Here is a 60,948-nt window from a genome sequence, read left to right as displayed (position 1 = left end):
TTTATTAATACACCACAAAACACAAGGTATATTTATCTACATTGTTTCTTAACTTGCTTTTGAGACATCTATGAGGGCTTAGGTATAAAAGCCATAAATCAAGACATTATTCACCAGGTTTTCCAATGGGAAGGATGATTCAGCTGCCAAGATCTGGGAATGCGAGGCAGTACTGATAAAGACAATGTTGAAATATTCAAGGCTGAGGAAGATAATTAGCCAAAGAGGATTGCTGCAGCATTTGCTAGGAAAAAAAACATTTGCAGACTATGTTCCACAGAAGATAGCACTCCCTTTCACTGCCATCCATCAAGCTCAAAGAGCAGACACGATTCCTCCTCAGATGGGAGTGCCGTTTTTCATGTAAGTGAGGTTATAGCTATATCTGGTATGGACAACACCCTAAGAAAGGAACAGACCTTTCTGAGGGAATGGGCGATTACAGATTTACAGATTATAGCAATTTTAAAAGGATAAATGCAAGATTAAAGGAACTGGGTTGCACACTCTAGAAAGGAAAATAAAGGGCCAGGAAGAATGTAGACATCGAAGAGGAGAGTCATCAATTTTTAACTTGCAAAGAAGTAATCATTAATTTTCAGCAAAGAAGATTTGGATGGTACATGAGACAACCTATCGAGATGGTTAGTTAAGGATAGGAAGAGACATCTGAGGAGCATGTTTTAACCTGACTCTATAAAGGATGCATTAGATCTTGTTTGTAGGCTGACTACAGGAGCAGCAAGGAGAAACTTGAAGTGGATTTAAGCTAATATTACGATAATCAGAAATGTAATGAAATCTCTCAAGTAGAGCACATTCTGTCTTGCCATTCTTCATTTTTTGGCCTGCAGGGAGGCAGCAGCAAGAGGCGGCTGAGCCCAGATCTTTGTGTCCTTTTGGCACGTTGCTCACAGGACAAGAAGCAGCGTCCCTCATGTTGACTACAGCATCGGAAGCTACTGACACCTCGTGGTATCACCAAACAGGCCAAGAGCTATTCTTGCACCTTCTTTCTTTGTCCTCGAAGATCCCATCCAGCCTTCCAGGTTTCTTTTTAAATTTTCTTAGCCAGACCCCTTGTGTTAAGGCCAGCGTACAGCCTTAGCCTGGCCTTACAGCTGTAACAATGAAGAGGATTTCATCAACAAAAAATCCCTTGCCTAGTATCCATGACCCAAGTCAGTTTAGGGAGGAACCATGGCCCTTCCCTTCCTTACATAAGAAAGTCAGTCCACGCTTACAGTGGCAGTATTATTATTTCCTCTTGGAAATAAAATAATAAAATCCTCTTTCCACCTGGCCTATATTTTACTAATACACTCATTCTTGAAAAACACTCACACTGCAGAAAATCCCATTTAGGAGACCTTAACACATGCATCAAGCATTTAGTAGTCACATCAATGAGGAAACCAAGTGCCACAGTAATGCATCTGGAAAGCAAAACATGCTGAGCTTTTTCCAAACTAGCACTTGGGAAACTAAAGGTGTAAGAGGCTGTTTCTAGAGGAAAATATAAGTTTGATCATGAAAGGCAGTAGGAAAGATGCAGAGGGCATGTCAAGGTCTTCAGAGTCTTTCTTAAGATTCCTATTATCTGCACAAAGCAACACTAGTACAGCAATCGAGAGCTACGGTTTGCAGTGAAGTCTTCAGGTGACTTGGATCTGAGCTGGGTGCTTCTTGGGGAAAATGAAGTTACAATCTTCCTGTGTCCTTCCCCTCTACTTTGCATGACTGCACTTTCTGAGGTAAACATTCCCCACAATCTTTCTCTTTCCTTCCCTCACTGCTCTGTTCTTAACAGGTCTGTACGACGCTGCAAATGTTCCCATCACCTCATGTAGGAAAATATGCATCCTGGAGCTTTGTCACACACAGGTACTTTCACATGAAGCTGCCTGTATAAAATGCCTTCATCTTTGCAACCGACCGCTTCCTACCACCAGCTGTTGGAGAGACCAGGGAGGCCAGAGAAGTAATCTTTGAGTGTGGTAACTCAAAGGAAATGCACATAAGACATCAGAAAGTCCTGCTTAAGAGTAAGCATCAGAAAGCCTCCGTCAACAAGAGGATACTGTGACTAGCCCACAAGACAGAAGAGAGGGCATGACTGGATCTTGTGACAAGTCAACAGACCGGGATGATGGGTAAGAGCAAGGACACCCCATTTGCACAGCCACTCCAGTATGAGTTTTATATACTTGAGGAGTCTTATTAAATATGGTAACACATGGGTTAGAGAACAAGAGGAAGATTTCCATCAAAATCACAAGAATCAAAGGATTTAAGGACTTACAAAAATAATCCTACCATTTTATTGTTTTAAAATCCATTGTTTAAAAGGTTTGTGGGAGGTGCAACTTTAAGGTGTTAGAGTCATAATACATTTACTTAATTCAGATCACTGAAAAAAAGGCACAAATTTAAAATATACAAGGGCTAAGAGGTCTGCGTCCAGTCTTATCTCCTTTCCATTTAATTTTGTAGAGGAAATTTGAACTTTTTAATTTGATGAAAGATGAAATATTCATTGGCATTCAAAACCAAAAAAATGAAGAGTAGTCCTGGGAAACTATTAATGCATACAAATGTTTTTCTCTTATGCCCCTCCCAAGTAGCTTCAAAATGATTCTGATATTATTTTGGATAGCAGCATACCCAACACTGGCATATACACCGACAAAACTGTATTGCTGTGAAAATTCTCAGGACTTGCACAATTAGTTTTTCACAATAGCCTAATGTTATGAAATATAAATTATTTTCCAACTGACAGAAATGGGGAAGGTTATTTTGATGAAAAAATATACATGATTTTCACATGTCCTCCTACATAAGAAAATCTGAAAGATTTAACAAAAGCAGTTTCACTGTATAAGATGTATTTATTGCTACTCTTATGTTAAACTTGATGAAAAACCACATTATTTAACAAGCTAGTTAAACATACAGAGCACGTCAGAATCCACTCTTACTCTGGTACCACAGGTTATTTGACTTACAAAGTAATTTCCAATATTGCTTGAAATTTTTAGTGCACAGAATTAAATTTGTCTAAGACATCAACGATAACTGAAAAATCCTTTGTGACTTTTGTCCCATAGTACTGTCTAGAAGTTTCTGAAGATCACACCAGAACTTGCAATAAAGCTCCAAGAGATTACACCCAATTCTGTGTCAGCCCCTATTTTGTGAATACCGACACCATCAGTTACACCACACTAACTTAGCTTCAGCAAAGTTTGAAGCTGGCCCTACTTAAAAGAAACAAAAGTTTCCAAAGAAAGCTGTTTTCTGACAGCTCTGATACGAGCTAAAGAATAAAAGCCACTTCAACTTGGTCCATTTTTTTTTCATTTAAAAAAAAAAAAAAAGATGAAGGAAACATTGTCAGTTAAGGTTAAATGTCACACATTGCATACCCCAAGATACAATGCTTTCTCTGACACCTCCCTGTAAGAACAGCTTGCTTCGCTCACATTAGATGTAACATAGGTGGTAAAGGTGCACAACTATGTACCCTGAAACAACTCTCGCTAGAAGGCAGACTGCTTTCCAGCAGGCTCTTTGTGACGGGAAATTCATTCCTGATGTTAGAACTAGAAGAGGAAGCCATACCCTTATGTACGTTTACCATGTGACTAGCCACTACAGCTGAACAGCCATAGGTAGAATCGATGGTTAAGCAGCAGTACGAAAATTGCTATAAAAACTGAACAAGTTAGCCACAGTACTGCTGCTTAGCGTGCCAAGTCTCTTCTACAATGTAAACATTATTTTCAAGTTAAGCACAAATCCTTCCAAGCTGCTTTTAAATATCACACTATTTAGATATTTACTTTTGTTCTTCCCCTAATAAAAATAATTTATATTGCGCTTCTCATGGCGTATCTGTTACACTATCACATATTCTTCCTTTGCTGATTATTCAGTTTTGATGGGGGACTGCAAAATAAATTTCTGGAGCACTTGGGATTAGAATAACCAAACAACTTTAATAAAAAGTGATGCTGCCATTAAAAAGGCAGAGGATAAAAAAAATTAAAGCTCTTTATTAACTTATCACTAAAATCTACAATATTCCACAAAGGTTACATACTCACAGCAACATTACGCTGTTAAGAGGACAGTACAACATTTTTCAGGATCTGTTTATTATCCACATATGCAATTCATTAGCCAGTTGATCTACAAGATATTATTTACCACAGGCAAACTAAATACTGTGCTTTTAAGGAACCTGCATAGAAATGATTTGATGTTTCTTTTATTTTGGACATATTTACAAAAAGGATTTCTATGTGTGTAAGCAATAAATAATCTGAATATTCAAAATGTCAGTGCTCATGCACACACCGACAAGATGGAAGCATGCTTTAAAAATATTATTTACAGTACAGTCTCCTTCATAGCCCTCTCCCTACTAATAGCAGAAAGTGCATTTTCTTCCATATTTGCTCTCCTTTCCTTTTGTTTTCATTTAATCTTGCTTCTGAGGGATACAGCCTTCCATCTCAACAACTTCTGGCCAGCCTTCGTACTTATTTGTGTCCTTGTTGTTCTTTATATGCTATAAATAGAAAATACCAATCTACTGTTAATGTAAAGTCATGTATCCTGTTGCTTTAACTCACAGCTTTAAAAGACATTTTATTTACTTGTTTTCAGGCCATAGACAAAGAGAAGACATCACTATTAGCCTCTTGTGCTTTGTATCAAATATAACAATCTCTCAGTATTTATCACAATGTAACTTGCTGAGATAAGTGTATGCTTAAAACAGTTAAGTCATATAGGGAAAGCATTTTTAAAATTTATTTTGGATGTTTATTTAGGAAGAAAAAGACCAACTGCATTAAAACATGAACCACTAGAAAAAATAAATAAGGATACTACACTTACAAGGCACTGTAAATGAACAGCCAGAACTTTAAGAACATTATTTAATGGTGAATGTTCATTTTGTTGTTTGGTTTTTGGTTTGGTTTTGTGGTTGTTTTTTTTTTAAATAAGGGTTTATATTTCCACCAAGCAACCATCTGCAGTCAGGTAAGACATTACTGCCTCCAAGAGTTTGTCACTGCTCCTGCACCAGTTCCCACTCCCTCGCAAAGTTGGCAAAAGAGAACACACTTTCCTTACTCTCCTAGTACAAAACTGCCTTTACAGGTAATAAAATTCAACATGTGTCATTGTTGCCTTTAAACAGCTAAAGTATGGGAACATATTATATTTCACAAATTTTGCTATGGCAGCAGTAATTTTAGCCAGAAGAGCAAAGTGAACAGCAGGGAACACCAACACCATAACTACCACTTATTTGTCAGAGGTCTGCCATTGTTCGTGCATCTCAAATACAAGCGTTAGACAGTAAGTTTTTAATTTTTCAGTTTAATTTGATTCATTAAGAAGATAAATAATCTAGTTATTGGGATACTAAGATCTACCCCACAAAGATTTTTTCTTATTTGTTAATCACCAAAGAATCTTATTTTGTACATTTAAAAGGAGGAGGCTACTCAAGGAATAAATTTGAAAATAGCACTGTGTGCCACTACTACAACAGATACCTATCTCGAACAAATGCATGGTATTTATAAAACATGCTATGCCTTTATTAATGTGAGCTGCTAAATTCCCGTAAGTTACAGAATCACAGACCTGTTCAAATGGGCTTTTAGTCTTAATTCCTTTTCCACCGCAGAAGACCCAGTTGTCTCTAAAGCCAAGGTTAGTAATAGATGTGCTTCCTAATTCAGCGATCAGTTTCCGTGCTTCCTCATTAAGCCTTGAACAAAACAGAGTTCAGTATGTGAATAAAATACATGCCCTTAGAGCTCTCCTTGTTCAATGGACCGTTCAGCTTTAATCTGATTAAATATAGTTTAAGTCAGTCAATATTGGGCAAGATCTATCTTTCAAAAATCAAATAAGGCTAGTTCTGAAATCACCTGATCTAATGAGCACTGCTCTTTAATCTTATAATCTCAAGGAACAGTGTACAAACCTATCAGTACACCAACAAAAGGCAAGAACCCTCTCCTGTGAAAATTTATACATACATCTCAAGTCATGTTCGCAATTCTCCATGCAACTGAAAAAGTCGACCTTTAAAGTAAACATCGTTTGCAAGCTCAAGCTGAAGTCTAGATAAAGTAAAAGCTATTTTGGATTAGGAGAATGACTGAAATAGATGAAAGAAGTTCTTGTCTGCTTGGGTCAATTAATTCAAAATGCAGAATGCTGCCCCACAGCATGGCTCAGTGCCTGTAGGTCCAAGTAGGATAATTTTAGTATTGAAGGGAAAACATAAGATAAGTTATCATTCCCAAACCTCCAAATAACAGCTATTTCTTCCTTTCAGTTACTATATTTGCCCGATTACTAAACACCACACACAACTTCTGATTATTACTACTTACTGAGATACAGTTGTATAACTCACTTTAGATAAAATTATGAAAATTATTAAGTACTTTGGAGGTTATTTGCACAACCCACACTCCAATTTTCTAGAGCATTAGGGCAGCTTATATTTTAAAAAAAAATCAAAAGGAAAATATTTTATCTTTTAAACGTGTTGGTTCTTCACACTTAATTGTTTTCAAGAACTAGCATTTATGATTACCGTCAACCACCAGTGGTAAGGTTTTGGCTAATTATGTAATATCACTAATAAGCAGTAGTTCCTGGCTGTCAGCATGAATGGGCCAAATTCACATTCTTGTTTAGCTGACAGCATATCTGCATACCAGCTTTCAAAAACATCACCTGTGACATGACTATTGAAACAAACTAACTGTACTTACTATCTAAAACCTCAAAGAAGAAAGGGAAAAGAGCAAAGAGAAGAAAAGTCGCAAAACAACAGACAGGAGATCCAGCCTTGGCATAAAGAAACATTAAATTGTTTTCTTCTCCTAAAAGCAGTGAATGTACACACTCGTAACTATTTACTGCAAATATTGCACACTGAAGTCAGGAGTTTGTCATAGCAAAGCTGCTCCTATATCAAAAATACAGACAAGTTGTGGATAACAAATTGAACCAAAAGAGAAAAAAAAAATGTACAGAGCACATTAGGAAACAGTTTAATATTATTAAACTAATAGAGGAAAAGGAGGGGAAAAAAAAAGTTAATTTTCACCATGAAAACCAATCCTTTGGATAGGATGACTTACATCAAGAGTAGATTACAATATAAATTCTACAGTAATTTTGAGTATCTATTAGAGCTGACCAAAGTTGGGAAGGTTGGAAGACAAGCTTAAAGAGAACTGAAACCTCTTAGGCTATGTCTACGCTAGTAAATTGAACAGCTTAGGGTGGCACAGTTTCAAACACTGAGCCCAACAAGCATGAGGCACACACTAGTAACCTCTCAGACTTCAAAAGGAAGGACACAGACAAGGCCTATCAGGAATGGTCTCTGCACCCATGTAACCAAGCTCTGTCTTTGAGTTGATCCAAGAAAAGTGCTTAGTGGAACAGACCAATTTCCACCAGGTTACGTTCTCACAGTATGTTCCTATGTCTGGATGTATCTGAATTTAGTAGGATAAGACAGAACAAGCTATCAGCAACAGAAAAACCAGCATATCTCCAAAAAGATGACATATCCTCGGCAAAATTCTAGGAGAGTGGCTAGAAACCTACAGGGTCTTCAGGAGCCAGGGAGAATAAGGGTATGGTTAAAAAAATATATATATATATATGTGTGTGTGTGTGTATATACACACCCAATGTCTGACAAAAAAAATATATTCTTCATAGCTATGAGTAAATACTTTGTTGGACTGACCATATGCCCTCCACTGTCGTCTTGTTGCATCCCCATCTTCTCTCAGAAAAAGAAAAAAAAAAAACAAACCAAAACACCCCACACCAAAAAACCCACCTATGTGTACTGATACAGCAACTGCTAATTAGTCAACTATTTATCCCTAGCCTTTTCAGATTTTCAAAGAGCATTTGGGATATTTCTGCTAAAGGGTCTGATATAATATCTAATTTATTGTTTCTCTGTTGTGAGGATCACAGAAGTATGCACCTAACACTCCCCTCTGTAAATATATACAGAACCCATTACACCTGGTTAGTTTTAATCTGATCCTAGTTGTCCCTAAATCACAGCATTATAAAACTAATAAACTGAAAGCACAGTTTCAAATCCATCATCCTGAAAAAACAAAACTTTATCAGAAGTGATTGTGTAGTAAAGAATGTAGGTTTTTTAGTACAAAACAATTAAAAGTTTAAGCAATATTTACTGTATAAATCAATGACATACTTGGTTGCACCATCATCGTATGTTCCCATTAACACTATCGTTCCATCCTGGATGGACTTCAGAAATTCAATAAATGGTGCCACATCTGAAAAGAGAGAGAACGTAAAACTGTTTAGTAAGAGGGCAACCACTCTATATTTAAACACCTGCAATTCCTTCCTGCAAAGACATTCCTTTTAAGAATATTCGTAAGTATACTTATAAATTTATAAAAAATTATTAAAAGTGGGAGAAAGATAAAATGCATCAGAGAACTCCCTCATTTTATAAACAGAGTTTCATCCATATTGTGTAAAGACACAACCACTAACAGGAGCTATTGGGGAGAACAAGAGAACAAGTGTGTTTGATTAACCGTACCATTCCCCTTCTCCCTCGACTATTTGTGTTTCTTTAAAGTTGCATTCTCCTCCCAATTACAAGGTAAAGGTGAGGCACTCTATCACCTTAAACCATCACAGCAAATGGAGCCTAGAGAAGGGAGGGGAAAAAAAAGGGTGTTTAAGTTGTTTCTCTCTAACCAGCTACAGTAACTGCACCTACCTCCTCCCCACATGTCAAAGAATTTAGTGTCTAATGGTTCTCCTGTTTTACCTGGAGAAAAAAGAAATATTTGGTGTCAAATATAGCCAAAATTATTTTACAGACAACATACCCAAATCCTCTTAATGACTCTTTCAAAGAAAGTGCTGCAGAAGACACCATATAAATTAATTACTATGTAACTCATCTTTTATGAAGATTTCTCCTTAAACAGCACAGTAGTTTGTGAAAAGGTGCAGGAAAAGGCAAGAGGAAAAAGAAAGAGAAGATGCAAACTTCTGATTTTACTTCAACAACAGAAAGCCCACATCCTCTAAAACCAGTAAAGAGAAGTCACGTCAATTTGCCTTTTTTTTTTTTTTTTAAGTTGTTTTTGCAAAAATAGACAGCACAGCTATAGGTTGTCTTTAGTGCCACATGGAAAGTAAAAGATTAAAATTACACTGGAAATAGACTGGAAATTCTTAGACAATTTAAACATCCAGAAGAAATAGAAGAAGGTGGACAACGTAATGATCTCATTAGCTCTTTTTTATATTTCTTTTTTTTAAACTATGCTGTCTACCAAGGCAGTATTTAATGGAAGGTAGTTTTCTTCTCAATATATACATTCATTTAAAGTTTGGAAGACAGGCAGAAAGACTGGCAGCTATCTAATACAAAGGTAGGTATTTTGGGTTTGAACAGATTGAGACAATTTAGGAGGGCGAAATAAGATTAAGCGAGTATTGTTCAAGTCATGCTTTTGATGACATAAACCTGAGTACAATCCAAAAAAACCATGAATTTATATTGCAGTGAAATGACAAAGTGCTGTCTCAGTGCTACAAGGAATTGTTTCCTACACATTAAGGACAAATTTGCCAGCACTGATGTTCAGTTCAGCTTTCAAGGTGACACACAGGTAAATTTGGTTTTAATGAAAGTCAAGAATCTTGAACACAATTGCATAACATGACGTATTTAGGAACAAGATCTATAGATATGGACTAACTGAATATATTGATTTCAAGCTAGGAAACAATAAGCTGGTCTTTCATGTAGTAGAAGAATTGTTAAACAAGTTTCACTGAAAAAAGGGCAACAGAAAAATTTAATCTACAACGTTTTATTAGCGGTGGAAACGCACCAAGTCAAAAGAAGTAGCACGCATCTTGTGTCTCTTCCCATTTTATATGTACGTTAGGAATTTATCTATCACCGAGACAGTCACCACAGCACTCCACATTATTATTTTTGCTACATGTTTTTAGAAACAAAAAATGCACTTAGTTTTTCTACTTTCTAACAAAAAAGTAGAAGTGCCAAGACCTGACATTATCTCAGTATAAATATGCTGAATACTTCCTTTTCTCCTCCTGCTTGCCTTTCACCATCCCTTAGTATTTCACTTTGAATTTCAGAAACAATTTGAAAATGAAGACAATCTGCTCACGTAAAACGTCACTTACCATTGACCAAGGCCACATTTATTCCTCTGCCGACATTATTTTTAACTCCACTCATTAAACTGAAACAAAATAAACACATTTATTTTTAATAGGACAATTTTCTGATGTTCAATATTTCTGGTTTTTAAATAGGATCAAATTTGAGAGATAGCTGAAAGACCACATCTTCACGAGTACTTAAATGAAGCAAAATCTCCTTGAACTAATCTATGTGCTCTTATGTCACCACTGAATTAAGAACAACAATAGATCAAATATCCCCAGTTGTATCCATTTCATTTGATTGCTTAATCATCTGGGTTCCAAAGTATGTGTGTATATTAAAAATGTCACAAAAAATAAAGTACTATTAATGTATTTAAGAAAATTCCTTGCAGTTAAAGAACCTGAAACAATGAATAATTTCAGGAGCTTAACACAGTCATGTAACCAACAGTTTAAGCTTTTTTGTAAGCACATGATGAACAAAAATGTGTTAATGAGTTTAAAAGCTAACCGAACCGAGGTACTTAAATTTAATATTGCAGCATCACAAAAAGAAACAAAAAAGTCAAAGCAGTTAGCTACTTGTACCTGCAACAGGAAACCTAAATCCAAGAAAAATAGTTCATACACTGATGGGACTTGAAACAAAAGTGGAATATAATCGTGTAGTACAGTTACACATCCCAACAAAATAGTCACAATCTACGACAGCAATTATTTGGCCAAACTCAGAGTGGCAAAGGAGCTGGAAAGTATAGACATGTTGTGAAATGGAAGCCCTTCAGAGCTGTAAAGAAGAGCTAACGGGAACATCAAGACTGTCAGCTAGGCTGCTGCGCTGTCTTGGACCATGATGGGTGTACCACTCCAGTGAGAGGAAGCTTAGAGACCTCCTCATCTCTTTTCACTGGCAATCACTGGCAGAGATTGTGTAACAATCTCTGTTCTGCCTCCAGGCCCCAAATATCCCAGCATTGACATTTTGAAGCTAGGAGTAAAAGAGTTAGAGAAACAGGAGTAAGGGTTGAAACTTACATAAATTAAGATAATAAAGTCTACAGATGAGATTCAAGAAAGCACCTCAGCACACGCATATAGGTGCGTATATCTCATTAATTACAAACACACTCTAAGATATGCTTTAATTCCATCCTGATCAGGATTTCTTTAACCTCCCTAGCTTGCTCCAGGAAGGGGCTGCAGATGTAGGTTGCTGGTAAAGATATACAGCAATATCACCCCTTCTTCTAAACCCACTAAGTAATAACTGCAATATTTAGTATTTTGACCATGACTACAGTAGAAATTTTTTCCTAAGTTGGACTACGTCTTTCCAATATAGGAGAGCAAGGCTATAACTGAACTTCTACAGGGCAAAATTCCTGTTTCACACCAAAATATCTACATAATTAACAATAAAAATTAAGAAATTAAATGCATTCTGAAATATTTCAGCACATTTAGTGCTCTCATAAACCAAGTTTAATACATTAAATCCTTATGTTTAATACACAGCAAAAACCTAAATTGTAAATACCATTGACAAATTATGAAAACTTGTCCCTGCTTCCTTGTCTTGGAAGTATGAAGAATACAAACTAATCAGAAAAAAGCATTTTGCAGGAGTGAGTTCACAAAATATCACTAAAAAAAAAAACTACCGAAGAAGAAATAGGTTCTTTCAGAACTCTGAGATACTACTTCACTCTAAGTCACAAAGACTACAGGCTGTAATGCAACAGTCTTCTCACAGGAGGGCAGCCGTTCATCAGTTTTAGAATTCTTCCAACAATTTACAATCAAGTTATGGGAGCTTTTGAAAGAGAAATCAAATGTCTTATGAGCAAAGCAGGAGATCATATACAATTAATCACATTTTCTGATGGACCTTTAAACAGACATTACAAGTCCTCCTCAGAAGGAATTCAGAACGATTTTTGCCAAGGAAAAGTGGACTTAAGACTCCAATAGCTGTGCACTACCATGTGCACTAGTATTAACAGAATACAAGATTTCTTTCCAGCAACTATTTCTTTTCATCACTTTCTTCAGTGAAATATCAAGTGGAGGATTTTTTTTTTGACAGGAACAACAATTTCTTATTAGTTAATCAGTAAGCGAGACATTTAAAAAATAAAAAAAATAATCAAATCCTACAATCCCAAAGTTAAATTATTATTTGCACTCCCATAACTTTTAATCAGTGAATCACCTTAAGTCTTCACAGGTATTAAGCTTCCTAGCAACCAGAATGAGAAGCTGGCAAGTTTTGTAACACCAAAACTACCATGCAGAGAGATTAGATAAGACTGTCCAAGGTCATGAAGCGTATCAATGATAAGAATGGAAAGCAGAACTTAGCAGCTTCTAGTTAGTACGTGTCAACAGCGAGCTCCTGCTCGCTTTGCACGTGCTCCCTGACTATACCGTGATGCTCCGCTGCAAACGCACTCCTACACAAGTGAGCAAGCTGAGCTAAGTCAGCCTCACAGAAGAATGGCTTGAAATGCGAATGGTGCTTGTGTTTCTACTAATAACACAAAGTGAAGACGTTGCACGTGTTTAGTTGTCAGGGGAAAAAAAAAAAAGCTCCCATTTCAACTTTACTACATCTTAACTGCTAGAGTCAATGCTAAAAATACAGTCTTCCCTAAGTTCATGTAAGATTAATCTTACAGTGTTACTTTAGACAGTAAAGTGATGGAAAACATAAACCAATACTTTTTATTCCATTACAGATTATTTATCCTATTTACTATAGTACATGGGGTTATGTTGGTCACGGTAAAGTTGCCATTTGCTGTAGAATTAATTAGCACTGATTGCTGTACGTGCTCTCTGAATCACTCTGTACTAGCATAGCGTGGGCTGAGAAACAGCTAGAGTAGTTGAAATGCAAATGAAAGGCAAAGGCTGATATCAGTGCAGCTGATATTAAAAAAAAATATCCTGACAATGCTAACATGCCTTTTCTGACATGTAACACATGAGTGGATAGCTTATGTTACATGAAGCTGCACACTCTAGGTGACAATGAGCAGGAACAACCTACGATCAAAGAAACAAAGAGTCTAAAAATAAATAGTAATATTCCCATTATAGGATTACTGAAAGGTATTAACTTTCATACTCTAGGCACAGTATTACTGATAATACTCTGTTATAAATACAGTATTAGAAATACAGGACAAACTCAAAATCAAACTGTTTCAAGCAGTCCCTTTCCTCATTTCACAATTATTTTAAATTTATTAACTTTAGTTACCATCAGCACAATTAAATAACTCCTGATCATTAAAATAATATTTTTTCCTTTTGAAGGCATCCTTTAAGGCGGAAAATATGTTCTGACATTGGTATTATGGAAATAGTTTAAAAGATGACTTGCAGGACAATTCCACAGCACAGTTTTAGCTGATGACATTCAACTAGAAATATGAAGAGTAATTACTTAACAATACAATTGTTCACTGAATTACTATTACAGGCACAAGAACAAGTTACTTGAAGGCAAGTTTGCATCTGACTTGACAAAGTCTAATTAATCCTTTAGTCTGTAAACCCGAAATAAAGTGTAAGCTATTTTGCATGTATTAAAATAGCATACATTTCTGCATTTACTGCAGCGTATTAAGTGTGCTTCATCAGAGATTAAGTTATAATACAATATAATTTTTTCATGTAGTCAAACCGTTGGCAAAACAAAACAGAATCATTTAAACTACTGATTATGTGTGCATAACTTAGAGGTAAAAAATACTTACACATTATCTTCTACACAAATTTTAGGTCCAACTACATTTGCTGCTCCACTTGCCATTTTGAATGCAAAATGCTTTTCAGGACAAGCTTTCGAGATCCCACATTTGTATCTTGGAGGTTTTGTAGCTTTCAAAAGGAAATAAAACATAATTTTAGAGACAACACCAGAGGTAGGCTAACAGAGAAATATTAGTTAGTTTTCTGAAGGAATTCAAGGAAAAGAGCAAAGACAAAGGTATCTCATCTGCAGTTTCATAGCAGCTTAAAATACTTCAGGTTCCTGCAGTATCTCATTACTCTATTTCTTGTTCTTACCCCGCTGCTTGCTCTGGCACTGTCATCAAAAGCCACAAGACAAAACTACAAGGGAAGTGCTGGCAAAAAACAGACTTTACCAGAAATTTAGGAAAATCAGGAGAAGAAAATTAGTTCCTGATTGCATTTAAAGTGTAATTAAGACTTTCTTAACTATGAAAATTCAACAGTCTTTCCTAATAACAGAAAAGCAAGTCACAGCAGTAATACATGCATATGAACACTCACAGCGTGCAGCTGCATCCAGTGCTGATCTAGCTAAAAGGCAAAAAGAAAATTTTACAAGATGTTACTATTAAAGTGTCATCTGCTATAAAACATCCTATAAATTTAAAACCTCTCTCTACCCCTGTAAAAATAGACTAGTTGAAATGAAGTATCAAATACATCTATTATGTTCCAATCTAAAACATTAGCCTTTACATGGTAGAAGAATGAAAGTGGTCAGGGACCACATTTAGAAGCACTGCCTTAATTTATGACATTATTATTTAATGAACTCAAAGATCCATGGTAATACAAAACCCCCAGGATCTGTGGAGGTGTGAGCACTAAAGTGAAATGAATTCCTTTCTTCACCAGGATGAGGTTCCTTCCACCTAACAGTGGAAGCCTGCAACTCAGGTGTATTTGAATCCAACCACTCATGACTCCCTTTCTTGGGATACAAGTGACATCATCACGCACATATCTACAATGCAGCTGTAATACTTAATGACACCTGTGTCTTTTCAATTATTATTAAAGATGCCTCTGGTGACTGGTTCAGATGTCGGCTCACACTGTAGTAATCTGAAGTTAAATAACATGAACCCTACCCACTACCTAAAATTGTTTTCTTTATAATGAAAAGCCCCTTTAAAGGTAAAGTTGGTTCAAAACACACACTCTGAATTTTAAGTCACCTCAGCTGGTAATCCTTTTCTGTGTAGAACCTGGGCACATCTGAAATGTTTTGATTACTGCACGTTCAATTGTACATGGTACTGTACCTGTACAAGCAAAAAAGCCCACCCCAAACAAATTTTGAATTGCTTAAGCAGCAGAAAGGCAGAGTGCAGATTTCCAGAAACATCATTCAAGTCGCCTAGTTTACAACTCCAGACTAAGACTGGAATTATCAGTACACAGAAAAAGCACATAAGATTCTGTATACTTGGAAGGCAAAAAAATGAAATTAAGAGAGTAGGGTAAATATTTAATATAGAAAAGAATACATACATTATATAATATATATAAAAAAAATAACAAGTACGCACACTAAACACCCACAGAATTCTTCTTAAATTTAAGAGTATAAGTTAAGTTTAAAGCAAAATGAATATAATATTCTTGATTATGGCTCAAGTAAATACTAATAGATGTCCAGAGAAAACAAAGTCATCACTTACCAAATATATGTCCTAAGTTTGCATCCATTTTTATTTCAAACACTTGAGATATGACATAAAACGTCAGTAAGAAAATTGCTACGACTACTACCAACTTTGCAGCACCTATTCAGAAGCAGAGAAAAGTTTCAAAAAGTTATCTGCAAACAATAACATTAAGTCTACCAAAATTAACTACATGAGAAATGTGCATCAGATCACATTAAGGGGAACTAAGAAACAGGATGATCATTTGTGGATTCGCTAAACAGAAGTAATCTGCAAGAAATGGATGCTATAATGGGTGATGCAACTGAGCCAGTCTATGAGGTCACTATACCAAACACATACCCTGCTCTCCGCTTTCTCCAGCTCCATGCTGTCTGACAGCACAGTACACCAAATCAGCTCAGCAGGCAGGAGAAACCAAAGACTTTTCTGTGGAAATCCAGCTTAAAAGATGAACTAAGCTGATCTAACTGGCTGCTGTCCAAAGGGGAAATTCCCACCTCCCTCTGTTACACTTCCCTGTTTTTAGCGAGGTCTATCCGTTTCCTCACTGTTCACAAATACTGGTTTGGTTTTTTTTTTTCCTTCCCCACCCACCCCTCAAATTGAGCTACCTCTATTTTAATGTACGGCCAAGACTGAGTGATTAGGGATCTGTCCACATACTGTAGTTTGGCTGCTTTGGTCAGTCAGATCTGAGCATTACACTAAAAATCAAACCAAAAAAAAAACCAAGAACCCACCAAACCCCCCCCCCCCCAAACCAACACAAACAAACAAACAAGAAAAGCAGCAAAGCCTCCTCACCTCCTTTTCAACAAATTCAAATTACTGACCTTCAAAAAGCAAGTTTGAAGACTCAAAAGAGCTAATTTAAGTAGTAATAAAAAGCAGTACCTCTCCCCCTTCCCCTTTTAATATGTTGAAGTCTCAGGTAGCTTGAATTGTTACAAGCCTAACTTTCTCCAGTGCTGAGCAGTCAAGCTACCTCCTGCAAGAAGAGCTGGAAGCACACAACCACAGCAATTTACATCTGAAACATAAACTCGGGTGTATGTGGTACTGCCATGAAGCCCACCACTTTTTAGCATAATTTTCAATAGATTTTTACAGAATACTCCACTCTAAGCTTATTATAAAATACTAACTGACTGAGAGTAAAAGTCAGGTGAGGAGGCATCTGATCAACATTCTGCCTTCCTGTCTCACCCTGGTATGTCAAACTGTTTGGAAGAAGCAGCCTTACAGCATGCTTCTGTTTCTCGGATTGCCAGCCAAATAAATAATCCTTCAGAAAAAAACCCAAACTTATGTACTCCTGCAGATCTCATACTGCTGCTGTGATGGGCTGTTCAGGAAACCTTAAAATAGACAGATTACTCAGCCTTCAGAAGGGTGAGAGATGTTAATCAATCCTTCCAAAAGGCTAAAAAAAGATAAGGGGATAGAAAACAAAAAGAAAGGTGAAGAGAAATATGCAACTTTTTTGTTTGCTTGTAGTTCAGTCTTCCTCTTCCACTTTCCCTTTTTGTGTGTGTGTGTGAACACATACGTACTATTGTAAGAAAACACAGATGCAAACTTAATTTAAAAATATTATGCTGGAACTCCAAAGATTATTGCACTCGAAGGGAAGTGAACCACATGCAAACACGAGAGAAAACAGATGATCTGAACATACGTTAAGTGGTGAAGAAAAGGTTTTCAAACCAACGCTGCTTAAAAAAGATGGTACCAGATTTTGGAATGTGTCATCTAGCGAGTGGCACTTGGAGACCATGTTGTTTCAGTAGATAGTAGGTGAGATGAATAAGAACTCAAGTCTGAGCATTAATCATCCCCTCCACTCTGTCCCAAGCCTTTCAACTGAACTATGAGTGCCTCCTCTGTGGGAGAAGTAAGAATTCTCCTAGAAAACTCTTTTAGCACTTGAATCAAAACCAGCCTGTTTGCTACAGGTTAAACACTCTACACAAACTGCCTTATCTTCTTGTCTGTGGGTTTTAGCAATAGAAGCAGTTAGATAGAAGAAAAAAAGACGTTTAGGAAAGTCATTTTACAGGTCATTTAGCCATCTTCCTAAAATTGCAGCATTTTCCAGTTCTTTATCAGATTTACTTTAACAGGTTGCTCCCAGAAAACAAAAATCAGGACTAATTTCTTGCATTAAGAAGGTTAACGTGCAGCGCTCAGAAAAGAAGGTGTCATTCTCTCCTAGAAGAGCCAATAGTTGCTCCTTTTGCAACATAACACTACGACTACAATAAAAGTGCAATGCATCAGAAACTCAAAACTGTTCAATTGCCACACAGGCTATTCTACTGCAAGGAAATGTCAAAAATAATATTTTCTTGTAGTGTTATATTGGCAAAGAACTTATTTTTACAAGCTATAAATTCATTGCTGTATCTTCTGTCAAGTAAAATCAACTTCTCAAACCCTACAGTAACTGACCTCTATGAAAAGGCTTTCACGGCTTTTACACTCCCAGTAACCATTCAGGAAGTTTCAGATGCTATATGGTAACGCGCAGGGCGCTTTTGGTTGGGGTGTGAGGCAGGGAGCAAATCACTTAAGACATCAATTGGCCATTTCCTTAGTCTTTCATCATCTTACAGAATTAGCAGCTGAAGTATGTAAAGTCACAGCACCTTAACCAGTCACTGCAGATCAGCTGAAGCATTTTAACCAGCTGCTTGCTCTTAGACCATCCCAAATTCCATTATTAGTTTCATTAAACATTAAATGGAACAGTAATGCCTGTTAAGTTTATTTTAAAACCTTATTGTCACAACTTGTTAATGCTGTCTATAGAACTTGTTGCACAAGTGACAAAAAGTCTGATTTTACTGAGCACACTTACCTGCTATTCTCATGTTTAGTCTTCAGCCAGCTAATGACACTACTGCATTAAAAATAGCCACCTACGGAAAAAAGAAAAGCACATCATTGTAATTACAGCCAAATAAGCACTTTTGCAATGAGTTAACAGTAAAAAAAAAAAAAACAACCAAATCCATAGACTTTCTAGCTAACACCATTAATGATGATTGCCCTGAATACCTAACTCTTAATGTTCACAGTGAAGGGAAGAAGATTCAAGATGGGTTTCTGATGTACTTTCATTTTTTACTCCATGAAACAAGTGTTCTGAAAAAATATTCATTTAATTTCATCCAATACACTACAGTTCTGTTCCACTTTCAACCCATGACATAAGTATTTATCAGTGCTGTATCTAAACGGTCTTTGATTTCCTAAAGCTATGTGGTATAAGTCAACAACTCCATCTGCATTGCTTCGAAGTCCCAGCAACTTTTGGATGCAAGTTGCAAGCTCCTTTGTCTCCCCTCCCCACCCCTGAAAATTTATCAACATTAAAATAAACACCACCTGTAGTATCAACAACCACAAGCTTGTTGTAAGTCAGCACTGAAAAAAAAAAATATTCCTCTTTTTGTTTGACTATAAACAGAACCACGTAACAAATTCAAAGCTTGAGAGCAAGAATATGAACAAAACGAAAAAGCAGAAACTAAATGAAACAATCACATCATCCAACCTTGACTGCAGAATGCCTTTATCTGAATGCCCGCATCGACCCATCTTGGTGATCATTATTTGTTGCAATCAATAAATATTCATCAGATGCTTTTTTAAAAAAAATTAAACATTCCTTTGATTTAGAAAAAAGTAAAAATTAATGTTATGCCTCAACTTGAAAATAATTTTAGATGTTATGCAGAGATTATTTTCCTAAATTACAACATACCAAAAAATTGTGGGGTTTCATCTAAAGAATAAATACAGGAATGCTATAGTACATATTAACATTGCACAGCATTTTCCAGCTGCAAAAAACCTCAACTTATGAATGCCAAGTCCTTTTCCTATACAGTAATTTTTATTTTTTAATTTTTTAATTAAAGACAGGAGTAAAATAGGACAGCCCATGAGCCCTTATGAATCAAGAATAGACCATTACTCCACATGTTTAGTATTAGACCTCATAATTGGAATTACAGAAGCGCTATAAAAATGTATCTGGAATTTCTAATAGTGCTTAGTTTACAATGTTTTAAAAACAAAGAACACAGGACTACAACTGAGCTTGCTCAGACTTAAATGCACAAAACCAGTATCAACAACATTCCTTCAATTGCTTTAGGAATGGACTAAAAACCCAAACACCATTTCTCTCCTCTTTGACATAAGATTCCATCAAGTAGAGGCAGCAGAATTACAACTTAAGTATCTTTTTGGCTTATGAATGTCCAGTAATATTAATAACCACTTTTTTAGAATCATAGAATAGTTGGACCTTTAAGATCATCAAGCCCAACCATTAACGTAGCAGTGTCAAGTCCACCACTAAACCACATCCCTAAGCGCCACATCCACATGTCTTTTAAGTACCTCCAGGGATGGTGACTCCACCACTTCCCAGGGCAGCCTGTTCCAGTGCTTCACAACCCTTTCAGTCAGATTTTTCCTAATATCCAACCTAAAACTCCCCTGGCACAACTTGAAACTATTTCCTCTTGCCGTGTCACTTGTCACTTGGGAGAAGACACCAAGAGCCACCTGGCTACAACCTCCTTTGAGGTAGTTGAGGAGAGCAATAAGGTCTCCCTCAGCCTCCTTTTCTCCAGGCTGAACAACCCCAGTTCCCTCAGCTGCTCCTCATAAGACTTGTGCTCTAGACCCTTCAACAGCATTGTTGTCTTTCTATGGACGTGCTCCATCACCTCAGTGTCTTTCTTGTAGGGAGAGGCCCAAAACTGAACACAGTACTTGAGATGCGGCCTCGCCAGTGCCGAGTACAGAGGGACGATAACCTCCCTACTCCTGCTGGCCACACTATTTCTGATACAAGCCAGGACACTGCTGACCGCCTTGGCCACCTGGGCACACTGCTGGCTCGTATTCAGCCAGTTATCGACCAACACCCCAAGGTCCTTTTCTGCCAGGCAGATTTTCCAGCCACTCTCCCCCAAGCCTGTAGCGTTGCCTGGGGTTGTTGTGACCCAAGTGCAGGACGTGGCACTGAGCCTTGTTGAACCTCGTACAGCTGGCCTTGGCCCATCGATCCAGCCTGTCCAGATCCCTCTGTAGAGCCTTCCTACCCCCAAGCAGATCAACGCTCCAGCCCAACTTGGTGTCGCCCGCAAACTTAGTGAGAGTGCACTCCATCCCCTCGTCCAGATCATTGACAAAGATATTCAACCTTAACATCATTTATCTCTGTCAGGCAGTACAGTATGGCTCACATTTATCACTTATTAGTCAGACACTGAGGCAAAAGGTGCAGCAGCCTACAGTATAGTCTATAGGCAGCACTCTGATGAGCAGAACCCCATACAGATGCAACGGCCAAGGAGAGCATGCTGAAACAGGCAACAGAAGCAATCAACATCTACAAGTCACAAAGTAAAATGGTTGAATTTGGGGAAGCATTATATTGTATGATTGTGAAACATAGATTTTCCTTTTTTTTTTTTCAGATTGTTTTCTTAGTGCAGAACTTAAGACCTTTATCAGTCAAGGTCTAAAACTTGGGCAGTGGAAACAAACCAAAAAATCCCTTGCACGCAGCATCAAGTGCCTTGAAACAAGAAGCTATCACGGAAGAACCTAAAACCAGTGCCTTCAGATGCCAGTTGTCCTCTACCTGAAGACAAAGGAAGTTGTTATCATAGAATGGCTTGGGTTGGAAGGGACCTTAAAGATGACCTAGTTCCAAACCCACTGCTACGGGCAGGGACACCCTCCACTAGACCACGTTGCCCAGGATAGGCTATTAGAAGGAGAAGTGTGGCAAGTTGCAGGTTTACATCTATCATGGTCAGCAGTAAAAGCATTTTAAGTCAGAACATATATAGTTACAATCAGCATAGTCAAATATCTGGCACATTATTCACAAGATGAATATCGCTATTTCAGCTATTCTATTAAACTTCTGATACTTCTATGTCTCAAAGGAACCTTGTGCAGTTCTTCATGAGGCTGGAGGAGCACGGTTTCCTTTTCCTATGATCTCACTTGGTGCTAAAGGTGAGGACACGTACTCTCTCAGCAAGCACAACTGTCAGAGCTTTCTGAACCCTGCTGCCTGTCATCACCAAGTCACAGTAGCCAGCATTCAGGAGAATAATCAGTGGCAAGATGTTCAGACCAGTGAACTCAACTACAGTAAGCCATATCCACATCCTAAATAAAAAGCATAAAGCTACAAAGAGGTTATGGTCCACAGGGTGGTAAGAGTCAGGTCTCTTGTCACTACGAGGTGGATATTTTCTTGCAAGGCTTTGATGATTCTCACCTTCAGCCGAGCTCAGCCAGCCAGCCACACTGGTCCATCAAAATGGCAAAATTCCAGTATGTAAAGCTGTGAAATACTGAACAGTAGAAAACAAAGGAGGAGGGAATACTTTGTTAGTTAAAGTAATGTAGGAAGTTGACTCTGAACTGGCAGACCATCATGGACTCACCAACAAAAGAGAAAACCAGCAGACAGGCAGAAAGTTGGTGCTGCCATATTAGAGAGTTCAGAAATAGCTTCTTCAGCACAGCCCAGCGCATGGGTTGGTCAATCCCTCAAGAATAGGAAGGAAAAGGTAGACAGCTCATCGAGCCAGAGAAGATAGGAAGTTACAGATTATAAATCCTTTTTGAACGCTGGCATGGAACTGCACGTCTATATGTGCAGAAGAGAGTTATTTATTCTAGATGCAAACTACTAGGGAGTGGATTTGTGGAAAGACAGTTGGGATCTGAGGTTACTGGTTGCTTTTTCTGCTCCACCCATCCTTGTGCATTGTATTTTGTTCCAAAGCAGGGGCGATTTCCAGTGCCAAAGCCATTCCAAGCAACCCCCACGACAGCCCAAAATGCTATACATAGGGCAACATAACAAAAGTAGAAGACATCAGAAAACAGCAGCTTACAATAAAAAAAAAAGGAAGAGAGAAAAGGGCTTTCCCTCACTTCTTTACTGCTCAGTTTCAGTCTTCAGTGGATTTTTAGTTTGCTGCTCTCCACTTATTAACTTGTGTGGGAATGACAGATTCAAACCCAAATCTGATAAATTTAGTCCATACGTCCACATAGCTACTGCACATATTCCAATGCATACTTGCTTTTAACTGACAATCTAGTTTTAGTATCTGGCACTCGAAAGTGACCTGTGTCTCTTGAGGAAACCCTGCCAGGTACTTCACACAGTGAGCTTATAATGTAACTTCATTTAGGAAAACTATGAGTCTGTAATCCTGTCAAGCAAATAATCATGTTCTATTAGATGATATAAATTTTATAATATGCTAAGATTGAGTCCTTCCTGCATTCATGTACTAGATATGATGGTCATCAAGCAAGTTTTCTTCCTCAAATCAAGGTGCAAGAGGAAATTTTATTGAGGCGAGTAAAGTAATTGATAAACACACAAACAGTTCTTATCACTACTTCCACACTGACGTAACACTGAACAAAGTCCAGATTTCAATCCCAAGCTGGATGCAATTCAATTCAGCCAATTCTTTATCAGCCTTGCTCAACACTCGTGCCCAGAGACGGTGCCATGGGACACACGACATCGGGCACATGTTGCTGAGGCACAGCCTCTGTCCTACTTGCTGCACGTGACAGCTTTGGCCACTTGCAATGTACTTCTGTTTATAAGGGTTTTTCAAATACAATTGTGATAAATGTTTTTATGGACAATAAAAGAATTGGGTTTGCTTTGCAAGGAACTGTGAAAGCAAAGAGAGAAGTAAGGAACAGATACCTTTGTCTCTTATCTCCAAGGTGTAATTTTAAAACTGCTTTAAAAGATCCCAAGATGGACTGTTCTCAGTACCCACTAGGTGCTGCTTATCTCTTCGTAGCTCTAATGTTGAAAAAAACACAACTTTCCAGTTACAAAGATAAACAAGAAATAGAAAAGAAGGCTGTAAATCATCATAAAACTCTGGGAAAACACAAGAGACAAGTTTTCTTAACCTAGATACTCTACAAGGTGTGAGTTAGCGTCCTCTTCAGTATTAACATGTCCCCTATATTTCTACACTATTATATGCAAATCTGTACCAAAATACATAATACTAAATTTCTATCAGCCTGAGATGCTTTGAATTAAATTCAGAGAGAAATTTTTCCTCCAAACAAGATTTAAAAGTTTGTATAGTTTAAAAAATTGGTCAAATAATGTTATATCCATTTTTATCTGTATTTACTATCTGTTAATATGAATAGCATACAAGCACACTGTACCAGAATTAGATAAGCATTCAAAATTACTTAGTACCAAAAAAAAAAGAAAAAAAAGGGCTTGAGCTTTTATTTCTGAGTCATGAGTAGATTAAGACGGTATTTATTTTTTGCAGCACAAACTGTCTTCCTCAACGATTAGCAGATGCATTATTTTTTTTTCCTGCCAGAGAACAGCTAAAAAAAAAGCCATTTCACCTTTTCATAGCTGGTAAAATGGAATCAGTGAAACAACATTTTGCTTAATCCAGCCTCTGTTAATAGATATTTCAGTCTGTTGTTTTCAAGCAGTTCAGAGCAGTGGTGGTTTTATTACACAGTGAATCAGATACGTCAGGGACAGCATTAGCTATTCTTATGTGAGCTCTGGTTTTAAACCAGTGGTTGTGCCAACCTGAATTACATGCCACGGATCAAACAGCTGAGACAGTCAAAATCATTCCAATTCTAAATTGGCATAGGAATCTAGGATTCCAATATAACCATTTTATTCAAATACAAGATGCATTTCCTTACCCAGATGATTGCTTACCCTTCTGCTAGACTAAGCATAGTTTTTCCACCATGTTTACAAAATTCATTTAATTTGAAACTGATGAATGGCAGACATAGAAAAGAATTACATCTTTAAAAGAGTAACTACTGTAGTTCAGTTTTACTGTATAATCATGCACCATTTGTATCTTCTGATAACACAGGCTGTCACCCAAACAGTTGTTCCCTACAGGCATTCCTACATCCATATGAACTCCCTGTGGTTATGACAGAACTCCACCCAGGCGAAAGGTGTGTCCACACAGAACAACTTAAAGACTTGTGGATAGTACTTTTTCCTCATTTGAGACAAATGCTACCATAAAGTATAACTATTAACTTCTTATAAAAATGATACCACCTAAATCGTATTCTTCCATATAAGTGCAAGATTCAGCTTGGTATTCTGACAACACTGAGTTAGACCTGAGCATTTGCTTGTTAAAACAAGATTTTATGTTACTGCTACTACTACTGCAATTGAAACCCAAACTTATTCAAAAATTTAAAATCGGTAATTCTGCTGTTGCATGTCCTACATTGCATATACTGCTAAATGGTTTCATTTCTAAGAAAGGAAATATACATCAGAAGCAGCATTACTCTGCCAGAGTGTTTTGATACCTCATGTGCAAAACTAATGTTTCCCAAATGACAGTTAAATTACTGACCATGCAGGCTTTTGCTAGTACTTTCACCTTAAGCAACACACAAACTAGTGTCTCAAACAGAAAAATTTTCCCGAATCCTGGAAAGCCCAAGATAAAAGTACAAATGAAACTCAATCCACATTCCTTCTGCAATTAAAAAAAAAAAAAAGAACCACCCCACAAAAACCAACCAACCCCACAAACCAAAAAACAACAAAGCCCCAAACCTCGTAAACACCCAATCCATACTTTGAAGACTCTTACATAAAATTTAAATCTGGTCCATATATTTAAAAATGGGATTTAATTTACAGTCCCTAAAATCCATACTATTTTCATGTGATAAACTGTACATTGCTGCTGATATAACTATTAAAGAGAATCTTAGCCCTGTATTTCATAGGGTTGGATAAAATCACACAGAGAAATTCAGACAGATAAAATTCTCAAGGACAAATTACTGAACCTCATTCACCCACTTGCTTTCCAACTTCATCACAGAGAAGTAAATATTTCTCACAACAGAGGTTTAAGAGAGTGAGGTTTAACATTTTCTTCTCTGACAAACTGATGCACTGCTGTGACTACCACCTGTTCAAAAGTTCAAAACCACTGATATGTTTTCTGTTTGGTTTTGTTTTTTCTAAGAAACAAATTACCACCTCAATTTCATAGAACGACAAAATCTGTTCAGTCTTTCCTCAACAGGAAAGAGTAAATAAAGCTTTGCAATGCATTCATCTGCAAGATCACCAGGTCTCACTCGAAACAAGGTGTTGCCAGAAGCCAGTAGAAGTTTCAAACATACAACAGGTTTCACATTGTTAGACATCACTGCCGTGCATTTTATCCTGCCCCATACAGCAATTTGCAATAGATCTACCGTACAACAACGTTATTGGTCTGAAGAACAATTAACATACATATAATTACTATGATTTGATATAACCACACACCACCACCACAGAAATTCATTTGAGGTTATGGTTACAGCACGTCACTTCATACTGGAGCCCATTTAAAATAAAGTTATAAAGCAAGCAGAACAGTAAAGGAGCATTACAAATACTTCCTCTATAGGTCCAAGTTTACTACAGGAAGACTGATTCGCTCCTCTCCACTATTCTCCCCAAGCACAACCAGACTCTAGAAAGTAGCTTTAAGATGTCACAATAAGATCATCAACTTAAGAGTGAGATTCCTTTACCGCACAGACCACCACATCAGCCTCACCACAGAGCTGCACACCAAGACCACAGACACAGCGAGGCACGGAGCTCCTATATATTTTGTAAGGCAGAGAAAATCAAGGGTACCGATTGTAGCAAGGGACATCACACATGACTGCAAAAAAAAAATTACTATGATATTACCAACCATTTAAGCGTCTTTAGCAAAAGCTCAGCGTGATCTGAGGCTCCATGTTGAAGAGACGCTTTAACCTTTGCTCGGTAGCAAGGTGATTTCACCAGGAAGCCAGGATGTGCCCCCAGGAAAAGTACTTCCAGGTGACAACCACCGCTCAGAGCAGTGTTGGTATCTCTCCCTCCTCTTGCTCTAAGGGACACAGAATCCCCTGCTCCACCAACTGAGTGCCTTCTCATCCACTCATCTCCCATACGAGGCAGCACTTGGCTTTAGCCTTTTGCAGGATAGAAAGAGCGTGCTGCTGGCTGAGGGAAGCAGCCTGCAGAGAAAGCATCAAGCATCAGCTCGGGGGGGGGGGGGGAGAAGGGGTGGCAGCAGCACTGCAGGCCCCAGATGCAGAGGGGCAACGCTATGCGTACAGGATGCTGCAGAGTGGGATCATACTGCAGATATGACACTGCTGTCGGTGACTAATAACCTCCATGCTGTGTGACGCACTCAGAATCACAGTGCTGCTGTGGTACAGGCAAGTCATTGCTACTGGTCCGTATTAGCACCGGACAGGCCATGATTTGCGAGCAATGAGGTGGAAGACACTCAAAAATGGAGAGGAAGTCAGCCAGTTGCATGATCCTTTACAGCTCTGGAGTGACTCACTTCTTCCTACTGAAGACACAGAGAGACGGCAACAAAAATGGCAGTCTCTAGACTGGCTTCTGAGCGTGAAGGGATTAGAACAAAGATCCATAACCTACCTCCTGGCTGGGAACAATCTTGCAGTAACCAGTACCAAACACATAAGCTATATCCAAGAAGAATTAATTTCACAGAAAAAAAAATTATAGGGTCAATGTATTCTTTTTATATGTGTGTGTATATATATATGCACACACACACGCACTTTGTATAATTTAATATTTACTTAACAATTGGTATACACCTTACTAACTAAAATCCAACACAGCCATCTTCTATCCTTTGAGATTTTAAAATCTAAGGATCATCATAGGTGGGAAAAATTAAAGTGTGGGAAAGCAAGTTACTGCATATCATCACCTATGGAGAAATTTGCCACATTAAGCATACGTAAACTAATTTAAGGAATAGCATCCCTCAGTGACAGGAGGGCACTTACCACAGTGAGCTTACAACTGAGAGAGACTCTATACACAGCTGATGTGAAGACACTGACACAACTCCTGATGCCATGCCTCTCTGGATCATGCTGCTTTAAGAGATATCCACTAATTATTACAGAAATTCCTGTAATAAACTTCTGCCTGAATCAACTCAAATCCAGTTCCAAAGCCATCCAGGTGTCACTGACCTTCAGCTGACCAGCAAGCAAAGAGCCAACCATGGCAGTTCCCTCAACCACCTCACCTGGTACTCGCAAGAATATCTGGGCTGATCCAAAAGCAGAAATAAGTGTCTGGGAGCAGGTCAGCAGCTTTCTAGCAGCACTAGTACTAGCTTATACCAGCTTAAATGTTTGTGAAATGGTGACTCAACTAACCGGTGATACCAAAACTGATCAAGGAAAAAAGTCTTTACTACTAGAAGATGGTCACTTTCTCCTTAGAGAAAAGACAACTGGAGAGAGGATGGGACAAGAGAAGCCAGCCAGTCACAAGAAGAAAGCAAGTCTTATGAATAGAGAGGACACTCTTAAATGTCATCTATTTTGATGTTAATTAAGATTTTAACTGGACTTTCATGAGAACTACCATGCTTTTGTACATATAAACACATTGTGAAACTTTCTGCCATTAAAACTGACTCAACAGCAGCACACATCAAACGCAGGGCAGAGTTTACTCCAGCAGCTCCCTCTGTCCTGACAGTCTTCCAAATCTTCCCTCTCCCACAAGCCTCTTCCATATCCTCCTCTTGGCACTGAGCTCCAACGAGAGCTGGGAAAAGCTAAGTTGCAGCTCTGTCTGCAAATGAAGACATAAACTATTTTTGTATCATAGAAATATGGTACTGTATATGGGGAGCAAAAATAGTTGAACAATTCCAGAAGAGTAACTATCGATAACTCCCTGTGAAAACTTAAGTGTGACTGGATTTCAGGAAGCCTGGTGAAAATAATATTAAATATTGTCATTAATGACTTGGACTACTGAATAGGAACAAAGTTTTTACATTTGTGGGTAACATCAAGATGCAGGCAGATGCAAACAAATTAAAGGGCAGAAATAGAAAATTATCCAGAATGGTTTTTTTTTCATTTAAGAAAAAAAAAATCCTAAAGTCCTCTCAGGACACATATACCATTAAGAAAAGCATGAGGAGGCTACGCTTGGATTCGTGGTTAGACACAGCATTTTAGACAACTAAGTAGGAAGCCAAGAGCACCTATTTATAGATTGCAGATGCTTTAACATCCGAGTTGAAAATTCTGGTGCTAAGAAATGAGGTTTCAAGCAGCAATACCAGTTTAAAGTTATTTCCTCATCACCGCTCTTTGTGTTCTCACATCACTGGGCCTCAAGCCTGGATAACCCAAGAAAGCATGAAAATTTATGAGATAGGTGAGCTCACCTGGCAGGTTGTTCCAGCCCCACTCACCAGCACTCCAGCCCAGGCCACATGATTTTACTCACTAAGGAAAGCTAACCTAGTAAAAGGGAATGAATATTATTTCTGCCAGATTAGCAGACAACTTTTAGGAGTGTTGGGAGGCAAAGCACAGCAGCATCAGGCTGTTAGATTTGCTCAGCCATCTCATGAAGTCTCACTGTAAGACTCTAAGATTTCTGATGCTATTGTGGATTACATTTTTCCTAAAGTAATGCTGAGAGTTTATGGACAATCTTGGTTTCAGATCAATGTGAGATTTCCCAGAGGGATCCTTGTAAACTGTGAAACAATTACAATAATTCCAGTGCTGTTGACAGCAAAACGATTGTCACAGGGTTGTGCAGCTGGTCACTGGCAGAGAAAATACGCAGGTTTACAATAATTATGCCTTCAATTCTAACCTCACTCAGCAGATTTTAGTGAAAAACTGAAAACTGAACATATATATCACTTATATTAGGCCTCATGGAGATAATGATCGCCAATGTAAGTGGCAAGACTTGCAGCCCTTACACTCGCATGTCAACCCTCTGACTTCTCTGGGACCATAGGTTTAAAAACCAGAACGAGAGTTCCATTTAAACAACAGCTTCTCTTTGAACAATATAAATCTTAACGAACAAGTTATCTGTGTCTGCTGCAGATTCATCTTACGGACACCTAATCTTTAGGCTGTGAAATAACCTGTAAGCAAATTGGTATTTTTTGCAACTTACATAGTACTGATCCATCTGGTGATCTTACAGAAAAGAAAAAAAAAAATCTCTTTCCCATATACTATGCTAATATTCTGAACAAAACCAGAAACTAAGCATTTAGTAGTAACAGTTCACTTTTTAAGTATTAGCTTGTCGAAGTTTCATTAAACTCTCAAACTTTTTCTATATTATTACTCTTCTCTTAAAGCACTGAGAAAATTCTCATTAAACATACAGCACGTATGCCCTGAAGCACTCGGGCTGCACGTAGAGAGGCTAAGGCAAGCAACTTGTGGGTACCGTGAGGCGACTTACTTGTAACTATTTACTCTGCACTTTCTGAGCGAAATGGTCAGGACTGTTGGAAAGAGATAGAAGCCATCCCGAAGTGATTAGGTGTTATTACACGACAATACCAAGGTATTAGCTTGTGAAGAGCCTACCTGCAGGCTTAAAGCAAGTTACAAAACTTGTTTTGCCACACAGACAACTACGCAAACCAACAGATGAAAAAGATTTCTTCATACTTAAAGAATCCCAGGGGGTGGAATATGTGCTAATGAAGACATTCATACCTTGATTAGATTCGGAGGCTTTAAAGAAAAAAAAAAATAATAATAAAAAAAAGACTGTTGTGCACAGTCATTAACGAGCCTTTTTTTGTTGTTCCTAAATAATTTTCCTATTAGTGTTAAATACTTTGTTAAAAGAAGAGGACCAGTCACCTAGGTTCACCAGCAAAGAACCACCACGGGCTCTAAGCCTGCACGGCGTTACGGGGCACACATAATATTGCAAAGAATACCTGGTATATCTTACTTTTTAAGAGTCTGGAGTTATTATGTTATCATTTAATCTCTTTTTAATGTGAAAAAATGGAAAGATCAAGAAATCAGGTGAGTTACACTGTCCCTCAGCAGTTCTGGCAAAAACGTAACTTAAGATATGGTACCACTTACCTACCTACCAAAAAAAAAAAAAAATTACTGTATTTTTTCCTACTTCAGCAACTCAGAGGCTAGAAACCAAAGGAACGCTGACTGCGTGGCCAAGTATCTCTCTGCAACCCTGGATGCGCAGCACATTCTCCTCCGTTACCAGTTCACGACTGTTCTCTGTAACGGCGGATTCAGTGTTTTAGTTAAGCAAGAGTTGAGACTTACAACCCATCTGCCAACAACGTCCGCGACCCGCTACACAGCGGAGAAAGAGAAGAGCACACAAGCACCGAAGAGCAGCACGGCTGCCTTCTCCCCGCGCTAAGTCTTTGTTTCAGCAGCAAGAGGCTGCCTGCACTGCGAACACTTCACTTATTTAACTGGACCGGAGCGCCCAGCTCCGCCGAGAGCCGCCACCACACGGTGCCTCCTCCACCGACGGCCCCGAGCGCTCCCACCGGCCCCGGGCGGAGAGCAGCTGCCGGCCCCGCACCGCCGGCAGGGCCGACGGAGAAGAGGAAGGGAACGGGGAGGAGAGAAAACCCCCGCCCCGCTCCCCGCCCAGCTGGTTGCTCCGAGGGACCTCGGGGGACGGGGGATGCCGTCCGGCTCTGCCCTGCCCCGCACCCGGGTCCCCGGTCCGCCTCACTCCTCCCGGTGGCAGCTCCCGGGGGAAGGGCCAAACGGTCCGGGGGAGTTGCACTGCTGTGGGAAGCCGTCAGCCGAGGCAGGGGCAGGCAGCCAGCGCCAGCCTGGCGCGGCGCAGCTGCCCCGCGCAGGGGAGAGCGATGCGCGCCCGGGCGGCAGAGCCAGCGGCAGGAATCCCCGGCGGGAGGGGAGCGCAGACGCTGCGCCCCCGCGAAGAACGCGAGTCCCTACCTCGGCTGTACGGGCACGTCGCGTAGCGTCGCCGCGTGTCCCTCAGCGGCCGCGCCGCGCAGGCTGCCCCGGCCCGCCCGCCGGCGACGGAGCAGGAAGCCGAGCGCCGCCGCCACCGCTGCCGAGGCAGAGGAAGGGTCGGAGACAGCGCGCCCGCCCCCTACCGGTGGCGGACTGTGGCAGCGACGCCACCGCCCCACAGCCGCGCCCCCGCCCGCCCCGCACCCCCCCCCCCCCCCCCCGCGCCCCTCGCCTCTTCCTGCCGCAGCCGGAGGGGTTGGCCCGGGTAGACCCGGCGGGCGTGCGCTGAAGTCGCGGCGCGTCTGACCCGGCTCGGGGCCAGACCCCTTCCCGCTGCCCCCGGGGTCTTTCTAGGCGCCCCCCGAACGCGCCCCGGGCGAGTCGCCTGGGCTGGGCGGGCGGACACCGGCCCGCAGGGCCGCAGCGCGGGGCGGGCTCCTGCGTCGCTCCGAGCGGCCACTGGCCGGTGGCTGCCGCCCGGGGACAGCGGGGCCTCGCCTCCACCTGCCAGGTGCCCCCTGGGCGCCGTGAGGAGGCTGGGTACGTACCAGTCCTGGCTGGCATGGCGCAGAGGCTTCGCACAGGAAGGGCTGTTCTGGACTACGGCTTCTCGGACCGTTTAATGAAGGCTGACAGTCAAAAAATCCCTTACGGGGGTACATCCACGGCCACGTTCCACACGGGAACGACGAGGGTGCTAGCTGTGCCCGAAAGTCAGCCTGGTGCCCCGGGCCGGGCGGGACTGGGAGACTGTTTGCAATGTTTATGCTTGTTTTCTTTTATGTTTTAAACACCTTTCCCACACACCCCCAAACACACCAGAAGTTATCTTCTGTTACCAAACAGAAAAGGTTAAAAAAAAAAAAAAAGGTTGGTTTTTTTTTAAATAAAAACTTTTTGATCAGTAGGACAGAGCTGACCTGTGCTATCGCATAAGAAGAAAAGATAATCCATTTTTCTTCTTTATCCTTGGCTGTGCTCGGTGGCTGCTGGGGCTTTTTTGGTGTGTTTTGGGTTGGTTTTTTTTTGGCACTGGTATTCCTCTAACCCCACCGTGAGCTGGTGTAGGCAGGGAGCTAAGCTGGCAGGGCTTTAACCATTTTATTGCCTGGAAGAAGATTACTGTTGGTCTGTCTCCCTCAGCTGGACTATTGCTGGGGAGGGTATAGAAAGTGCTGGGGCAGCAAACAGCTGGAGTCAGTCAGTTCCACTACCGTCAAACCATAAAGAGAGCACTTTTACAGAATCAGCGTGGCACTTCTCTTAGCAGAGAACAAAGCCACAGCTAAAATATAGGGCATATCACATATCATCAAAGTCAGGTAGACAAAAGGAAGTTTCCATGTCTTATTTTAACCACATCTGGTCAACAGATCTTTCTCTTAATGGGTTTAACATACTCTGATACCGACTGCTCCTTGGTAGGGGATGGTTATTTGAACATCAATCAAGTAATTTCTTTAGTAAATTCTCACAACACATTGAAGCTTCAGGCATACCGTAATCTCCAAATGAGCAAGTAAATACCCAGTGGGAGCATTGCTCATGAAAAGAAAGACTTTGTAGCTTTTACTTCTAAATGATGATCTAGATATATCTTAGTTTGACAGTTATTTCAGTGCTTAATATATGAAATTTTACTACATTCCGCTGATGATGTATTAGGTTACACTGTCTATGTAACAGACTAATAAGGTCAGTATGCTAAAGGAGGCTGGCTCCTTTGATAAGCAAACAATGTTTTGCTTTTGCAATACAAACAAACATTTTAAAAAGATTACCTAAGTAGCAGTATCAAATTATTAGAAGGAGAAATAATACTATCTGCACAATAACCAACACCTCAGAATACATCTGTATCAAAGTCAAAGAAATGACTAAAACTTGAGAATGGCCACGATTAAATCCTGTTGGTTATTTACCTGGCTGAAAGGCCGCCACAACTCATGCAGGGTAGAGTCGCAGTTCCCTGGCAATGTGGCAGCTGGCAGGAGCCCAAGGAAGAGGGGGTATGCCAGACCCCACAGTGTCTCAAGAAGGCTCTGAGTTCCTCTTTTCTTTTTTTTTCCCCTGATTTTCCTTATGATTATTCCTTTTTTTCTAATTTTTTTTTTTTTTTTTGTAATTTGCCTTGTAATGAAATGGCTATGGCCATTAAGTGGAGGTCTTCCATAAGAAGCAGAAATAATGTCTATACCTACAAGAGTTTATTTTCCTTTTCTTTGTTGTCTGTGATGAATTGACCATTTTTTCTTCTGTAGATTCAGAAATTCAGTGTGGAGCAGAATGTGTTACATAGCCACATACGTTCTAAATGTTTCATCATGACATAGTATGTTCTAAATTTACAGTTTTTAAATCCAAAATACTTACAGTTATTTCAAACAGTAAAACAGCAAAATAGCTTGTTTTTCTCATTAAACTATTAAACTCTAAGAAAAACATATACTGTAACTAGTTATTTTGCAAATGTCAGAAACCGAGGCGTCTTAAGAATTCAGGTACATTGGGCCTGAACAAAGATGACCTTGTTGGCCTTACTCACATCTTTGACAAGTTTGTTTGCTAGTGTCTCTAGCATTTGACCTAAACTTACTTTCTTGTATCTCTCATAACTACTAATTTTTACTAAGTGAAATTATAGCACCGCACTGTGTTTATTTTTTCTAAAAATGAAAACATTTTCTTCATGTAATTACAGGAAAGCTAAATGTGATGCATGCCTTATTTAGCATCCTAGGGCTAATGGGGATTAAAAAAACCCAAAGTACAGAAGCCAACCCTTTCAGGTGCTTTATCTTTAGGCTGTTGATTATTGCCTCCGGCAATAGATGTTCTGCTAATCAGTCACCAGTCTTGATTTTCAGTTCTGGTATCAAAGCAATCCTGGTGGCTTTTAAAAATTACTTTTTTTCTGTAAGCCTAAACTTCCTGTTTGTACGCTCTAAACTAAGATCTTTCCGTGGAGTTTTCAATGAGCCAGCCTCAGACTGCTGGCAGAGACCCAGCTCTCCAAAGCTTGGAGAATCAGCATTTCCTACATTTCATAGGATAAGTATTACAATGCTGTTTTAAAGCAGATGCAAACCCTAGGCCTTCTTTTAAATGTTACATGGGGAAAAAATAAGAAAAAAAAAAAAAAAGAAAAGAGAAGAAAGTTACTTAGAGAATGGTGCAGGCAGTTTGCCTTGAAGCAGTTGGAAAATGTGATTTTCACCAAGTTATGAGTAGCTTAATTATAAGTAGAAACTAAAATGTGTAAGTACAACATGAAGCCCTCTCCTTTCTCCTCTTCTGCCTCTTCCAGTGAGAACATGTATGAAAAAACCTTGTTAGCTTTCTGGCTGGTGTCATCAATTTTTTATATAAACAGTATGGATGTGTCTGAAAGAGAATGAGTTATTTAGTGTTTGCCCTATGATGTGGTAGGTATTTAAAATAGATAACTTCTCATTTTTGTGACTTTTCCCCCTATTACTACCAGACATTAATGTGCAAGCAGCCAAAATATCAGGTCTATGATATCAGAAATCTGAGTAACAAGGGATAGAAAGGATGGATATCAAAGTAATTAAAAAAATCCAAGTCCAGAGGATGGATTTGAACACCTCCAAAGTCACTGATGCACTGATCTTGACCAATATTTCACAGATATCTCCTTTTTCTGTAACATCAAAATAAACTCCATGTCCAAGCAATCCCAAACTTTCAGATTTGTTTGTTGGGTTTTTGCCCCCTTTATTTAGATCTATTTTTATTTGAAGTTAAGTGCATCTGAATATAAGAGGAAATCTGTATGTAAGCGAGCAAAAGTCCACTGGAGTCAGTATAATTGCAATTGCTACAGTAATGTGACATTTTGACCCCAGTGTTTCTTGTTTCATTTTCCTCCCTGTGAGTGCATCTAGTATTAATTCTTATAGACTGACAATAGTAGAGACCAAAGTCTTCTGTACATTATATATGATGGGTAGGTTAGAGGAAGCTTTCTTATCTTGTTTGGTAAAGCATCTTAATTGTTACAAGGGCTATTCCTTGTATATTATGTCCTATTAATTCCATATGAAATATAATATTTTTTTGAGAAATCAGGCCATTTGGTGGTAACGAGGACAGGTTATTCTGTTATTTAGACAGAAGCAGTGGAAGGTGGTAGTTTTCTTTGCCATATAGGACTCATAAATATTTGTCTTAACATCTGGTACATAAGTATTAGCACAGATGCAGTGAAATATTGCTGGCTTGAGGTCTTATAAGCAGTGCGTAATGAGCTAGAGACCCACATGAAATCTGCATGCAGTGATAAAGAGCAAAATGGCAATCTTTTGTAAAACCTCTAGTCTGTGCATGCGGAGATCTTATGGTTCCCACATATGACATTATTGACTCTAAGCAGTCTCCCAAAGAGCTTTAGAAGTCCTAAAAATCAGTGCTCCAATTTTAGATGAGGAGCATCTGAGGAACACTTCCAACTGAGATTGTACCCATTCAGATCGAGAACAAGCATCACCAGCTGGAAACTGTAGATGCCCCGAGACAGACACACTACGGATGGTATTGTTCATGAATTGCACTGTGAAAGGTCATGAGCACCACTCTGAACATCTTGTAGTAGCATGAGAGCTCTTCTTTTCCACATAATGAAGCTCCTCCAACTACAACTCTTCCGCATAGGAAACATATAAAGCTTGCTTCCAAGTTTATTAATGCTTCATTTCAGCAAGATACTGTTCCCAACACATAAGGTCTCAACCAGCTCATATCTTTCTCAGGGCACAGCTCCATGCATCCTGCTGCTTGCTCACAAAAAGGGAAATTCCTCCCCTCCCTCCCAGCCTGTCCTTGCTAAATCGCCTGTATCCATCCATTGCACCATCTCTGTTGGGTAAGCTATCCCATGACATCACTGTGATGCTAATAAGATATTGTAGCCCTGCAACTGCATTCAGACCTCTAATTCGTCCTTCCATTCTCTGTGCTGCATGCATTAATGTAGAGGCACTTCAGATGGGCACCCAGGAGTGCTGATTTCCCGGAAAATGTGTGAGAGCTTTCCCCATAAAACCGTACTGTTGGCACTTCCTTACTGATGTGCGTTTGCTTAAGTTGACTTCTTTCACCCTGTTCTGTTGATTACACATCACCTTGCACCAGTTCCTTACTTGATTGTAGGTCATCATCTCCCTCCCTTGTTATTCCTAGTTTAAAGCTCTCCTTACCACATTGGCCAGCCATTTGGCAGAGATGCTTTTGCCTCACTTTGTCAGGTAGATCCTGTTTCTTCCTAGTAGTTGTTGACCATCAGATAGGGTCCTATAAACATAAAAACCAAATCCCTGTCATTGATGCCAGCTGCATGATGCTGGCTGGTGATCTGCAGTATCTGCCCGCTCCTCCTCAAGCCCTTCCTTTCCTTTCTCTGGCAGGATCAAGCAGAAAACCACCTGGGCCCGTATGTCCTTGACCCTCACCACCATAACCATATAGTTATGTGTTCATGGCTTCCCCTGGCAATATCATCGCTGCTCATGTGGAAGAGCAGCAGACGATAATAGTCTAAGGCCTCACAAGTTTCAACAGTCCTTCTTCAACATCTGAGATACAAGCTCCAGCAAGAAGGAAATGCCCTTTGCCAGTGGTGAGTTCAGCTGATGGAGACCTCCTTCCCCACAGCAGGGAGTCTGCCCCTACTATCACTTGCCAGTTCCCCCTGGTGTTGCTGCGGGGTCAGGCCTAGCTGGTGGAGCTGCTCTGCTGGACCGAGCTCCTGGCTGCTCAGCCGCTACCAGGGCATTCAGTCCAATTTGTAGATGTAGATCTGCAGATGGACCGGGACCCTTCCTCCTGTTGTTAGAAGCCACAAGCTTCCAGCCTTCATCATCATTTCTTTCCTCCCACCTATGTAGGTGCATGAGCAATGTGCTCTGTTTTTCACAACACAACTCAAATGATGAGAGAGGAATAGATGGACAGTCTCTCCATGTCCACCCACACCTTAGTGCTTAATCAAGATAACAACTCTTCCTGTCTTACCAACATGTAAACCATTGTCAGTCATTGTCATGTCTGTTTTTCTAGTGGAAAGGAAGGAATCTGATCTTGTGAGGAAATTCTCAGGGTGATAGGGCAAAAAGACAGGGTGGCTCAGCAAATATCTGGAGGGTAGAGCCTGTGCTCGGTTGGGTGCTTAGGTACTACTATAATAAAACCCATTAAATCTTATGTATCCAGAAATAGAAAGCAGCCTATATAATTAAGGATTCTGCCAGCTCACACAGTTGTCACCAGTATGGAATGACTGGACCCCATCCTTCTAAGCCTCAAGTGATGAGTAAGATAAAAAGTGCAGAAACATTGGTGATCAACCCATCCCTACTGTTGTACTTGGCTAGACCACAGAAAAAAAAAATTGCATCCTTAGCCGTAGATTAATAGGCACAACCCTGAAGAGGGGATTCTAGCTCTAACCACAGAGCGTTACAGAACTGGTAACGGAGGCATCTGACTGAAAGTGAAAAAGAGAACTTGGACAGCAAACACACTTTGTGTGAAGCAGATCCAAATGCAGGTGGTTTTAGGTCAAACAGATTTATCTAGAGAGCAGACTAGGCTACACCACTGCCCAAGCTAGTACAAGCAGCTCAGCTCTAATGAAAGGATCCTTGGAAACTGTGGAAACTCCAGGAGCAGACACCTGGTGATGCAGCAGAGCTTATGGCTCACCAGCCTTGAGATCACACTGCAAAAATGATCTTTTCAAGGATGAGAAGATGCAGTACTCTGAGACTAAAATACTGAAGCTGTGGCGGTTTGGACACTGAGGTTAGATGGCATTACTTTGCAGTTGTGGGGACGAGAACCAGAACTGTGAGAATCTCTGGAATGACTTGGAAGATGGCAGCTCCTCAGTTAACCCGCATTCACTCTGATACTGTTCGCTTGCCATCTTCACACTGGTATTATGCCTCTATGGATGTCACTGCTGTTGCTGAGAGTCTCAAAGTAGCACAGTAACAGTCATGGTGAAATGCAAGCAGACTATGGCTTTGCCTGCAGCTAACCAACTCCTGACTCAAAAGCTCTTCACAGTCCAGCTGGGACAGAGGTTCAGCCTTGCTGAGCAGTAAAATAAATGCGGCGGGGAGTTTCTGTTCATCTGGTCACAAACATAGTGGTTTTCTCAGCTCGGCAGTTCAGGAGGAAAAAAAAATATTTCTCACTGCTTTCCTCCTACCGCAGAGTTGACATGGCCACTGAAACTCAGATGTCTTTGAAGGAGGCTTACTTCAAAAGTCAGAGTAGTATGGTATGAGAAGCAGCCAATTTTAACAACAGTTTCATTAAGCAAAATGCCTTGTCGGAACTGACACCTCCTGTTTGGAGCAGGACACTCACTCCTTATGCATCAGCACTTTTAACTGTTTCTCATGCTGCTGGGTTCAATACTGTACAAGCTTAATACCATAGATTTTCTGACAAAGGAACAATATGGCTTTCAGTGAATTTAAAAAACCCCTACATGTTCCCAAATGAGACAACTACAGATAACTTTAATTTTAATTCAAATAATGACATTAAAACCCCATATATTCCCAAATGATACAACTATGGATAACTTAAATTTTAATTCAAATAATGACATCGGGAGAATGCTTGCTCTGTTTCATAGTAATGTGCTGTACAAACAGCATAGGAAAGAAAGATCTCATGAGGTACGGGAAGATGCAGCTTGCAAGTAGTTCAAGGCAGGCAGCCTTGGGTGTGTTTCCTACTCTGGTTTTGCTGGGTCTGTTCACCCAGTTTGTCAGGCTTGTGTTCAAGCCTCAAGTTAAATACTAGCTTCTGCATTGTCCAGACAGCAAAATCCCCTAGATTCCCCTCTAAAAATGCAAGGAAAGCCAGCTTTTTCAAATAAGCACAAACTTCTTCCTCCCTCAGGTCCGTACAGTAGGCCATGCCCTCCCTGTCTTTTCAGCCTATGTCTCTGTAGGAAATGTTCTAAAGGTTGTACAGGTGCCTCCCTGTGTAAGTGCACAAAATGGCTTACACTTCTTAAATAAAGCACTAACAGCCCTTTCTAGCAACGTTCCCAAAACATAAGACAGCAGTTTTGTTATTTACCACATGTATTGGCCTGAATGTGCTTTGGGTTTTGTTCCTTTTACTTGTGGTTTTTTTCAATTATTTTTTATTTCTATTTTAACAATATAGCTTGTCAAAAGGAAATCTATTTAGTACTTTTTAAAAAAATAATCTAGGAAAGACTTGAATTCTGAACTGTTATTACTTGCAATCAATCTTTTATCCTGCAAATGGAAACAGCAGTGAAGGGAAGTGAAAGGAAAGGGAAATACTGGAGGAGTGAGAGTCTGTTACGCTGTTGCACTGTCAGTGTCTAGACAGGACATACTGAAGCTAAAGTCACTTGACTTACACTAGACAGAAGTGTTACTGTAGCAGATTTGTGGTACAAAGTATCCTTTTGATGTACTTTCCTTCTTAAAGTACTGTATTTCTGTTAAAAATTCACTGAAGATGTTTCTCCCAGTATGCTGGTTTGAATTATCCCTAAATCCTTTCCTTTTAGAATATGCCAAGACTGTTACTGGTTGATCAGATAAAGTCACACGTAGTTTTCATAGAATATTAGGAAGAAGCTGAAAGGGACTTTTAGTGGTCACCTAATCCATCTTTCTACTTCCATCAGAATCAGTAATACACTAACCTTTCCTTACAACTGTTGCTTCATATTTGTATCATCTCCATCTGGTGATGGAGAATCTAGGTTCCACAAGTCATCCATACCATTACCTACCTATGTTTATGATCCTAAAGTCTAACCTAAACCTTCCTTGCTGTAGTACAAGCCCATTTCTTTGTATCCTCTACAGCGATGACAGAGAACCAAGTATTTCCTTTGCCTTTGCTATTAGCCTTTTATGTATTTGAAGACTTTTTTTTTTTTCTATTTTCTCTCAACCTTCCCTAACCAGACTGAGAGAAAGGCACGCTTCCTCTGACCAGTGTTCACAGATCATGTTTACCAGACTTTCAGTCTCCTTCTCTGGATTACAGTTTCTTTGAAACACGGTGCCCAAACCTCGACACAACTCTCCTATTTAGGCATTACCAACATGCAGTTATCTATGGCACACAGTTCTCTTACATGATGTTTTCTTCCATTTATGCTACAGCAATCCTGTTGACTGATGTTTGGCTGTGGCTGTGTATGACCCCTACATCCTCCTCTGTACAGCTGCCACCCTGCTGAGAGTTTCCAGTCCTATATTTATACACCTTGTTTTTCTAATGAAATTGTAGCCTTCTTTATACCATTTCTGCTATGTGTCAAGATCTTCTTGAAGTTAATCCTGTTCTCTAAAGTCCTCACAGGCTTTTGCATATTGGTTGTATCTGCTTATTTAACAATGAGATACTTCATCATCTGGAGTGTTAATGGGAGTAGTGTTCTGTACTAGAACCAGGACAGACCACTGGGGATTGCACAGCACAAAGGGATTTTGGCATTATATAGCTGAGTTAAGGGTTTTTTTCCATCAGTGTTGAATCCATGCCATAGCAGTTTTCTCTAAATCTCATATGCCAAGATTGCTCCTGAAAAATCTCATGAACGGCAGAGTTCATAACCCCACTACCTTCAAGGTATATGACATCCACTACTTTTCTCCTATCTATGTGGCCTGTTACCTTGGTTAGGTCATCACCTAAATAATTTTAATCTTCTTTAGTGTGATAGAGCCTCTAATGTTTGCCTGAGGAAAGATGTTTGGGTCTCATGGTATTTGAAATAACATTTCTCCTGCGTTAATAGAATCTTCATTGATTTCACGGCAATTAGGCAATATCTGCCCACCTAATCACAAAACAGATTTAAAATCACAGAATGGTTGCTATTTACATATAACCATTTCTTAATTGAAATAACCAGAAAATCTTACACTTTTTGAAGCTGCTTTTGGGGGATTAGATTTTATTTCTTGTAGCAGTATTACAAGCTGTCTAAATGAACACAAACTGCTTACAGAAACATATACCAGGATTTCTGTAGGAAATCTTCCCTTCCTGTATTTAAGACTAATCTGGTATTAATGTGTATCTTTAATCTAGTTCAATTAATTGTGCAAGGGCTGTTCTGAACTTAAGAGCACTTATGGACATATAAGAAATGTAGCAGTAGAGAGCAGTTGATTATCTTTTGGTAGCAGTGTGCTTCACTTGATGCAATTTCTCTAACTGAGGCCTGAATGATGGAGCTGGAACTTAGATTTCAGCTGGAGGGAGGGGTTCCTGGAGTAAAACCTCAGAACCAAATGCCATTGCATGTTCAGAGTGCTTTGCTCATTAATCTGCTCCTACCAAACCATGTGGGAGTGGAAAAAAAAAAAAAAAAATCCATAAAATAGCTTTATCTACTTCCAGCAGTGAACAGTCTGGCTAGAAAATTTCTGATGAAATATTTTCTCATCAGGATATGCCATTCACTGAAATCAAAATGTTCCACAAGAGAATTTCCATTTTTGACCAATTTCCAATGGAATCCAGGCATGTTTCCAAGACAACTGAGCCTGCCAGTTTGCCTGTCTGTCTTCTCAACAGCCCTTCTGGCTGGTTCTAGGGGATCTTGGGCTTACAGACTCCTTCGCTTTGGGGCTGACAGAGTGGTGAGGGCTGGGAGGGAAGGACCTTCCAGCTTGTGGCTTCTTGGCAATCCCGATTCCCCAGACATGCAGGGGGCGAGGCTGACAGGCTGCCCCAGAGCTGAGGCATCGTGCCACGAAAAGACTCAACACTCTTTGTTTCATGCCAAATTTTGAAATATTAAAATCTTCCACTGGAAAAAAAAAAATTGTATTTCTTCATACTGCTCTAATGAGTCTGTATTCCTGATCAGAGCCTAATACTGCAAGAGATTGCATATCTATTTTTACAAGCTGTTGTCTAAAATTACACAGATATTAATGGGGCTCTGACAGGCTGACTCCACATAGGTGTATACATGATAAAGGTCACACCTGAACATAAGACAAGGCAGTAGGTGCCCATGGTGATGTGGTTACATACCACTGCTATTACTAACACTTTTCTTCACAGTACTTAACAACAGATTAGTTCTTCCTTGAGCTACTAATAAGTAATATTCCATTTTACAGGCAAAAAACTGGCATGGAAAAGTTACTGGTTTGCTCAGAACCACAAAACATATCAATATCATCAGGTTTACTGTTCCACAGTTCAGTATATTCTTTTAAGAGTCCTAGTTAACATAAAATATCTTTTTTTGTGCCTTAGATGATAATCCAATTCTGCCTTCAGCCAATGAAAACAACACCTTCCCTGCCTGTTCTTTTCATTTTTCACTTTTCACATGCTAGTCTTACAATCAAGGCACTTACTGCCCTTACAGCTCAGCTCACAGAGGGACTATGTGACTGTTAGCCACTTCTATGTGATGGCACTGACTCTGTCTCATGCTTAGCCTAAGAGGGAACATGACCTATGTACTGATTCTGCTGCTGACTTGGGGATCTACAGAAAAAGGACAGTAGCAAACAGCTAGGGAGATGGTAGCGACTTAAAAGCCACATCAGATTTTTCTATAAAGGCTACTTGCTATTCATATTATTCATGGTCATTTGACATTCCCACACAAAAGTTTTTGGGACAAGCTCCAATAAACCTTTTGTGATGCACAATGTCAAATATAGAAAAACATACAATTAGAATTATTAAATGTAAAGAAAACTATTAACAATCTTCTAAGCTGGCATAGTGTGTAGCACGCAAAATAGTACAGCTTTGGTCCAGAAAGATCTTTTGAAACTTGATGATTGGGCCAACAGAAACCTCATAAAGTTGCAAGAGGGGAGATGCAAAGTTCTGCACCTGGAGCAGGATAATCCCGTGCACTGAGAACTAACTGACTGAGTAGCGGTGCTGAGGAAGAGGGCTGGTGTTAGTGTCACGGTGGATGCTAAGTTGAATATGAGCCACTAACATGGTGAGGGGATAGGAGCATGTGACGTACAAAGCCTGAGGGAGTTTGTCCAGCCTGAGGAGAAAGCCAAGAGAGTAATGCAACTGCTGCTTTAAACTGTCTGATGAGGGAGGGAGGGTTTAAAGATAAGACAGAGCTAGTCTCCTCGGAATTGCACAGCAAATGGACAAGAGTCCACATTCAAAACCTGCAACTAGGAAGATTTCAACCAGACAGACAGACACGAAGCCCGCAGTAAGAGAGATTATGCACAGTAGGAGAGATTGCCAACAGAGACTGTGGAATCTCCATCCTTGGAAATACTCAAAGCCTGATTGGAGAAGGTCTTCAGCATCTTAATCTAACTTTGAAGCCAGCCCTGCTTTGTGCATTAGGTTGGACCAGGTGATCTAGAGCAGACCTTTCCAATCTAAATTATTGTATGCCTCTGTAACTGTGCTCTCATGGTGAATAAGGCAAACCACATACTGGGCTTTATCAGGAGGACACTGGTCAGTAGATCAGTGGGAGCACTTATTCAGCACTCGTGAGGCTGTCCCTGGGATGCTATGTGCAGGTTAAGGGTCACCAGCTGAAGAAGGATGTCAAGAACTGGATAGGACCCACAACGCAGTCAAAGGCCTGAGACACTTGACTGATAAACTGTAGCTTATCAGCTAACTGGTTAGTATTAGCTTATCCTGTAAGCCAGAGCTTATGGGATTTGAACTTGTTCACTCTGGAGAAGAGGAGTCTCAGGGGTGATCTGATAGCAGCCTACAACTGCCTGAAGGACAGTTACAAAGACAACAGATCCAAACTCTTCTCAGTAGTGGCAGATAGCTTGACAAGGAGTGAGAGCCATAAAATGCCAATTGGGAGGTTCCATTTGGACATTAGGAGTAACTTTAACTCTAGGAGATTGAGTCAGCACAAGTCACCCAGAGAGACTGTGGAATCTCTGTCCTTGCAGGTTTGCCAGTCCTGATTAGACAAAATCTAGCTGACTTGATTTAATGTTGACTGTAAGTCTGCTTTGAGTGGGAGGATGGACCAGTCAACTTCCCTAAGTCCCTTCTAACCAAGATTTCTATGATTCCATTAAAATTATATTTTCTAAATTTCTATTTAATTAACATTAAACACAATTGTCTAGCTGAACCCAAAACCTCTGGAAGTTTCTTTGTTGCAAATAAACAGGATATCAGGGTAAGACGTACCATGAAAAAACCTCATTATGTTGTACTCATGATTTTTCCTAATCTTTTTTCCCCAAGTATATAGTACTAGCCACTGTCAAATACAGAGCTAAAGGGACCGTTAGATTGACCTGTCTATTAAGGAAAATACTAGTTCTGGATTCTTAAAGAGAAGTATCATGGCTCTTTCCACATTTGTAGAATCTGAACATTTGCTGAAGGTAATAAAAGTCTGTCTGTCTTCCAGTCAACAGTCATGGCCGGCAGACACAGTCTGTTCAGATACTGCCTCTGAGGGAGCATGAAATCCTGGTGCTATGCAACATCTGTGAAAGTTTTCCCATTGATTTCAGTGGAGCAGGATTTCAAGCAGATAGTCTTAATCTGACCACTTATGAGACTTGAAGACAGTGGTAATTTACCACTCACTTGACTAAAATTGAGAAGTATGTGTGTTCTAGAAAGTAAACTAAGCAAAAGGGTGTGCCTTGTGTAAGGATAAATATGTGTTGGCAAAGATGGATGGATTCTCCTTTGACTGTTTACCTAATATTCTTTGCACATGATAAATGAGTTTTAAAATATCCTTATTTTTGCTATCATGCCAAATACACTGCCATGTGATGAATATGGGGAAAATCCTGACTTCTTTGAAGTCATGGTAAGCTTCCCATTGCCTATATTGGCCAACACCTTGTATGCACATGAAATTTTAACAAATGTGGGCAAGAGTTGCTGGCAGAGTTGTATCTGAGACCAAATTACCTGTTATATAGGGATTAAATTTTATTTCCCACTTAGTCAAACATTCAGTCATGTTAAAGGATAACAACTACTATGCCACAGATGGAAAACTCAGAGGGACTGGGCAGCAGATGAAGGGCTGGTGTCTGAGCCTATCTCAAAGCTCAGGCTCCTCTTTCTGTCTGTTACAGCATTCTTAGGCAAACCCACATTCAAGTTTCTTGCCTTAAGGATGATCTTATTCCTTGATTTTCTTTCCAAAATACTAGGGCCCCAAGTTTACTCTCACTGACTTCAAAGTGAGCAGATTCACTCCCTCTGTGGATGCACTTTCATCTACTGTATTGGTATATTTCACATTCAATAGGCTATTTTTTAATGAAATTCCAAATTTTTATTTATACAAAACCTCTGGGTGGTTTTGACTCAATCTGAAATTTATGTACCTTTGGGCTCCTGCTACTATTTGTCTTGGCTTGCTTTGACAGTTCTCATTTCTCTGTATGTTGTAGTACTTGGGAACTCAATTGGTAACTATTCATGCTCTTGGGTAGGACTTTCAGTCTTACAACCTAACACCTCTCCAGGAGACAAAAAATCATAGAATCACAGAATCATAGAATATCCTGGGTTGGAAGGGACCCATAAAGGTCATCGAGTCCAACTCCTGGCTCCACACAGGACCAGCCCAATCAGAGCATACGACTGAGTGCGTTATCCAGACACTTCTTAAACTCAGTCAAGCTCGGTGCTGTGACCACTTCCCTGGGGATTCCAGTGCCCGACCACCCTCTTGGTGACGAACCTTTTCCTGATATCCAACCTAAACGTCCCCCATCGCAGCTTCATTCTGTTCCCTCGGGTTCTATCACTGGTCACCAGAGGGAGGAGATCAGCGCCTGCCCCTTCGCTCCCCCTCGTGAGGAAGTTGTAGGCCATGATGAGGTCTCCCCTCTGTCTCATCTTCTCTAGGCTGAACAAATCAAGGGACTTCAGCCTCTCCTCATATGTCTTCCCCTCTAGACCCTTCACCCTCCTTTGGACACTCTCCAATAGTTTTATATCCTTTTTGTACTGTGGCACCCAAAACTGCATGCAGTACTCGAGGTGAGGCCACACCAGCACAGTGTAGAGTGGGACAATCACTTCCCTAGACCGGCTAGCAATGCCGTGCGTGATGCACCCCAGGATACGGTTGGCCTTCCTGGCAGCCTGGGCACACTGTTGACTTATGTTCACCTTGCTGTCGACCAAGACCCCCAAGTCCCTTTCAGCAAGAAATATTGGATGCAAGAGCAAGAGAAGGAGTTAACTTTCTCAAGTCTTCTGCTTTGCTCCATTGACTACCCAACCAGTCAGAAAAACACAGCTGAAAAGGCATTTTATACAAGTGAAGTTAGGTGCAGGTCAATTTGGCACAGAGTGGAGAACCCCACCCCACCCAGAGAACTCAGAGATACAGGTATAAAATTAGTTACATCTATGCTCACCATTTCTGATGTGGGTTTCCAGTCCAACATATTCCCTCAGATTTTCTATCCCCAGTTTAGTTAATACACTGTCTAAATAGTTTCCAAGATCTCTGAAATAATCTAAGAACCTAAATCAGTTTAGTTGTAATGTAAATGGTCATCACACTCCAATTACACTGTGGTCTGGCGTTACAACTGAACTGGCATCGTGACCACATTGGAAAACTAGTCTGTGGCACTGCTCTGCCAAGCGTGCACGCTCGTACTTCACCTGTTTTAGCAGTAGGCTGCTGCTTTTATGAATTGCCTTCTGAATTACTGCTTTTTTGTCACTTGTCAAGGATTCCTAAGTGTCTGAGTGTCTGCATGTCCATATATCCAGGATGTACAGCCACTTCTCAAGTGCTTACTTGTGCTATAGTGTATAGACACAGCATGAGAGATTTATAGCATATGCGGCCCACTGTGCAACTGATTTGCACGTGCATTGGAACACATTTTGAACACTGATTTTTCAGCACATTGCATTGAAGTTCAATCTGCATGTGCACAATAGTTCTGATGTGTCTGGGATACATCAGGCTTCGTGCATGTGCAAATATGTATGAGCTGTCTGAAAGAAGTTACAGAGATACAGTAAGCAGGATTGGAAATAAGATGATGGTCTTTCTCTGACTTCTTTGGACTCACTAGCAGAATGAAATGCTGTCCAACACATGCCCATAGCATCACTGGTTTCAGACAACACAGATCTTTTCCCGAAGGCTGCAAGATAGTTTGAAATCAGAGGGCCAGGGTGCTCATAGGTAAGAAAACAAGAAGTATTCTCATCTCAGACTCATACCTTGGTAAAACCTATGTAAAAGATAGGATTCAGAATTAATGGCTATGCATGAATTGTTACTTCATTAAAGCCTGTGGTAGTACAGCATGACCTCCCCCTCAACCTGGCTGGCCAAGATGGACATCTGCCATGTGATCAGAATGAAGAAGGTATGGTGTATGACGAGACACTGCTGTGGCTATCTGCCTTACACACTTGATGGCAAGTGTGCAGGAAACTTCCTCTGAAGTAGAACTGTGCTTCCTGTAAGGGCACGGTGCTGTCCTTTTACCCCAGTGCTTTCAGAGCTCTCTCATGCAGCAGGAAACAAGGAACAAAATGTAAACCTGTAAATCAGGTACTGTGGTGGGTTGTCCTTGGCTGGAGGCCAGGCACCCACCAAAGTTGCTCTATCACTCCTCAACTGGACAAGGAAGAGAGAATATAATGAAAGAGTCGTGGGGTGAGACAAGGACAAGGAGAGATCACTCACCAATTACTGTCACGGGCAAGATGGACTCAACTTAGAAAAAAATTAATCCAATTTGTTATCAAGCAAAACAGAGTAGAGCAATGAGAAATAAAACCAAATCTTAAAACACCTTACCCCACCCCTCCCTTCTTCCCAGGCCTAACTTTACTCCTAATTTCTACTTCCTCCCCCCCAGCAGCACAGGGGGACGGGGAATGGGGGTTACGGTCAGTTGATCACACGTTGTCTCTGCCGCTCCTTCATCCTCCCAGGGAGGACTCCTCACACTCCTCCCCTGCTCCAGTGTGGGGTCCCTCCAATGGGAGACAGTCCTCCACCAACTTCTCCAACATGAGTCCTTCCCAGGCACCACAGTTCATGAACTGCTCCAGTATGGGTCTCTTCCATGGGGTTCAGACCTTCAGGAGCAAACTGCTCCAGTGTGGGTCCCCCACGGGGTCACAAGTCCTGCCAGCAAACCTGCTCTGGCATGGGCTTCTCTCTCCAGGGGTCCACAGGTCCTGCCAGGAGCTTGCTCCAGCGCGGGCTTCCCACGGGGTCACAGCCTCCTTCAGGTGCCTCCACCTGCTCTGGCGTGGGGTCCTCCATGGGCTGCAGGTGGAATCTCTACACCCCCTCATCCTTCCTCCATGGGCTGCAGGGGGACAGCCTGCCTCACCATGGTGTTCTCCATGGGCTGCAGGAGAATCCGTGTTCCGGCACCAGGAGCACTTCTTCCCTCTCCTTCTTCACTGACCTTGGTGTCTGCAAAGTTTCTCACATCTTCTCTCTCTGGCTGCAAAAGCTCCCACTAGGGTTTTTTCCCTTAAATATGTTATCCCAGAGGCACTACCACTGTTGCTGATTGGCTTGGCCTTGGCCAGCGGCCGGTCCGTCTTGGAGTCGGCTGGCATTGGCTCTATCAGACACAGGGGAAACTTCTAGTAGCTCCTTGCAGAAGCCACCCCTGTAGCCCCCCCCGCTACCAAAACCTTGCTATGCAAACCCACTACAGGTACCACCTCAATAAACCAAACTAAAAAATTAGGCTTGATTGCTGAAAGATACACAGACAGCTAGTGCTGCAGTAGCTGCTAAAAACTAATTTTGTTTTCTTCATATACAAGAAAACCACCAAACTTGCCCACAGAGCTTCCTGAGTCTCAGCTGACTGCACACATGTATGTGTGGTACAGTATATTTCTGCTGTAGTTACTTCCATTGTGTAGAGGGGCTAGTCTTGAATAAACTGAGCAATAGCAGAGGGTCTTAGCACAAACTAATATACTTACTGCTTCTTACTTCTCCCTTTCCACTGCCACAGACCTGTGAGTTCAGTAGGAGTACTCGCAACCACCCCTATACTCGAAGGTAACACTTTCTGTTGCAAGACATAGCTATTGGAACATCAGTAAATACCATATTATTTTCCCTCTTAGCTTGTAAAGCAAACTATGAAGCAATATCAATTTGACCTTAATTGCAGTGGCTCGAGGTATGAAAGTCTGTATGGGTACAGGTTTTTCCACATTGTTTTGCCAAAGTACTTCAGCTGTGATGTAGAGCTTGTAAGCTGTTCTGCTCCCGAGCCTGGGCTGAACTGAAACTGTCAGCTCTGATGATTTTTATGTTGTAAATGCAGACCCTGTGTGCGATAACTGTCTCAATTTTCACTTTAAACTACAGATTAAAAAATAAATTAGTTCAAATGCTACTGTAGCTTTAAGATCTTCAAGCTAAGGCCTTGAGAAAAGGAAGATATCTAAGTAATTTTTTGAAATTGTTTCTTGAAGAAAAGAATATTAGTATGGTGGTAACAGGTTACAACATTTAACACTGTAGCCTTGACATTTCTTATTAAATATTTAACTGCTGGCAACTGCGTACTTCACAAGCACCTGTGAAAATGAAACCTGGTTTTGAGAACACAAGGTTAATACTCATAAAATAAAGATGAGGACATGGATAAAAAGAAATATTATGAAGTTGTCACATCATTTATTAGCTCCAGGACAAGATTTGAGACATTCTGATATTTGCTTGCATGCATAATATTTTTTCTGTGGGGACAAAGGCTTGTAGACTCGCTGGAATAAGTGTATTTAATTAAAAAAACATTTGGGTTTGGGGGTTTTTGTTTGGTTGGTTTGTTTTGTTTTCAGGATTGTATGTAAAACACTCCTTGTATTTTTAAAGCAGACTATTTTGAAATGTGGTGGTCAAGGTAAAGCCAACAGATGGAGAACTTCACAAAGATAGCAACACTGTACACCTTTATACCCAACCTCCCATTTATAACCCATTGCAATTTCTTTTGCAATGATACTTTTAAAATAGGAAACATCTGAGTCATTTGGCTTTTGAGAGCTAAAGGTCGGTGCTGATCTAAGTCTCTGTAGGAATTTTACCCTGACAAGTAGATGAAACGTGGCAAATTAAGAATTATTTCTCTAATTCTTGCGTTAAAGTGCTTTTTCTTTCTTTTTTCTTTCTTCTTTCTTTTTTCTTTTCTTTTCTTTTCTTTTCTTTTCTTTTCTTTTCTTTTCTTTTCTTTTCTTTTCTTTTCTTTTCTTTTCTTTTCTTTTCTTTTCTTTTCTTTTCTTTTCTTTTCTTTTCTTTTCTTTTCTTTTCTTTTCTTTTCTTTTCTTTTCTTTTCTTTTCTTTTCTTTTCTTTTCTTTTCTTTTCTTTTCTTTTCTTTTCTTTTCTCTTCTCTTCCCTTCTCTTTTCTTCTCTTCCCTTCTCTTTTCTTCTCTTCCCTTTTCTTCTCTTCCCTTCTCTTTTCTTCTTCTCCCCCCCCCCCCCAGAATAATAAGAAATACCATAAAACTAGTAAAACGCCTAAGCACCTACAGAGCTTTTTTTATTATGCATTTATTATACATTGCACTTCTCTACCCATATTTTGCTGCATCATATGGGAGCATTTAAAGTTTGATTGTAAGTAAGGTCTAGTACCACCTAGTTTCAACAAGGAATACTCCAAGCTCCTGAGGAGTAACCTTGGCAAAAACTCCTCAGAGACAGCCTACGCAAGTCCATCTCTAGTTATTTCTGAGGACAGCAGTTCATTATTTCCTCTTCAGTATATTCTATCACTTGAATTAGTGATCATTTGAATTTTCCTAGTAAGGGCGGAAATACCAATTTAATGGCTGGTTAAACTGGGTGTAGTCATCTTGAATGAAATCTCAAAAGAATAAAAAATGAATGAACAAAACACTGATCACAAATAATGACAGTATTACATAGCTGGTATTGTCATATTTAAGCAATAGAATAGATGTTCTGCCTAGATACCTAGAATATACTAAAAGTAATTTATATTCTTACTCTTTCTTAAAAAACAATACATGCAAAATATCCAACCTATAAAATATATCACATCAACAGGCCTGGAAGTGAAGACCTCTGCTGAAAGTCAGCCATTCCTGAAACAAGCCTCAAAAAACTGGCTTTGTGCCTACTGACTGTGGTGGGACCGAGGATAAATGTTTTATATGTGCCGGTAGGTCATTCAGCATGTTCACCTCAGCTCTGTATCCGTTGGAAAGAAAAAGGGAAGGAACACTGTGGTACTTCACAAAACATGAGACAAACACACACACAAACACACACAGCTCAAGTACTAGTGTGCTGAAAGCTGTATAAGGATGGCCAGGAGTTGGACTTACAGGGGAGCTGCCGGCTCTCGGGCAGTTCATGCAGATGCTCACTGCTCTCTACTCCTGCGAGTGTGTCTCCCACCTGTCCCAAAGGACAGTCCCTAAGGAACAGTGAAGATTTCATTCTCTGTCCTCTGGCAGTGCTTTCAGCTCTTCTGTTGAAATTGCCAGCACAGATGCTGGTTAGTGGCAAGAGCGGTGATGATTTTGCGATGAAGACTTGTCTCTCTTGGGAGCTGGATGAAATCCATCTAACATTTTGCAGGACTTATTTCAGTAGACTGTACTACAACCTCTTTCAGTCACCATAAGTCTTACTTGATTCAGATGAGCAACAGATTCAGAAAACGAAGAGGAGTTTAACTACACTTTTGAAATTACATTACCATATCTATTCCTGTTTCTATATGTAGTCATATTTTCTTAGCACTGTTTCTGAGCCATAGTGATTTTTGACAGCTTGTTGCCTAATTTGATTCCCCACGAAGAGACACAAAACTGGATGGCAGATGAGATGCTTTTATTAGACACACTCACGTCCGTCAATGTGCTGGGAAGGACCAGGCAATCAGTTCTGCCTTGCCCTTGCCCTTCCAGCATGTTCACTGGTAACGGCCACAGCCACAGAGCAGCCCTCTGTGAGTCACTGGTTAATTTGTCCATCTCCCCATTGCTCTTTGGATGAGCCTGTGTGTTCTCTTTATATTCCTCCCTATACAGACAGCATAGAAAATTTTAGCTTGTGATCTGCTCTTCTTGTTTCACACCAAGGTTGATGTGATGTTCTGTGTACTTGCATTGATTTACTGTAACTACTATTTGTTATTATTTGCTTAGTTACTAGAGTGGTTAAGGCTTTAGGCTTGCCAAGAGAGCCATGGTGAACAAGTAAATCTCCAAGTGTGCAAAAGGTTTCTGTGTCACACAGCCCACAGAAGGAATAACACAAAGTTCAGAATACTGAAGACCCTACTTGCACAGAAGTGCCTCAGCACTTCCATTTCTCCTGTAAAATAGAGGGAGGTATTGTGGTATCCATGATATTGAACAGCAACCATGGGCAAAGAAAGACTTTTTTAGTGGCAACTTCTATGCGCAGTAAGTTATAAGCATATCATGGAGTGTCATGACTGTATTATGGAAAATATTCAAGTTGTCATATATAATAGGGGTGTAAGATAATACATTTCATGCTCTGCTCTGCTGGCAGTCTCGTAACCTTTTTAAATTCCTTGGCTATATTTACTCTTTTGCAGGCAAATAAATGGAATGCTGATGAAGCAAATGGAATTGAACCTTCTGGTATCAGTGGTGTATTTGGCCCTGCACAATGGTCAGAAAGTATCAAGCCACTTTCTGAATGTTAAAGTACAATTCATGATGTTGGAGTATAGTCGAGATGATAACTAATTTAACACAGCAGTTTCTGTCTTTAGTTTAAAGCAACATTTAAGAATTCTACATGCATCTGTAATTTCTACATATATGACTTGCTACGCAAAAGTACCATGACAAATACAGAGTTGTGTCATCTAGAAGAGTAATTCTTAACACTGAGAGAGTGGATGAAATAGAGTAGAATAGCATAGTTACAGTCGATCTGTTTTACAGATTATTTTTATATTATAATATAAAATTTGTAAAATTGCTTCAGGACCAAGAATAGGCTGTCCTATATCCCTGGAAATGTACTACTTTGCAAAAAAATAACAAGCAGAGGTGTGATTATCCAATTATCTGTGGGCTGGCTGTACTTACAAGGCACTCTGCTGCATGTACAACATGAAGTTCCACCAGTCCTACAACAGCTCTGAAAATCATAAACATGTTTCAAAAACCTTTGGTCCCTTAACTGAATTGTCCAACAAACCTTCTGTAATCAATGAATAGAGACAGGCATTTGCAGTTGGCTTGGCTGAATCACTCTCTAATGGTATATCTCTGTCACCACTGACTGTAAAGTAATACCTTAAGCAACAAATTTGGTACTTCAGTTAGGAGCCTAAAATAACCGAGATGAACTGTGCAAATGGCTGTCCAAATTTCACAACATCCAAGAAAATTTTTGCACTGTTATACTTGAAAAGGACTTTTTTTCCTTTCTGTTCTGTATCCTCCTGTGGTTGCAGAAGGGTCCCTAGAAGGGGTGCTCCATTCTGCACTGCTGGAACAGAGCTCACCATTTTCTCAAGGGATAACAGATACTGGCACTGTAAGCAGTTCACATGCAGAGTACAAGGGGATGCCTTCTGACACCATTTCGCCTTCTTGGATATCTACAGAAAAAAAATCCCATCCTGATCTTGCTCTTTATTACTGCTCCTTAATAGATTTAAAAAACAAACAGCACTTCAAGCAGAGCATTTCTAAAGGCTAATTCCATGTCCCTAGTAGTCAGTCACTTAGCATGCAGCATCGTGGCTTTCAGCATTCACTACCTGAAGTGTGATAATCGTTACCGAAAGATAGATTTGTTTATTTGCCTGGAGGAAAGCCTTTAGTCTTTAAGTGGTCTTGATAGGAATGTCAACAAAAGCCACAGGCTTCCAAGAATGGACTGAATCTTTTTTTTTTTTTTCATATCAGCATAAACATCCTCTGCATAATTCAATTTCTAATTGAATTGCTCATCTCAGTCATTGCTGCTCGGCTAATTACTCTGGAAAATTAATTTTATTTACTTGACTGGCTTTTAAAAATGATTACTTCTGGGATACTGAAACTTAAGGGTAATTAGTTATTTGGGACCCGAGGTGTCTTTGTGATCTAATGACTATGATAAAAGTGAACTCTCCATCCTAGCAAAGTTTATTTTTAGTCCTGTGCTTTCTACATTTACTGTAAGATAAATGCAAGCTTGGCACATCAGATTTTAAAACTTTTTAGGTAGCTTATGCTAATTTATGTGATGTGCCAGATTCATCTCTGTCAACTCTCAGTCAAAACCAGGATGTCTGTCATTGGTTTTAATTACTGGAATGCAAAAATTTGACTGCATAAAACAGAAAGGCTTCATCTGGGTGCTATTAATAGAAGAGAGATTGGTGGAGCTGAGGTCATTCAGGAGAAGGAGGATGGTGGAACAGTAAAGTTGACAGAGACTAAAGGTTGACCCTAGCTCTAGGGCATGACCTCAGCTAGAGACAAATTAATGGGCTTGGGGTGTGTGGGGGGGTGTAGACTGGGGGAAAACTCAATTACTGGAATGCAAAATATTCTTAATAATGAATGAATAATCTATTTTTATTTCTTTCCTTTTCCTCAGTGCAAAGATATGGAGCTTGGTACATGTTTGAAAATAAAGAGAACATTAACAAAGAAACACACTTCCAACTACTTTTGCTTCTAGATAGAGCAGCCAACAACTCTACCATTTTGGCTAGCTGCTCAGGATGAAGAGAATAGCAGTATTATATGAAAATGCTTCTTTATTAAGAATATTTTGAATCCTATTATGTTAGAACAACATGTTTTTTTCATGAGTTACCAGTCCCAAAGAAAGTCCAAAGTAAAGGTTGCTTGCATAAAACTTCACTACCTGTCTCCTACAGAGTAAAGCCTTTCAGATAGATGCTTTTAGTGCAACACGACAGGTAGGAAGATAGGTGCAAGCATATCAGCAGATCAATAAGTGCAGAAGTGGTAGGGATTATCCCCTGCAGCATGTTGTGGGGACAGAAGCTTAGCGAGACCCTGCATCCTCTACCATTATGGATCCGAACAGGAAAAGCTCCTTCAGCCTCTCATGTAGTCACTTGTGACTTCATGCATGGCTGCTAGTATTAGCTGTTAAGATTATACGGCATTTTTAATGGTCATACTTGTTTTTCAATATCTTATTTTTTTAATTTTAGATGCTCAGAGCCCATTATGGTTGAATTTGTTCAGAAACATGGATAAATGAGAGAAGAATCTGACACAGAAGTTCATTAGACTTGAGAAAGCATCATTTGCTATGCTTGCCAAAGCTTGACTGCATTTTAAATCTCCAAATACTCTCAGCTCTGGAGGTGAAGCATGACTTTTTCTGTAATGCAGCAAAACAGAATGCTGCTGTGTCTAAGTTCATTGAGGGCTTTTAGAAGTGAGGATGGAATTACGGAGGTAAAAGATTAATAGTCTGAATGGCAGAAGAGCAGCAGAGAAAAGAAATTGGAAGGAAAGAGACTATAATAATTGACATATATATCTTACTATCAGAAAACAGCTTCCAAACTTATTGTAACATTTGTGACTCTTCTTAGCATAGCATAGCATCTTATTATTACTATCTGCTTTTCCAAAGTTCAAGTGATTGAGTGGGCACTGCAAATGAAAGTTAAATGTTAAAAATTATATTCAAAACTGGTGCATTAAAATAGAGAAAAGATTTTAAATTCACATATTGAGAACTTAGAGGATGACAGAATTGGGGATCTCTGTGCAATTTTAATTTGTTCCTTTGAGGCACAGACATTAATATTCTCTTTAATAGTATGAAACTGTACTGCTATTTTTCAGTAGTTTCCCACCTCATCCAGCGGTTTGGATTAAAATGAAATCTCATTTTCTTTACAGAGGTTTCAGGAGTGCTGTTAATAGAATAAGCTAAGTAATTCAAAACCATTATTATAGTTATCTCCACAATGTGATTGTTACATTATGTGGTATCATTATTCTCGTTCTATAGGCAGAGGGAAAGAAATGAAAGCCAAAATTATCAATACCAAATATATGCCAATTTCTACTGTTAAAAAGAAATAAATCAGGGCCCTAAATTTTCAAAGTATGAGGCTCACTTATTGGCCAAGCCAATAGGTTAAATGTAAAAAAATTGTCTAGAATCACAGAAGCAGTCCACAGCTGACAAAAGGTTAGGATTCATTCCCCCAGATAAGCACTCGACTATTGAGTCTTAAGGTCATCACTTGCCATCCTGCTTTTCCTGGGCTTACCCACTGCATGTGTACTTATGTCTTTAAAGGAAGCAGCCTACAATCTCTACCCTTACTGGCTCCAGATTGGTCCCAGTGTGTCACCCATTCCTTTTGTGAAGTTGGAATATCTTGTAATTAACTTACAATTAAAGATGGTTATCATAACACTTCACGCACAAAGAACAACAAACTGAGATAGCATGAAGGGCCCTAACTGGTCTTCTTACAGGCTTGTGAGTGCTTGGCTTTACTGTCTTATGGTTTTAGATGTTTGTATTAGGAAGGAAGAAACTAATTTCAAGCATGTTTCCAGAGAGGGCATGATCATCAGCATGCCAGAGTTGTACTAATATTCAGTGTTAGTAATAAAGCAGTCAGCCATCCAAATAATCTTACAGTAACTATTGTGTACTCAGCTGCTCAAATGAGTAAAAAGAGAAGGAATAACTATAAATTTCAAAAGCATAGTGTATTTTTTTAAAGAATGGTACAAGACAATTTGCTGCAAATTCATTCTTTTGCACTGTGTATTAATTACCTGTGTATTTGAAATGGCTGGCTGTGATCCAGATCATACTGAAATGTGTGAGAATCTTTCCACTGACTTCAACGAGAACAACAGCATCTCTGGATGGCTGTAAGGTTTGTTGGCATTTGCCCCGAATGAGGCAGATTCAGCACCTGCAATTTCATATTACTGTTGTTAGCTCTTTCCTCCTAAACACAGTGCTTTTACAGCTCTTAACCATTCATTCATGTGTCTGACATGGAATGATCCTTTGTGGTAGTTGGATCGTCATGTGTTTTTAAACATATGTCCTATAGTAGCTGAACCTGAGAACAAACGGCAGAATCACGGAGAGAATGTCAGGACCTAACTGCAGCTTTTCAAGGAGCTCGTTGATGTTCCAATTACAGCTGTACAAACAGAAAGCTAGAAAGAGAGGAAAACGGCAAAGACTTACAACTAGCAAGCCCCTACCATACCCACGACTACAATGAAAGTAAAACTACAACAAATCCCTCCTGCTGGAAAAATGCCAAGCATGACTTGGACCGAGCCCAAGATTTCTGCAAACTACATAAAAAATAATGTTATCACTTGAATAAACAACTCTGCAAGGTCCAAAAAACCCACCTCTTTTTCAAACATTCCTACTGTGTGCAATCAGGGCCACATGGGCCGCGTCTGGCACGCTCTCCTCTGAACACGCTTGCGTTAACGTGCAGTGACACGGGAATACCGCATCCCAGGGCTCCCATCACTAACCAGGGCACCCAGGCCCCTGTAAACCCCTGCGGCACTGCCCCAGGGCAGGTGCCCCAGCAGACGTGGCTGACTGCAGCTGTGCACGTAAGGAGGGGGAAGAGAGAGGCTGTACATGGGGCTGGTGGGTCCCATGTCCATCACCGGGGATGACATCTCACATCAGCTTCTCTTATAAAACAACTCTTACATTTTCTTGTTCATTATTTGGTACAGCCTGGCCAAATTTATAATTTATTGTAATAATTTGCTGGGTTTTTCTGTGCTTTTTACACCATCACCACATTTTTCCAGGATTTCCAGATGTCTCACAATGTGACTGGATGCTACTGCTCTGACTGATGTCCCCAAACACTGGGGAGCCCTGAGAAATGAGTACTTTGTACTTCTACTTTGCATGTGCAATGAGTCAGTTGCAGTTAAGATGTTCCATGTGTTACAGCGTATGGTGGTTGACCTTGGCTGGCTGCCACACATCCACCCAGCTGCTCTCTCGCTCCCCCGCCTCAACAGGACAGGAGGAGAAAATAAAGTGAAAAAGCTCATCGGTGGAGATAAAGACAAGAAGATCACTTGCCAGTGACCGTCATGGGCAAACCAGACACGTCTTGGAGAAGATTAATTTAATTTATTGCCAATTAAAAAAAAAAGGAGTAGGATAGTGAGAAACAAAGACAAACAAAAACCACCTTCCCCCCACCCTAGATCTTCTTTCCAGGCTCAACTTCACTCCATGATTCCCAACTCTTCTACCTCTTCCTCCCCCAAGTGGTACAGGGTCATGGGGAGTGAGGGGTTGCAGTCAGTCCATAACAAATAATTTCTGCTGCTTCTTCCTCCTCCTCACACTTTCTTGTTGCTCCAGTGAGAGTCCTTCCCACGGGATGCAGTCCTTCAGTAACAGACTGCTTCCATCGTGGGTCCCCCATGGGCCACAGCTCCTTCCAGTAAACCTGCTCCTGGATAGGCTCTCCATGAGCTGCAGGTTCCTCCAGGGCACGTCCACCTACTGTGGCATGGGGTCCTCCATGGGCTGCAATGTGGATGTCTGCTCCACCATGATCTTCCATGGGCTGCAGCAGCACAGCCTGCATCACTTTGGTTTTCTCCATAAGCCGCAGGGGAATCTCTGCTCCAGCACCTGGAGCACCTCTTCCCTCCCCTTCCCTGATCTTGGTGTCTCCATGGCTGTTTCACATTTTCTTACTCCTCTCTCTCACAGCTGCTGTGCAGTGTCATTAACCCTTTCTTAAATGTTTTTGCAGAGCTGCCACCAGCTTGGCTGACAGGCTCAGCTGTGTCTTGTGGTGGCTTGTTTAGGAGCTGGCTGGAACTGTCTCTGTCCAACACAGGGGCAGCCCCTGGTCTTTTCTCACAGAGGCCACCCCTGCAGCCCCCACTGCCAACACCAGGGCATGGACACCCAATACAGTTGCTGTGCAAGTGTACAGTAAGTCCGACTTGTCCAGAATGCACCAGGTTGCAGCACACATCCAGCTCAACTCTGCAACCCACCTGTGACTGCATCTGTCCCACCTGTAGTGAGTCAGTGTGCAGGCTTGGTGCAGGCTGGACATTCTCGTGGCTCATTGCTTCCTGGAAGACTGCTCCTGCCCTTTCTTCCCATGCTTGCAGCCACATAACTCTCCTGCTCTAGCATGTCTCACACCACATGATACGCTGATTCAGTTTGTTAATCCGATGAATAACTGCTCCTTTTTCATTTACAGAGTTACTTTTCTGACAAGTTTGTTTCCTGACAGATGGTGAGCATCTAACTAACTAAGTTAGTTCAGTTGTAAGGCTTAACTGTGGGTGAACAGCCGTGATGGGCTGTGTACATGCACATTTTTGTTCCCAGAAATCCCAGATGAAAGTATGGGATGCTTTTTGAATGTGGAGTGTGGACAGGCATACATGATAAAACAGAGTTGCAAATCCCCATGCCAGAGTCTGTTACCTACTTGGAGCTCTGGGGAAGAAAATGAACGAGCTTGCAGAATGCCCTATTTTGCACATTATAGTTCAAACAAAAAATATCCCAAATTATACAAAACAATTAAACCCAGGCAAAAGACTTGATAATAGGTAAGGAAACCAAAAATCTCCAGCTGAAGGTCCAGAGTAGGATAAGGATGATCATAGAACCATAGAATGGTTTGGGTTGGAAGGGATCTTTAAAGGTCATCTAGTTCAGCACCACCACAACACCCCCACCCCTCGCAATGATCAGGGACGTCTTCGACTAGATCAGGTTGCTCAGAGCCCTGTCCAACCTAACCTTGAATGTTTCCAGGTTTGGGGTATCTACAGCCTCATTGGGCAACCTGTTCCAGTGATGAAATACGCGGAACAGAAAGGGAAGGATTTGCTTAATGGACAAGGCTATTGGGCCAGAGGCTGGGGGAGTATGCCTTCTTGCTATGCTTGTCTGTCAGTGTCAGGACGCTAGGCTGGATGGACATTTAATCTGAAGCAGTACAAACACATTCTTAATGATAGACTATAGTTTAAGTTGAGCAAGAGGTATAAATAAATAATATGATTTATTGAACATTTGAGAAGTGATCATTAATCACTATGCTATGATCTTTTTCATTATGCATGTCCTCATCAAGCACTGCAGGTAAAAATGAATGTTAGCTTTAACCCTAGCCAAGATGACAATACCAATGCTTTCGACAACTTGAACATTTACAAGGGAGAAGTGGAGAGAGCACACCA

The 60,948-nt window shown here is 40.3% G+C and overlaps 1 protein-coding gene across 3 annotated transcripts; it reads right to left on the bottom strand.

The window, feature by feature from the left end:
• Positions 1–4,038: 4,038 nt before the first annotated feature.
• Positions 4,039–31,811, bottom strand: FAM3C (FAM3 metabolism regulating signaling molecule C). 3 transcript variants are annotated; one of them, XM_075743205.1, is made up of 11 exons: positions 31,653–31,780; positions 30,799–30,950; positions 18,595–18,655; positions 15,744–15,848; positions 14,581–14,610; positions 14,040–14,163; positions 10,291–10,349; positions 8,840–8,890; positions 8,297–8,381; positions 5,668–5,794; positions 4,039–4,576 (listed from the first exon to the last, which is right to left on the bottom strand). In XM_075743205.1, the coding sequence occupies exons 3-11, from the start codon at positions 18,605–18,607 to the stop codon at positions 4,487–4,489; spliced, it is 684 nt and encodes a 227-aa protein (XP_075599320.1). In that variant the 5' UTR covers positions 18,608–18,655; positions 30,799–30,950; positions 31,653–31,780; the 3' UTR covers positions 4,039–4,486. The 3 variants fall into 3 exon arrangements, with proteins under 3 accessions (XP_075599320.1, XP_075599310.1, XP_075599330.1); XM_075743195.1 differs by lacking the exon at positions 30,799–30,950 and having other exon boundaries at positions 31,653–31,810; XM_075743215.1 differs by lacking the exons at positions 8,840–8,890; positions 30,799–30,950 and having other exon boundaries at positions 31,653–31,811.
• Between the last annotated feature and the right edge of the window lie 29,137 nt (positions 31,812–60,948).

This window comes from Balearica regulorum, chromosome 1 (genome assembly GCF_011004875.1).
Source record: "Balearica regulorum gibbericeps isolate bBalReg1 chromosome 1, bBalReg1.pri, whole genome shotgun sequence".
In the NCBI taxonomy this organism is placed as follows: Eukaryota; Metazoa; Chordata; class Aves; order Gruiformes; family Gruidae; genus Balearica; species Balearica regulorum.
Note: the sequence above shows the minus strand (reverse complement) of the source record. Positions and strands in the feature narration are given on the sequence as shown.

Coding starts and splice junctions, on each gene's coding strand:
- FAM3C (XM_075743195.1), bottom strand. Junction 8,891..10,290: donor AAATGTGGCCTTGGTCAATG/GTAAGTGACGTT, acceptor TTTTTTCTCCAG/GTAAAACAGGAGAACCATTA. Junction 4,577..5,667: donor CTAAAAGCCCATTTGAACAG/GTCTGTGATTCT, acceptor TTCTATTTATAG/CATATAAAGAACAACAAGGA.